Source organism: Triticum aestivum, chromosome 1A (assembly GCF_018294505.1).
Source record: "Triticum aestivum cultivar Chinese Spring chromosome 1A, IWGSC CS RefSeq v2.1, whole genome shotgun sequence".
NCBI classification, from domain to species: Eukaryota; Viridiplantae; Streptophyta; class Magnoliopsida; order Poales; family Poaceae; genus Triticum; species Triticum aestivum.
In genome coordinates this window covers 365,069,405-365,141,288 of record NC_057794.1, presented here as the reverse complement: position 1 = coordinate 365,141,288, position 71,884 = coordinate 365,069,405, and the positions used below count along the sequence as shown (strand labels likewise).

Below are 71,884 nucleotides of genomic sequence, written 5' to 3'. Positions count from 1 at the left end.
ACTCACGACTATATAGTGAACTCACAGACAAATTCGCTGAAGCAAGCCCTTACTTGCAGTCATGAAATTACGTGAAAAAACCCAGAAGTTTGCATAAGTTTTAGTAAAAAAATAAAGTTCGCGTAAGTTTTACTAAAAAAACCTGAAGTTTGTGTAAGTATTTGTTTGTCCAGCAGATACATGGCAATTGTAATTTTACATGAGCATTTTCATACTGTCCTTATCTATAGTTGAGTTAACATATTTTCCAGATAAAAAACTTGGACCACATACAAGAGAAGCAAAAAATGCATGTTGATTATGATGATGACGAATGTAGGATATTTTGTGGTCATGGTAAATTCTCATATCATCTATTTTATTTCATTATTGCACTCTACATTACATACTACGCACGATCACTTTGGTAGAGGTGACGAGTTCACATCATATAGAGAGACCAACCATGTTTCTCCGAATATCTTGAATCATGATCCTTATGACTTCATCTCTACTACTTATAAGAAGTACCTTTTTTTCATTTGACTATTTCCTGACTTGAGAGGTAAGATATGTTTTATCCACTAGAGTTGCTAAAATTGGAAGCATGTCTGCAGTTTTTTTCTTTCTAAACCGGCATTTGTTGGCCTTTTTTTGCCACTGTTATTCTTACAAGTGGTAGCCTACGCATGTTGAAGACCATTTCCAAATTATTTATCTTCGTATCATTATTACTACAAACTGAGAGGATATTTGTTATATTGTCAAAATTTTAGAATGTTGAGCCTTAAAGAAATGTGTAGTACTCAAGTAACTGTAACACTCCGGATGTAATTTACCTAATATGTACTCCAACTCTTGCCGTTTCCGGCGCTAAGTTATTTTATTTTCTCGGGTTCGGGTGTTTGTCTCCGTGTGTTGTTGTCGTTGTCATGCATCTCATATCATGTCATCATGTGCATTGCATTTGCATATGTGTTTGTCTCATGCATCCGAGCATTTTCCCCGTTGTCCGTTTTGCATTCCGGCGCTTCTATCTCCTCCGGTGGTCCTTTCTACCTTCTTTTTGTGTGTGGGGGTTAAACATTTCTGGATTGGACTGAGACTTGCCAAGCGGCCTTGGTTTACTACCGGTAGACCGCCTGTCAAGTTTCGTACCATTTGGACTTCGTTTGATGCTCCAACGGTTAACCGAGGGACCGAGAAGGCCTCGTATGTGTTGCAGCCCAACACCCCTCCAATTTGGCCCAAAACCCACCAAAACCCTCTCCATCATCTAGAGCGTTCGATCATGATCGCGTGGCCGAAAACCGCACCTCATTTGGACTCTCCTAACTCCCCCTATGCCTATATATAGGCCGTCCTCCGAAATCCACGGGTTCTTCTCCCCGAAACCCTAATCCAGCTCCTCTCCGTGCGGCCGGACACGTCCCCGGCCGCCAGACATTGTCTGCCGCTTGCCCGGGCCAATCGCTGTGTGCCACATGGCGCCCGCGGTGCCCACTTCGCCGCCGACCACGCCGGCCCGCCCGAGCCCGCGGGAGGCCCCCCGCGGCCCATCCACATCGCCGCCGCCTGCCTCCTTCGTCCCCAACGCCGCCTCCCGCGCCCGGCCGCGCGCCCCGCCACCGGCGAGCTCCGCGCCGCCGCCTGGTCGCCGCCCCGCCGTGCCGCACCTCCTGGCCGTCCCGCGCCACCGCCTCGCCTCATCGCCAGGAGCAACTCCTGCGAGCTCCGCCGACCTCCTCCACCGCCTTGGCTCCCTCCCCTTCCTCCGGCGAGCGCCAAGTCCGGCGACATCTCCGGCCGCTACAGGGATCCCGGCGAACCTCGGGTCACGTGCACCCCGGATCTGGATCTAAGATTTAAATCTCGGGGTTGACTTTCTACCCCCGTAACCCTAATTATTTTGCCATACTCATCATGCTATATCTCCGCATCTGTAGCTCCGTTTTGCGCGTGTAGCATATCAAAATGTTCGTCTCAGAGAGTACATCATTTCATCTAATTGCATCATTTTCATTTGAGCTCATCTTGACGCCCGAAATGCTGTTAGAAGAGAGCTATTTGAGTTAATTGTCACATCTGCTGCACCAAATAGCTTTTTTGTCATTTTTGCCATGATTAATCTGTGCATTATATGCTCCTGAGCTCTACATGTGTTTTGTTATATGCCATGCCATCTTTCCAGAGGTGCTATCCATGTATTTTTATGATGTGTGTGGTGACTAGCACAAGCTTGCAAAGTGGTGCATTCGTTAATGCTGATTTCAGGGACTTAGAGATTTCACTAAGTCCTTGATCTGTTTTTATCAATATGGCATATGTTCATGTTGTTTCCTAGTGATCCGTGCCTCTTTTGAGGATGATCAGTAAGGATGATTTGTTAATATTGTGGTGCTCTATCCGTCCATGTCTTTGCCTGCATTTATGAAGCACCCTAGCTTGAGTCAATCGAGTTCTGCTTTTGCTATTTCGTTAAACCTGGCAGATTGTCTACTTGTTAGCGATTTTGTCGAGGATGTTGTAGTTGATCCGTGCATGCTATGTTGTTGTTCTTGCCATGTATAGCTTATATAATGTGTATTCTTGATGGATGTATGCTTAGATTGTCATGCCTTGCTCTGTAGTGAGTGCACCGAGCTCGTGAACATGCCTACTTGCTATCATATTTGCATGCTCCAGTTTTTTCACTAAGTCTGTGATCTGATTATGTTGTTGCCATGTTCACATGCTTGCAATTGTATTTTCTGATCCCTTTTGGCTCAAGGTCACTAAGGGACTTTTGTTAAGCTCTTTGAGTAGCTTCATGCCATGCTTTGTTTTGCCATGTTAAGTTCCTGTAGCATCTAGTTTTCATGCTCCAATGTTGGCTACCTGATCTGAAATTCCAGACTAGTGTTAATTTCACTAAGTCTGAAACCTGTTTATCAATTGCTCTTTTTCCATGCTTGTTTGAACCTGTTAATGGATGAATTGGCCGTAGCTCAGTGTTTATCTTTTGTAAAGCATCATGAGTGGATGCCTTCCATGTATTTTGTTGCCATGTTTGAGTGTTGTAGCATATATATCTTGATGCATTTAGATGGCTACTTGCTGTTTATCACAGACTGGTGCCATATTTGTTTTGCTTGCCATTTCCAAACCGTGCAACCGATTCCGGTGTTCTTCATATCGATTTCAATCGAAATCACCTCAACTTTCCAGTGGAACTCTTGGATTTCCAAGTTGAGACCAGGTTCATTCATCTCTTGTCAAATCTTGCATATGCATCACATATCGCATCCCGCATAGCATACCATGTTTGCATCATGTTGTTCGAGCATTTGCACGTGGTTGATTGTGTTCCTTTTGCTTATTTGTCTTGCTTGGATAGAGCCGGGAGACGAGTTCGCTAACGAGGAGCCCGTTGAGTTTGCTTTCGAGGATCCAGTCAACTCTGACAACTTTGCAGGCAAGATGATCATACCCTCGAAATCACTTCTATCTTTGCTTTGCTAGATGCTCGCTCTTTTGCTATGCCTATGCTACGATGCCTACCACTTGCTTGTCATGCCTCCCAAATTGCCATGTCAAACCTCTAACCCACCATGTCCTAGCAAACCATTGATTGGCTATGTTAGCGCTTTACCCAGCCCCTCTTATAGTGTTGCTAGTTACAGGTGAAGATTGGAGATCGTTCCTTGTTGGAACATTATTTTCTTATTGGGATATCACTATATTATCTTGTTATCTTAATGCATCTATATACTTGGTAAAGTGTGGAAGGCTTGGCCTTTTGCCTAGTGTTTTGTTCCACTCTTGCCGCCCTAGTTTCCGTCGTATCGGTGTTATGTTCCCGGATTTTACGTTCCTTACGCGGTTGGGTGATAATGGGAACCCCTTGACAGTTCGCCTTGAATAAAACTCCTCCAGCAATGCCCAACCTTGGTTTTACCATTTGCCACCTAGCCTCTTTTTCCCTTGGGTTTCCGGAGCCCGAGGGTCATCTTATTTAACCCCCCCCCCCCGGGCCAGTGCTCCTCTAAGTGTTGGTCCAAACAGAGCCACTTGCAGCGCCACCTCGGGGAAACTCGAGGTTTGGTTTTAGTTGTACGTAGTGTTCTGAGTGTGCCCTGAGAATGAAATATGTGCAGCTCCTATCGGGATTTGTCGGCACATTCGGGCGGTGTTGCTGGATTAGTTTTACCTTGTCGAAATGTCTTGTAACCGAGATTCCGAGTCTGATCGGGTCTTCCCGCTAGAAGGTATATCCTTCGTTGACCGTGAGAGCTTGTCATGGGCTAAGTTGGGACTCCCCTGCAGGGATTTGAACTTTCGAAAGCCGTGCCCACGGTTATGGGCAGATGGGAATTTGTTAATGTCCGGTTGTAGATAACTTGAACCTTAACTTAATTAAAATGAATCAACTGTGTGTGTTACCGTGATGGTCTCTTCTCGGTGGAGTCCGGGAAGTGAACACGGTGTTGGAGTAATGTTTCCCGCAGGATGTTCTATAGTTCTTCGTTCGTGCTTTGCCTCCTCTTCTCGCTCTCTTTTGCGAATAGGTTAGCCACCATACATGCTAGTCGCTTGCTGCAGCTCCACATATTACCTTGCCTTACCTATAAGCTTAAATAGTCTTGATCGCGAGGGTGCGAGATTGCTGTGTCCCTGTGGCTCATAGATTACTTCCAAACTAGTTGCAGGGCCTGATGACTCCGTTCTAGATGATGCGCTTGAGCTCAAGTGGGAGTTCAACGAAGACTCACGCCGTTACTATGTGTCTTCCCCTGATGATCAGTAGTGGTGCCCAGTTGGGGCGATCGGGACCATGTCGCATGTTGGGCTGATCTTTTATTTTGGTGCCGTAGTCGGACCATGTGTGATTGGATGATTGTAATGCAATTTATGTATTTTGTGTGACGTGGCGAGTGTAAGCCAACTATGTACCTTTCCCTTTATTATCTATATTACATGGGATGTTGTGAAGATTACCTTACTTGTTACGCCCTCGATGCGGCTATATCTCCTACGTGTCGAAGCACGACTTAGAGGCATAACCGCATTGAAAGCAATGTCGCAAGTAAGGTAATCTTCACAACATCCCATGTAATATAGATAATAAAAGGAAAGATGCATAGTTGGCTTACACTCGCCACGTCACACAAAGTACATAAATAGCATTACAATCATCCAATCACTCATGGTCCGACTACGGTACCAAAATAAAAGATCAACCCAACATGCGACATGGTCCCGATCGCCCCAACTGGACACCACTACTGATCATCAGGGAAAGACACATAGTAACGGCGTGAGTCTTCGTCGAACTCCCACTTGAGCTCAAGCGCATCACCTGGAATGGATTCATCAGGCCCTACATCTAGTTTGGAAGTAATCTATGAGCCACAGGGACTCAGCAATCTCGCACCCTCGCGATCAAGACTATTTAAGCTTATAGGTAAGGCAAGGTAATATGTGGAGTTGCAGCAAGCGACTAGCATGTATGGTGGCTAACCTATTCGCAAAAGAGAGCGAGAAGAGGAGGCAAAGCACAAACGAAGAACTATAGAACATCCTGCGGCAAACATTACTCCAACACCGTGTTCACTTCCCGGACTCCGCCGAGAAGAGACCATCGCGGTAACACACACAATTGATTCATTTTAATTAAGTTAAGGTTCAAGTTATCTACAACCGAACATTAACAAATTCCCATCTGCCCATAACCGCGGGCACGGCTTTCGAAAGTTCAAATCCCTGCAGGGGAGTCCCAACTTAGCCCATGACAAGCTCTCACAGTCAATGAAGGATATACCTTCTAGCGGGAAGACCCAATCAGACTCGGAATCCCAGTTACAAGATATTTCGACAAGGTAAAACTAATCCAGCAACACCGCCCGAATGTGATGACAAATCCCGATAGGAGCTGCACATATCTCGTTCTCAGGGCACACTCAGATGAACACTACGTACAACTAAAACCAAACCTCGAGTTTCCCCGAGGTGGCGCTGCAAGTGGCTCTGTTTGGACCAACACTCAGAGGAGCACTGGCCCGGGGGGGTTTAAATAAGACGACCCTCGGGCTCCGAAAACCCAAGGGAAAAAGAGGCTAGGTGGCAAATGGTAAAACCAAGGTTGAGCATTGCTGGAGGAGTTTTATTCAAGGCGAACTGTCAAGGGGTTCCCATTATCACCCAACCGCGTAAGGAACGTAAAATCCGGGAACATAACACCGATATGACGGAAACTAGGGCGGCAAGAGTGGAACAAAACACTAGGCAAAAGGCCGAGCCTTCCACCCTTTACCAAGTATATAGATGCATTAAGATAACAAGATAATATAGTGATATCCCAACAAGAAAATAATGTTCCAACAAGGAACGATCTTCAATCTTCACCTGCAACTAGCAACGCTATAAGAGGGGCTGAGCAAAGCGGTAACATAGCCAATCAACGGTTTGCTAGGACATGGTGGGTTAGAGGTTTGACATGGCAATTTGGGAGGCATGACAAGCATGTGGTAGGCATCGTAGCATAGGCATAGCAAAAGAGCGAGCATCTAGCAAATCAAAGATAGAAGTGATTTTGAGGGTATGATCATCTTGCCTGCAAAGTTGTCAGAGTTGACTGGATCCTCGAAAGCAAACTCAACGGGCTCCTCGTTAGCAAACTCGTCTCCCGGCTCTACCCAAGCAAGACAAACAAGCAAAATGAACACAATCAACCACGTGCAAATGCTCGAACAACATGATGCAAACATGGTATGCAAACACGCAGTTGATCATGAAAATTCTTCAAGAGCACAACCAAGCGAACCAAGGCAATCAAGGCAACAATCAGAATCACTTTGGTACACTCAACCAGTTCCTTGCTAACCAGCCAAAGACCTTCAGCAATTGTGTTGAGGCAACTGATGCTGACGATTGGCTTGTGGACTTGTGCAAGCATTTGAGTGCAGTAACGTCAGGCCTGAGGACTTTGTCAAGTTCGCTTCCTTCCAACTCAAAGACCAAGCTGCAGAATGGTTTCAGCAGTACAAAGATTCCAGAGGAGGCTGAGTGATTACCTGGGATGAATTCCGTCAAGACTTCAAAGCTCATCATATTCCTCAGAGTGTGGTTGAAAGCAAGCGTGAGGAATTCTGCAACCTGAAGCAAGGCTCGATGTCTGTCTATGACTACAACAAGTTGTTTCAGAAGCTCACCCGCTTTGCTAAGCAGGACGTCCCTGACGAGAAGAGCATGATATACCAGTTCAGGGGTGGTCTCAGAGAAGAAATCTAGCTAGCTCTTGTTCTCTTTGAGCCCTTGAGGTATGATGAGTTCTACAACATGGCATTGAAGCAAGAGGCTGCTCAACTGAAGTGTGATGCTTCCAAGAAGCGAGTCAGAGATGCTACTCCTTCTTCCTCTACTCAAGTGGCTAAGCAGCAGAAGTATTGGCTTCCTCCTCCTCCGCTCCGTCAGCTGTATCAGAAGAGGAAAGGTGGTAGTGGATCTTCCCACCCACCCAACCCTGGCTTTCAGAACAAGACTTCGTCTCAAGCTCCAAGATCGAGTGCTCCATATCACCGTTCGCTTTCAGAGGTCACGTGCAACAAGTGCCAACAGAAGGGTCACTATGCCAACAAGTGCTTCAATCAGAGGCGTATCCCTCCTCCTCCTCCTGTGAGATCGGCAAGTACAGCTGTGGTCAAGCATAACCCCAAGCACGCCAAGGTCAACTTGCTGAATGCAGCTCAGGCAGAGGACTCGCCAGATGTCATCATGCGTAACCTTCCTGTTAACGATGTTCCTGCAAAAGTTCTTTTTGACACTGGTGCATCGCTTTCTTTTATTTCAACACCATTTGTCGCCAAGCATGATTTTGTGACTGAAAGGATTCCTTTCCCATTGAAGATTGTGTCTCCGGGCAAGCAAATGACTTCTAACAATTGCGTCTCGGATGTCTCTATCACGTTGGGCGACTTCAAGTTTCTTTCTTCTCCGGTGGTTCTTGGTAATTCGGATATTGATCTTATTCTCGGAATGGATTGGCTTTCTAAGCACAAGGCACATCTTGATTGTGCTGCCAGGCAGATTCAATTGACTCATTCGTTTGAGGATGTAATCGTCTTTGCCGCTCGCGATGATACAATCCGTCTATTTTCTCTCAATGAGAAGGGTGAACTGGATGCCATCTCTCAAATTCCAGTCGTTTGCGAATATCAAGACGTCTTTCCAGAAGAGCTTCCAGGAATGCCTCCGCACCGGCCAGTTGAATTCGTCATCGATCTTGAGCCTGGCACGGAACCGGTTTGCAAGCGTCCTTACAAGCTCGGACCTGAAGAGTTGAAGGAGCTGAAGAAGCAACTCGATATTCAAGAGCGAATGGGTCTTATCCGACCTAGTTCTTCTCCGTGGGGTTGTGGAGTTCTTTTTGTGAAGAAGAAGGATGGAACGGACCGACTTTGTGTTGATTACCGTCCATTGAACAAGAAGACTATCAAGAACAAGTACCCACTTCCCAACATCAACGAGCTGTTCGAACAACTCAAAGGTGCCCAAGTATTCTCCAAGCTTGATCTCCATATGGGTTATCACCAGATTCGAATCCGTGAGCAAGATATTCCCAAGACGGCTTTCAGAACAAGCTATGGTTCATATGAATACACTGTCATGTCTTTTGGCCTCGTCAATGCTCCTCCGACTTTCTCTCGCATGATGAACTTCATCTTCAACGCCTACACAAATGACTTTGTTTTGGTCTATCTCGACGACATTCTGGTCTTTTCGAAGAACAAGGAAGATCATGCCAAGCACTTGCGTTTGGTGCTCGATAAGCTCAGGGAACATCAGTTCTATGCCAAGTTCTCAAAGTGCGAGTTTTGGCTCGATGAGGTTCTTTATCTTGGGCATATCATCTCTGCCAAGGGCATTGCGGTGAATCCTGAGAAGGTGTCTGCAATTGTGAATTGGGAACCACCTCAAAACGTGAAGCAACTCCGTAGCTTCCTCGGTCTCGCAAGCTACTGTCGAAGGTTCGTTGAGAACTTTTCAAAGATCGTGAAGCCTCTTTCAAACCTTCTCCAGAAGCACGTCAAGTACGTTTGGTCTCCGGAGTGTGACATCGCTTTCAACACTTTGAAAGAGAAATTGGTCACTGCTCCAGTTCTGACTCCTCCTGATGAATCCAAACCGTTCGAGGTCTTCTGCGATGCCTCTCTCCAAGGTCTTGGTGCAGTGTTGATGCAAGAGAAGAAAGTTGTGGCTTATACCTCTCGCCAGTTGAAGCCCAACGAGAAGAACTACCCCACTCATGACCTCGAGTTGGCGACAATTGTGCATGCTCTTTTGACTTGGAGACATCTCTTATTGGGAAGAAAAGTGGACATCTTCACTGACCACAAGAGTCTCAAGTACATCTTCACTCAGCCTAATCTCAACCTTAGGCAGACTCGTTGGGTCGAAATGATTCAAGAGTATAATCCGAGTATCGAGTATACTCTAGGCAAGGCCAATGTGATTGCTGACGCTTTGAGCAGGAAGGCTTACTGCAACAATCTGATTCTCAAGCCCTATCAACCTGAGCTTTGTGAAGCTTTCCGCAAACTCAATCTGCAAGTTGTTCCTCAAGGTTTCCTCGCCAACCTTAAAGTCTCTCCTACCTTGGAAGACCAGATTCGCGAGGCTCAACTTCTTGATGCTATGGTGAAGAAGGTGAAGATTGGGATTGCCAAGAGTCAACCCAAGTACAAGTGCTACCGCCTTGATGACAAGGATACTCTCTTCTTCGAGGATCGTATTGTTGTGCCCAAAGGTGATCTTCGTAAAGTGATCATGAACGAGGCTCACAATTCTCTCCTCTCCATCCACCCTGGGAGCACGAAGATGTATCAGGACCTCAAGCAGGCTTATTGGTGGACTCGAATGAAGCGAGAGATTGCTAAGTTCGTGAATGAGTGCGATGTCTGCAGAAGAGTGAAGGCAGAACACCAAAGGCCAGCTGGTCTCCTCCAACCTCTTGCCATTCCAGAATGGAAGTTTGACCACATTGAGATGGACTTCGTGACTGGGTTTCCAAAGTCCAAGCGTGGCAATGATGCTATATTCGTTGTCATCGACAAACTCACTAAAGTGGCTCACTTTCTGCCTATCAAAGAGTCAATCACTGCAACTCAATTGTCAGAGCTTTATACCTCTCATATTGTCTCTCTGCACGGTACTCCACAGATGATCTCTTCATACCGTGGCAGCATCTTTACCTCCAAGTTTTGGGATTCATTTCAGAAGGCCATGGGCACCAACATCCGCTTCAGCACAACTTTCCATCCTCAAACTAGCGGTCAAGTCGAGCGTGTCAACCAGATTCTTGAAGATATGCTCAGGGCTTGTGTGATCTCCTTCGGCATGAAGTGGGAGGATTGTCTTCCATATGTCGAATTCTCCTACAACAACAGTTTTCAAGCAAGTCCGGGCAAGGCCCCATTCGAAATTCTGTATGGCAGGAAGTGCCGTACCCCTGTATGGCAGGAAGTGCCGTACCCCACTCAACTAGTCAGAAACCGGTGAACATCAACTTCTTGGAAATGACTTAATCACAGAGGCAGAGGAGATGTGCAAAGTCATTCGAGATAACCTCAAAGCAGCGCAATCGCGCCAGAAGAGCTACTATGATAGTAAGCACCGTGATTTGGCTTTTGAGATCGGAGATCGTTTTTACCTCCGCGTCTCTCCCATGAAAGGTACTCATCGCTTCGGTATCAAAGGGAAGCTTGCCCCTAGATACGTGGGACCTTTCAAGATCGTCAGCAAGAGAGGCGATCTCGCCTATCAACTCGAGCTTCCTTCAAACTTTGCAAATGTGCATGATGTGTTCCATGTCTCTCAGCTCATTCTCTCTTATCGTGAGCACCCCGTTGCTATTCTTGAAGAGACTGAACGCAAGACTCGCAATAAGTCAATCAAATTCCTCAAAGTCAAGTGGTCACACCATTCCGACCGTGAAGCCACCTGGGAACGCGAGGATCACCTCCGTTCTGAGTACCCGGCGTTCTTCCAGTCCTAGATCTCGGGACGAGATCCTTTCGTAGTGGTGGAGTGTTGTAACACCCCGGATGTAATTTACCTAATATGTACTCCAACTCTTGCCATTTCCGGCGCTAAGTTATTTTATTTCCTCGGGTTCGGGTGTTTGTCTCCGTGTGTTGTTGTCGTTGTCATGCATCTCATATCATGTCATCATGTGCATTGCATTTGCATACGTGTTCGTCTCATGCATCCGAGCATTTCCCCGTTGTCCGTTTTGCATTCCGGCGTTTCTATCTCCTCCGGCGGTTCTTTCTACCTTCTTTTCATGTGTGGGGGTTAAACATTTCCGGATTGGACCGAGACTTGCCAAGCGGCCTTGGTTTACTACCGGTAGAACGCCTGTCAAGTTTCGTACCATTTGGACTTCATTTGATACTCCAACGGTTAACCGAGGGACCGAGAAGGCCTCGTGTGTGTTGTAGCCCAACACCCCTCCAATTTGGCCCAAAACCCACGAAAACCCTCTCCATCATCTAGAGCGTTCGATCACGATTGCGTGGCCGAAAACCGCACCTCATTTGGACTCTCCTAGCTCCCCCTATGCCTATATATAGGTCCTCCTCCGAAATCCACGGGTTCTTCTCCCCGAAACCCTAGTCCCGCTCCTCTCCGCGCGGCCGGACACGTCCGCCGGCCGCCGGACATTGTCCGCCGCTCGCCCGGGCCAATCGCTGCGCGCCACGTGGCGCCCGCGGTGCCCACTCCGCTGCCGACCGCGCCAGCCCGCCCGAGCCCGCGGGAGGCCCCCCGCAGCCCAACCACATCGCCGCCGCCTGCCTCCTTCGTCCCCAACGCTGCCTCCCACGCCCGGCCGCGCGCCCCGCCGCCGGCGAGCTCCGCGCCGCCGCCCGGTCACCGCCCCACCGTGTCGCGCCTCCTGGCCATCCCGCGCCACCGCGTCGCCTCGTCGCCAGGAGCAACTCCTGCGAGCTCCGCCGACCTCCTCCACCGCCTCGGCTCCCTCCCCTTCCTCCAGCAAGCGCTAAGTCCAGCGACATCTCCGACCGCTACAGGGATCCCGGCGAACCTCGGGTCGCGTGCACCCCGGATCTGGATCCGAGATTTAATCTCGGGGTTGACTTTCTACCCCCCTAACCCTAATTATTTTTCCATATTCATCATGCTATATCTCCGCATCCGTAGCTCCGTTTTGCGCGTGTAGCATATCAAAATGTTCGTCTCAGAGAGTACATCATTTCACCTCATTGCATCATTTTCATTTGAGCTCATCTTGATGCCCGAAATGCTGTTGGAAGAGAGCTATTTGAGTTAATTGTCAGATCTGCTGCACCAAATAGCTCTTTTGTCATTTTTGCCATGATTAATGTGTGCATGATATGCTCCTGAGCTCTACATGTGTTTTGTTATATGCCATGTCATCTTTCCAGAGGTGCTATCCATGTATTTTTGTGATGTGTGTGGTGACTAGCACAAGCTTGCAAAGTGGTGCATTCGTTAATGCTGATTTCAGGGACTTAGAGATTTCACTAAGTCCTTGATCTGTTTTTATCAATATGCCATATGTTCATGTTGTTTCCTAGTGATCTATGCCTATTTTGAGGATGATCAGTAAGGAGGATTTGTTAACCTTGTGGTGCTCTATCCATCCATGTCTTTGTCTGCATTTATGGAGCACCCTAGCTTGAGTCAATCGAGCTCTGCTTTTGCTATTTCGTTAAACCTGGCAGATTGTCTACTTGTTAGCGATTTTGCCGAGGATGTTGTAGTTGATCCGTGCATGCTATGTTGTTGTTCTTGCCATGTATAGCTTATATAATGTGTATTATTGATGGGTGTATGCTTAGATTGTCATGCCTTGCTCTGTAGTGAGTGCATCGAGCTCGTGAACATGCCTACTTGCTATCATATTTGCATGCTCCAGTTTTTTCACTAAGTCTGTGATCTAATTATGTTTTTGCCATGTTCACATGCTTGCAATTGTATTTTCTGATCCCTTTTGGCTCAAGGTCACTAAGGGACTTTTGTTAATCTCTTTGAGTAGCTCCATGACATGCTTTGTTTTGCCATGTTAAGTTCCTGTATAATCTAGTTTTCATGCTCCAAAGTTGGCTACCTGATCTGAAATTCCAGACTAGTGTTAATTTCACTAAGTCTGAAACTTGTTTATCAATTGCTCTTTTGCCATGCTTGTTTGAACCTGTTAATGGATGAATTGGCCGTAGCTCAGTGTTCATCTTTTGTAAAGCATCATGAGTGGATCCCTGCCATGTATTTTGTTGCCATGTTTGAGTGTTGTAGCATATATATCTTGATGCATTTAGATGGCTAGTTGTTGTTTATCGCAGACCGATGCCATATTTGTTTTGCTTGCCATTTCCAAACCGTGCATCCAATTTTGGTGTTCTTTATATTGATTTCAACCGAAATCACCTCACCTTTCCGGTGGCACTCTTGGATTTCCATGTTGAGACCAGGTTCATTCATCTCTTGTCAAATCTTGCATATGCATCACATATCGCATCCCGCATAGCATACCATGTTTGCATCATATTGTTCGAGCATTTGCACGTGGTTGATTATGTTCCTTTTGATTGTTTGTCTTGCTTGGGTAGAGCCAGGAGACGAGTTCGCTAACGAGGAGCCCGTTGAGTTTGCTTTCGAGGATCCAGTCAACTCTGACAACTTTGCAGGCAAGATGATCATACCCTCGAAATCACTTCTATCTTTGCTTTGCTAGATGCTTGCTCTTTTGCTATGCCTATGCTATGATGCCTACCACTTGCTTGTCATGCCTCCCAAATTGCCATGTCAAACCTCTAACCCACCATGTCCTAGCAAACCGTTGATTGGCTATGTTACCGCTTTGCCCAGCCCCTCTTATAGCGTTGCTAGTTGCAGGTGAAGATTGGAGATCGTTCCTTGTTGGAACATTATTTTCTTGTTGGGATATCACTATATTATCTTGTTATCTTAATGCATCTATATACTTGGTAAAGGGTGGAAGGCTCGGCCTTTTGCCTAGTGTTTTGTTCCACTCTTGCCGCCCTAGTTTCCGTCATATTGGTGTTATGTTCCTGGATTTTGTGTTCCTTACACGGTTGGGTGATAATGGGAACCCCTTGACAGTTCGCGTTGAATAAAACTCCTCCAGCAATGCCCAACCTTGGTTTTACCATTTGCCACGTAGCCTCTTTTTCCCTTGGGTTTTCGGAGCCCGAGGGTCATCTTATTTAGACCCCCCCGGGCCAGTGCTCCTCTGAGTGTTGGTCCAAACAGAGCCACTTGCAGCGCCACCTCGGGGAAACTCGAGGTTTGGTTTTAGTTGTACATAGTGTTCATCTGAGTGTGCCCTGAGAACGAGATATGTGCAGCTCCTATCGGGATTTGTCGGCACATTCGGGCGGTGTTGCTGGATTAGTTTTACCTTGTCGAAATGTCTTGTAACCGGGATTCCGAGTATGATCGGGTCTTTCCGCTAGAAGGTATATCCTTCGTTGACCGTGAGAGCTTGTCATGGGCTAAGTTGGGACTCCCCTGCAGGGATTTGAACTTTCGAAAGCCGTGCCCGCGGTTATGGGCAGATGGGAATTTGTTAATGTCCGTTTGTAGATAACTTGAACCTTAACTTAATTAAAATGAATCAACTGTGTGTGTTACCGTGATGGTCTCTTGTCGGCGGAGTTCAGAAAGTGAACACGGTGTTGGAGTAATGTTTGTCGCAGGATGTTCTATAGTTCTTCGTTCGTGCTTTGCCTCCTCTTCTCGCTCTCTTTTGCGAACAGGTTAGCCACCATACATGCTAGTCGCTTGCTGCAGCTCCACATATTACCTTGCCTTACCTATAAGCTTAAATAGTCTTGATCGCGAGGGTGCGAGATTGCTGAGTCCCTGTGGCTCACAGATTACTTCCAAACCTGATGCAGGGCCTGATGACTCCGTTCCAGATGATGCGCTTGAGCTCAAGTGGGAGTTCGACGAAGACTCACACCGTTACTATGTGTCTTTCCCTGATGATCAGTAGTGGTGCCCAGTTGGGGCGATCGGGACCATGTCGCATGTTGGGTTGATCTTTTATTTTGGTACCGTAGTCGGACCATGAGTTATTGGATGATTGTAATGCTATTTATGTACTTTGTGTGACGTGGCGAGTGTAAGCCAACTATGTACCTTTCCCTTTATTATCTATATTACATGGGATGTTGTGAAGATTACCTTACTTGCGACATTGCTTTCAATGCGGTTATGCCTCTAAGTCGTGCTTCGACACGTAGGAGATATAGCCGCATCGAGGGTGTAACAGTAACTGCTCCAAGTTGTCGTATTAATGCTTTTGTCTTGTAATAATAATTCTTGACTGGAGTTTGCTGGCACTGAAACGGTTCCTTAGCTTGTCCTAAGTGACATTTTCATGTGTATACTTGCATAAATGTGTGCATATGGAGAATCATGATAGGTCTTCTAAATAATTTTGAGTTTTATACATTGGGAACACTGGGTGGTCTTTTAATACAGGAGACATGTTGATTAAGGAGAAACAAGATTTCAAATTGTTTGTACGAGTAGGGAATAAGAGATTGTGTATTTTATAGGGAAAATTCAAATTTATGAATACATTGTCTTGTATTAAGTTTCGTATAGTGTGTTAATTCAAATAGACGCGTGTTGCACGTGCACACTTATTAATTCAAATAGACGTGTGTTACACATGCACACTTACTAGTTGTTTCAAAACAGTGAAACCCAGACACGAGATTCATTACCTTGTCATTGTACAGATGCTTGTGGGAGAGTAATTTGATGAGGTAGCATCGTAGTATCAAAATTCATCTTGATCTTCATGGCGAATAAGTTATACTCTCTCTGTAAAGAAATATAAGAGCGTTTATATCACTAAAGTATTGATCTAAATGCTCTTATATTTGTTTACAGAGAGAGTAATTGATAGCATCATTATTTCGCAACAAGGGCAAAAACTTTGCCCTATTCATTCATTAAGAAGGGTTTTATTGAATCCGACGCCAAGAAAACTAGAAAGTATACTCTCGCGGTAGTCGATCTCTTTTGGTACCTAGATCTTGGTTTCAAGCATGCCAATTTATGAATTAATGTCTCTGTGATTCCATCCATGCCTCAGCATTTCGTCAAGTCTCACATGTGCTTCTATTGTACACAGGTTTTGCGCCACAAAATGCTAATTATGCTTCTTTAATTCATACATTTCCTTCAATCTTTTCCTATAGGGATAATACATTTATTTATGTTGTACAGAATGTTTGCTACAAACATTGCCTCGTGATTCCTTTATGTTTGTATCCAAATCTCCGCGACAACCATTTCCTATTTCGGAATTCAAATTTTGATGTTTCTATTCCGTCTCACATCAGTTGTGATAGCATAATTTTGTGCTTCATGGTGCTTCCTGATATTACCTAATGATTCGTTCTTTTCTTGTATGTGCTTCGATTGTACACATGATTTGTGCCAGTGCCATACAATGGTATCATGGTACCTTATTTTTCATATGCCACCCGGTGTTTACCCTCACTCTACACCCTCTATGGTGTCAGAGGACTTGGACCGAAGCAAACTTAATTCACCGTGTTACCTTCAGGCATTCGGGTTGTCATGGTATACAGCCTCAAGGATGACACAATAAATAAGATCAATGCTTTGTTCCCAACGGTGATGGTGGTGGATGCGTAGAAGAGGTTGAGGTCATGTTCATCGCATGGGTTGGCCATGCCAACCCACAGCTTGGCAGGCTCCTTCCATTCAAATCATGCCCATCTGAATCTCAAAGCTCACGCAAACTTGTCAGTGTTGAATACTCCAAGGCCTCCATGCTCGTACAACCTGCATACCAAGTCCCAATTCACCTTGCATTTCACTCCTTTGTTGTATTGTCCGAGCCAGGCCAGAGGAAAGCTCTTTCCAGTTTGTTGGTGCTGTGTAGGGTGCTCGGGGGAACGATGAGAGGCGTGATGTAGTATAACACTTGGGAGGAGAACTGATTTGACAAGGGCGGTGCGTCCAATTGCAGTGATGTTGCCTCCATCCCAAAGAGTGAGCTTAGCTGCCACCTTGTCCTCCAAGAATTGGAAGTCCACTTTTTTCAGTTGCCCTACCGAGTGTGGGAGTCCCAGGTATCTCATTGGAAAGGAGGGTCTTTTGGCCGGCACATTACGAAGGATGGGCACCAAGCTTATGTTGCTGCATCTGATGGGTAAGACCGAACTCTTCTGAAAGTTGGTTGCAAGACCCGTGACCTTGCCAAAGCAGTGTAAAATCTGAGAGAGCTGGTCAATGCCCCTCTTGATGGGCGCCATGAAGACTGCCGCGTCATCCGCATAGAGAGAGGTACGCACAGTGGCCCTCCATCCATGAATCTTGTGTAGTAGGCCCTTTGTGGTGGCATTATTCAGAAGTCGCTGTAGGGGATCAATGGCGATGACAAACAGTAGCGGTGATAGTGGATCTCCTTGTCACAGACCACATCCATGATTGATCGGTGGACGTGGCAACCCATCGAGGAGGACCCTGGAAGAGGAACACAAAAGGGCAGTGATCCAATTTCTGAACTTGGTGCGGAAACCTCTTTTCTACAAAAGGTCGATGATGTATTCCCATTTGACCGAATTGAAAGCTTTGCGGATGTCCAACTTGAGAGTGACGTGGTTTTGATCTTGTGAAGGCTCCGAGCAGAGGCTCCATGAATTAACGACCAGAAGCCCAAGGAGATAGCTCCACTCATTTTTTAGGCTTCATCGCGCAAAAATTGGAAGGTCGGAGAGGCACTGAATAATGGTGCTTGGTTGCCAAGGTCAAAGTTTCGACCAACTTCACTATGGAGCATATCCGCCAATTTGTATCCCTCTGGACGACCATTCAAGGCTTCCACCTAAATGAGTGAAACGACGTGGATGTCGCCTAGAAGGGAGGGGGTGAATGGGTGCTTTAAAATAATTATGATTTAGGCTTGAACAAATGTGGAATAAAACTAGCACTTAATTTGTCAAGCACAAAATCTAAATATACTAGGCTCAACTATGTGCACCAACTTATGCTAAGCAAGATAAACAACTATGTGATGGCAAGATATATAACATGAAACACTATGGCTATCACAAAGTAAAGTGCATAAGTAAAGGGCTCGGGTAAGAGATAACCGAGGCATGCGGAGACGACATGTATCCCGAAGTTCACACCCTTGCGGATGCTAGTCTCCGTTTGAAGCAATGTGGAGGCACAATGCTTCTGATGCCACTAGGGCAACCGTAATCTCCTCACGCTGTCACACAATGCAAGATGCCGCGATTCCACTAAGGGACCCTTAAGGGCGGTCACCGAATCCGTACAAATGACAACCCTTGGGGGCGGTCACCGAACCCGTACAAAATGATCGAGGCAATTTACACAACTTAATTGGAGACCTTGATGCTTGCCCGCAGCTTTCCACCACAATGATTGAACTCCACGACACCACCAACCGTCTAGGGTGCCAAAGCACCCAAGAGGCACAAGCTCTAGGGTGCCCAAACACTCAAGAGTAATAAGCTACTCAACTTTTCACTTCCACGTATCATCGTGGAGAACTCAAACCTATGCACCAAATGCAATGGGAAAAGCACATGGAGTGCTTAAGTCCTTCTCTCCCAAATCCCGCCACAACAACGAAAGCTATGGAGGAATATGAGAGGAAGAACAAGGAAGAGAACACAAAGAACTACAAGATCTAGATCCAAAGGGGTTCCCCTCACTTAGAGAAGAGATGGGTTGGTGGAAATGTAGATCTAGATCTCTTCTTTCTTTTCCCTCAAAAACTAACAAGAATCATGATCGGAATAGAGAGAAGGCAAAGATTTTGGAGGTCAACAATGGAGGAGAAAGCTTGCCCAAAGTCATTAGGAGCAATGGGGAAGAAGACCCCCTTTTACAGTGGGAAGACAGATCCAACCGTTATGTGCACTGGTCGTGCTCAAGCGGTACTACTGCTCGGAGGAGCAGTACTACCGCTTGGCTTGGTCAACGCAACCCAACGAGTATAGAAGTACTAGAACGGTAGTTCCAAACGACAAAGATGATGTTCATCGGGATCAACAAAAACTTGTGGTTGCCTCATGTAAACTTCCTCCTCTAACACACCATGAAGAAAATCATTCTGGACATCCGACTGTCGAAGAGACCAGCCACGAGTAACTGCCAAGGATAACAAGAGGTGAATGGTAGTGGGCTTGACAACTGGACTGGAAGTATCCCCCGGGTCAATTCTCAATTATTATCAAGCAATCCTACAACTATTTTTCTGTTTTATTTTTCTTTCCTTTTATTTTATTTGCTTACCTGTCACTACTAGATTTGATACTTGCAACTAGCAAGAAAAGGGGAGTGACGACGCCCTTCCCTTTGTTGGGTGCAAGGATTTACTTTTTGTGTGTGTGCAGGTACTGCTTACTTTGTTTGTGTGTCGTCTCCTTCTGGTTCGATTAGCTTGGTTCTTTACTAAGGGAAATACTATCTGCTACTATGCTACATCACCCTTTCTCTTTGAGGAAATCCAACAACTATCACAAGTAGAAGACGACAATTAGGAGCTGCCCCCTAGACGCCGCGGCTGCCACCAAGGTCATCGACTCTGAATTCGCCGAGGTGTGCGTGGTGTACGGGCCAGACACAAGAGGGGGGTGTCAGGAGATATGGTGCTGCCGCGGCATAGTACATGACATCCGGAATCACCGGCCTTACATTGGATCCTAGTCCCATTTCCGTTTGGCTTTATGATAGATGTTGCAGATGCCTTTCTCCTAGGCACAGTGCGGCTGTTTGCAGAGATCCCCTTCGGTGCTCCAGCTGTTTGGAGAACGGTCATCATGCCCGTGAGTCTCGTAACCCTGGCGTCCACTCAGCTCGCAAGCGTGCATGCCTTTTCATGTCGCGCCTCGGCATCGAGCATCTTCAAGCTCCAGCTTTCTATGAAGGTCCGATGAAGTCCGCGCTTCCCTCTGAGGCGCTTCATCATGGGTCTTGGGCATCTGTTGTCTCTAGTATTGCTAGCTCGACTGCCATGTCTGATGTGGAGCTACAGTCTGCTATGTTAGATCAGTCCAAGTTGCTGCAAGGCTTGCTGGCGTGTGTTTGGAGCTTTCTAGAGCGGGCGGAGGCTGCTCTGGGCAAGCTCTCCCTTGTGCGGGCTATGTTGCCGACTACTCCCACATCGTGTCCTCCTAGTGTTTCCCATGTCGGTTCCGCGGAAGACAAGGGGACAGAGCTCTTCCATTGTTTCTCCCCTCATGTTGGGGTCAGTTCTTCGTCATTGTTTGCCTTGCCTCCTGTGCAGTCTACTGCTGAGGGAGAGGTCATTGTCGTGGTCGTCGCCCCTGTGCTTTAGATCATGCCCGAGTTTCAACAGCTATGCGTGAGACCTGCGCGCTTCGCCTCTGTCTGTGGAGCATATGGAGGCCGACTCGCCAACGACCTCGTATGAGGGACATGATTCACATATGTCATGTGAGCAACTAGATGCGCCTGAGTCCGTCATGTCGGTGGTACATGTTGGAAATATGCCCTAGAGGCAATAATAAAAGCATTATTATTATATTTCCTTGTTCATGATAATTGTTTTTATTCATGCTATAATTGTGTTATCCGGAAATCGTAATACATGTGTGAATAATAGACACCAACATGTCCCTAGTAAGCCTCTAGTTGACTAGCTCATTGATCAACAAATAGTCATGGTTTCCTGACTATGGACATTGGATGTCATTGATAACGAGATCACATCATTAGGAGAATGATGTGATGGACAAGACCCAATCCTAAACATAGCATAAGATCGTATAGTTCGTTTGCTAGAGTTTTCCAATGTCAAGTATCTTTTCCTTAGACCATGAGATCGTGTAACTCCCGGATACCGTAGGAGTGCTTTGGGTGTGCCAAACGTCACAACGTAACTGGGTGACTATAAAGGTATACTACGGGTATCTCCGAAAGTGTCTGTTGGGTTGACACGGATCAAGACTGGGATTTGTCACTCCGTATGACGGAGAGGTATCACTGGGCCCACTCGGTAATGCATCATCATAATGAGCTCAAAGTGACCAAGTGTCTGGTCACGGGATCATGCATTACGGTACGAGTAAAGTGACTTGCCGGTAACGAGATTGAACGAGGTATTGGGATACCGACGATCGGATCTCGGGCAAGTAACATACCGATTGACGAAGGGAATTGTATGCGGGGTTGCTTGAATCCTCGACATCGTGGTTCATCCGATGAGATCATCGAGGAGCATGTGGGAGCCAACATGGGTATCCAGATCCCGCTGTTGGTTATTGGCCGGAGAGTCGATCTCGGTCATGTCTACATGTCTCCCGAACCCGTAGGGTCTACACACTTAAGGTTCGGTGACGCTAGGGTTGTAGGGATATGTATATGCAGTAACCCGAATGTTGTTCGGAGTCCCGGATGAGATCCCGGACGTCACGAGGAGTTCCGGAATGGTCCGGAGGTAAAGAATTATATATAGGAAGTGCTATTTCGGGCATCGGGACAAGTTTCGGGGTCACCGGTATTGTACCGGGACCACCGGAAGGGTCCCGGGGGTCCACCGGGTGGGGCCACCTGCCCCGGGGGGCCACATGGGCTGTAGGGGGTGCGCCTTGGCCTATATGGGCCAAGGGCACCAGCCCCAAGAGGCCCATGCGCCTAGGGTTCAAGGAAGGGAAGAGTCCCAAAGGGGGAAGGCACCTCCTAGGTGCCTTGGGGAGGAGGGATTCCTCCCTTGGCCGCACCCCCCTAGGAGATTGGATCTCCTAGGGCCGGCGCCCCCCCCCCTTGGACTCCCTATATATAGTGGGGAAAGGAGGGCCTCTCACAACACGCCTTTGGTGCCTCCCTCTCCCTCTCCAACACATCCTCCTCCTCCATAGTGCTTAGCGAAGCCCTGCCGGAGTACTGCAGCTCCATCACCACCACGCCGTCGTGCTGCTGCTGGAGCCATCTCCCTCAACCTCTCCTTCCCCCTTGCTGGATCAAGAAGAAGGAGACGTTACGCTGACCGTACGTGTGTTGAACGCGGAGGTGCCGTCCGTTCGGCGCTAGGATCTCCGGTGATTTGGATCACGTCGAGTACGACTTCCTCATCCCCGTTCTTTGAACGCTTCCGCGCGTGATCTACAAAGGTATGTAGATGCAATCCAATCACTCGTTGCTAGATGAACTCATAGATGGATCTTGGTGAAACCGTAGGAAATTTTTGTTTTCTGCAACGTTCCCCAACAGTGGCATCATGAGCTAGGTCTATGCGTAGTTCTCTTGCACGAGTAGAACACAATTTGTTGTGGGCGTTGATGTTGTCAACTTTCTTGCCGCTACTAGTCTTATCTTGCTTCAACGGTATTGTGGGATGAAGCGGCCCGGACCAACCTTACACGTACGCTTACGTGAGACCGGTTCCACCGACTAACATGCACAAGTTGCATAAGGTGGCTGGCGGGTGTCTGTCTCTCCCACTTTAGTTGGAGCGGATTCGATGAAAAGGGTCCTTATGAAGGGTAAATAGAAGTTGACAAATCACGTTGTGGCTTTCACGTAGGTAAGAAAACGTTCTTGCTAGAACCCTATTTCAGCCACGTAAAACTTGCAACAACAATTAGAGGACGTCTAACTTGTTTTTGCAGCAAGTGCTTTGTGATATGATATGGCCAAAGTTGTGATGAATGATGAATGATATATATGTGATGTATGAGATGTTCATGCTATTGTAATAGGAATCACGACTTGCATGTCGATGAGTATGACAACCGGCAGGAGCCATAGGAGTTGTCTTTATTTTTTGTATGACCTGCGTGTCATTGAGAAACGCCATGTAAATTACTTTACTTTATTGCTAAACGCGTTAGCCATAGTAGTAGAAGTAATAGTTGGCGAGCAACTTCATGGAGACACGATGATGGAGATCATGATGATGGAGATCATGGTGTCATGCCGGTGACAAGATGATCATGGAGCCCCAAGATGGAGATCAAAGGAGCTATGTGATATTGGCCATATCATGTCACTATTATTATTTGATTGCATGTGATGTTTATCATGTTTTTGCATCTTGTTTGCTTAGAACGACGGTAGTAAATAAGATGATCCCTCATAATAATTTCAAGAAAGTGTTCCCCCTAACTGTGCACCGTTGCGACAGTTCGTTGTTTCGAAGCACCACGTGATGATCGGGTGTGATAGATTCTAACGTTCACATACAACGGGTGTAAGACAGATTTACACATGCAAACACTTAGGTTGACTTGACGAGCCTAGCATGTACAGACATGGCCTCGGAACACAGAAGACCGAAAGGTCGAGCATGAGTCGTATAGAAGATACGATCAACATGAAGATGTTCACCGACGTTGACTAGTCCGTCTCACGTGATGATCGGACACGGCCTAGTTAACTCGGATCATGTTATACTTAGATTACAGGAGGGATGTCTATCTAAGTGGGAGTTCATTGAATAATTTGATTAGATGAACTTAATTATCATGAACTTAGTCTAAAATATTTACAATATGTCTTGTAGATCAAATGGCCAACGTAGTCCTCAACTTCAACGCGTTCCTAGAGAAAACCAAGCTGAAAGACGATGGCAGCAACTACACGGACTGGGTCCGGAACCTGAGGATCATCCTCATAGCTGCCAAGAAAGATTATGTCCTACAAGCACCGCTGGGTGACGCACCTGTTCTCCCTGCAGAACAAGACGTTATGAACGCTTGGCAGGCACGTACCGATGACTACTCCCTCGTTCAGTGCGGCATGCTTTACAGCTTAGAGCCGGGGCTCCAAAAGCGTTTTGAGAGACACGGAGCATATGAGATGTTCGAAGAGCTGAAAATGGTTTTCCAAGCTCATGCCCGGGTCGAGAGATATGAAGTCTCCGACAAGTTCTTCAGCTGTAAGATGGAGGAAAACAGTTCTGTCAGTGAGCACATACTCACTATGTCTGGGTTACATAACCGCTTGACTCAGCTGGGAGTTAATCTCCCGGATGACGCGGTCATTGACAGAATCCTTCAGTCGCTTCCACCGAGCTACAAGAGCTTTGTGATGAACTTCAATATGCAGGGGATGGAAAAGACCATTCCTGAAGTATTTGCAATGCTGAAATCAGCAGAGGTAGAAGTCAAAAAGGAACATCAAGTGTTGATGGTGAATAAAACCACTAAGTTCAAGAAGGGCAAGGGTAAGAAAGCCTTCAAGAAGGACGGCAAGGGAGTTGCCGCGCCCGGCAAGCAAGCTGCCGGGAAGAAGCCAAAGAATGGACCCAAGCCCGAGACTGAGTGCTTTTATTGCAAGGGAAGTGGTCACTGGAAGCGGAACTGCCCCAAATACTTAGCGGACAAGAAGGCCGGCAAAACGAAAGGTATATGTGATATACATGTAATTGATGTGTACCTTACCAGTACTCGTAGTAGCTCCTGGGTATTTGATACCGGTGCAGTTGCTCACATTTGTAACTCAAAGCAGGAGCTGCGGAATAAGCGGAGACTGGCGAAGGACGAGGTGACGATGCGCGTCGGGAATGGTTCCAAGGTCGATGTGATCGCCGTCGGCACGCTACCTCTACATTTACCTACGGGATTAGTTTTGAACCTCAATAATTGTTATTTAGTGCCAAGTTTGAGCATGAACATTGTATCAGGATCTCGTTTAATACGAGATGGCTACTCATTTAAATCCGAGAATAATGGTTGTTCTATTTATATGAGAGATATGTTTTATGGTCATGCTCCGATGGTGAATGGTTTATTCTTAATGAATCTCGAGCGTAATGCTACACATATTCATAGTGTGAGTACCAAAAGATGTAAGATTGATAATGATAGTCCCACATACTTGTGGCACTGCCGCCTTGGTCACATAGGTGTCAAACGCATGAAGAAGCTCCATGCTGATGGACTTTTAGAGTCTCTTGATTACGAATCATTTGACACGTGCGAACCATGCCTCATGGGTAAAATGACCAAGACTCCGTTCTCAGGAACAATGGAGCGAGCAACCAACTTATTGGAAATCATACATACTGATGTGTGCGGTCCAATGAGTGTTGAGGCTCGCGGTGGCTATCGTTATGTTCTCACCCTCACTGATGACTTGAGTAGATATGGGTATGTCTACTTAATGAAACACAAGTCTGAGACCTTTGAAAAGTTCAAGGAATTTCAGAGTGAGGTTGAGAATCAACGTGACAGGAAAATCAAGTTCCTGCGATCAGATCGTGGAGGAGAATACTTGAGTCACGAGTTTGGCACACACTTAAGAAAATGTGGAATAGTTTCACAACTCACGCCGCCTGGAACACCTCAGCGTAATGGTGTGTCCGAACGTCGTAATCGCACTCTATTAGATATGGTGCGATCTATGATGTCTCTTGCCGATTTACCGCTATCTTTTGGGGCTATGCTTTAGAGACTGCCGCATTCACTTTAAATAGGGCTCCGTCGAAATCCGTTGAGACGACACCGTATGAATTATGGTTTGGGAAGAAACCTAAGCTGTCGTTTCTAAAAGTTTGGGGATGCGATGCTTATGTCAAGAAACTTCAACCTGAAAAGCTCGAACCCAAATCGGAAAAATGCGTCTTCATAGGATACCCTAAAGAAACTATTGGGTATACCTTCTACCTCAGATCCGAAGGCAAGATCTTTGTTGCCAAGAATGGGTCCTTTCTAGAGAAAGAGTTTCTCTCGAAAGAAGTAAGTGGGAGGAAAGTAGAACTTGATGAAGTATTACCTCTTGAACCGGAAAATGGCGCAACTCAAGAAAATGTTTCTGAGGTGCCTGCACCGACAAGAGAGGAAGTTAATGATGATGATCAAGATACTTCTGATCAAGCTCCTACTGAAATTCGAAGGTCCACAAGGACACGTTCCGCACCAGAGTGGTACGGCAACCCTGTCTTGGAAATCATGTTGTTAGACAACGGTGAACCTTCGAACTATGAAGAAGCGATGGCGGGCCCGGATTCCGACAAATGGCTAGAAGCCATGAAATCCGAGATAGGATCCATGTATGAAAACGAAGTATGGACTTTGACTGACTTGCCCGTTGAGCGGCGAGCCATAGAAAATAAATGGATCTTTAAGAAGAAGACAGACGCGGATGGTAATGTGACCATCTATAAAGCTCGGCTTGTCGCTAAGGGTTATCGACAAGTTCAAGGGGTTGACTACGATGAGACTTTCTCACCGGTAGCGAAGCTAAAGTCCGTCCGAATCATGTTAGCAATTGCCGCATTCTATGATTATGAAATATGGCAAATGGACGTCAAAACGGCATTCCTTAATGGTTTCCTTAAGGAAGAATTGTATATGATGCAGCCGGAAGGTTTTGTCGATCCTAAGAATGCTGACAAGGTGTGCAAGCTCCAACGCTCGATTTATGGGCTGGTGCAAGCATCTCGGAGTTGGAACATTCGCTTTGATGAGATGATCAAAGCGTTTGGGTTTACGCAGACTTATGGAGAAGCCTGCGTTTACAAGAAAGTGAGTGGGAGCTCTGTAGCATTTCTCATATTATATGTAGATGACATACTTTTGATGGGAAATGATATAGAACTCTTGGACAGCATTAAGGCCTACTTGAATAAAAGTTTTTCAATGAAGGACCTTGGAGAAGCTGCTTATATATTAGGCATCAAGATCTACAGAGATAGATCAAGACGCCTCATAGGTCTTTCACAAAGCACATACCTTGATAAGATATTGAAGAAGTTCAATATGGATCAGTCTAAGAAGGGGTTCTTGCCTGTGTTGCAAGGTGTGAAATTGAGCTCAGCTCAATGTCCGACCACGGCAGAAGATATAGAAGAGATGAGTGTCATCCCCTATGCCTCAGCCATAGGTTCTATTATGTATGCCATGCTGTGTACCAGACCTGATGTAAACCTTGCCGTAAGTTTGGTAGGAAGGTACCAAAGTAATCCCGGCAAGGAACACTGGACAGCGGTCAAGAATATCCTGAAGTACCTGAAAAGGACTAAGGAAATGTTTCTCGTTTATGGAGGTGACGAAGAGCTCGTCGTAAAAGGTTACGTCGACGCTAGCTTCGACACAGATCTGGATGACTCTAAGTCACAAACCGGATACGTGTATATTTTGAATGGTGGGGCAGTAAGCTGGTGCAGTTGCAAGCAGAGCGTCGTGGCGGGATCTACATGTGAAGCGGAGTACATGGCAGCCTCGGAGGCAGCACATGAAGCAATTTGGGTGAAGGAGTTCATCACCGACCTAGGAGTCATACCCAATGCGTCGGGGCCAATCAAACTCTTCTGTGACAACACTGGAGCTATTGCACTTGCCAAGGAGCCCAGGTTTCACAAGAAGACGAGGCACATCAAGCGTCGCTTCAACTCCATTCGTGAAAATGTTCAAGATGGAGACATAGATATTTGTAAAGTACATACGGACCTGAATGTAGCAGATCCGTTGACTAAACCTCTCCCTAGAGCAAAACATGATCAACACCAGAATTCCATGGGTGTTCGATTCATCACAATGTAACTAGATTATTGACTCTAGTGCAAGTGGGAGACTGTTGGAAATATGCCCTAGAGGCAATAATAAAAGCATTATTATTATATTTCCTTGTTCATGATAATTGTCTTTATTCATGCTATAATTGTGTTATCCGGAAATCGTAATACATGTGTGAATAATAGACACCAACATGTCCCTAGTAAGCCTCTAGTTGACTAGCTCGTTGATCAACAGATAGTCATGGTTTCCTGACTATGGACATTGGATGTCATTGATAACGAGATCACATCATTAGGAGAATGATGTGATGGACAAGACCCAATCCTAAACATAGCATAAGATCGTATAGTTCGTTTGCTAGAGTTTTCCAATGTCAAGTATCTTTTCCTTAGACCATGAGATCGTGTAACTCCCGGATACCGTAGGAGTGCTTTGGGTGTGCCAAACGTCACAACGTAACTGGGTGACTATAAAGGTATACTACGGGTATCTCCGAAAGTGTCTGTTGGGTTGACACGGATCAAGACTGGGATTTGTCACTCCGTATGACGGAGAGGTATCACTGGGCCCACTCGGTAATGCATCATCATAATGAGCTCAAAGTGACCAAGTGTCTGGTCACGGGATCATGCATTACGGTACGAGTAAAGTGACTTGCCGGTAACGAGATTGAACGAGGTATTGGGATACCGACGATCGGATCTCGGGCAAGTAACATACCGATTGACGAAGGGAATTGTATGCGGGGTTGCTTGAATCCTCGACATCGTGGTTCATCCGATGAGATCATCGAGGAGCATGTGGGAGCCAACATGGGTATCCAGATCCCGCTGTTGGTTATTGGCCGGAGAGTCGATCTCGGTCATGTCTACATGTCTCCCGAACCCGTAGGGTCTACACACTTAAGGTTCGGTGACGCTAGGGTTGTAGGGATATGTATATGCAGTAACCCGAATGTTGTTCGGAGTCCCGGATGAGATCCCGGACGTCACGAGGAGTTCCGGAATGGTCCGGAGGTAAAGAATTATATATAGGAAGTGCTATTTCGGGCATCGGGACAAGTTTCGGGGTCACCGATATTGTACCGGGACCACCGGAAGGGTCCCGGGGGTCCACCGGGTGGGGCCACCTGCCCCGGGGGCCACATGGGCTGTAGGGGGTGCGCCTTGGCCTATATGGGCCAAGGGCACCAGCCCCAAGAGGCCCATGCGCCTAGGGTTCAAGGAAGGGAAGAGTCCCAAAGGGGGAAGGCACCTCCTAGGTGCCTTGGGGAGGAGGGATTCCTCCCTTGGCCGCACCCCCCCTAGGAGATTGGATCTCCTAGGGCCGGCGCCCCCCTTGGACTCCCTATATATAGTGGGGAAAGGAGGGCCTCTCATAACACGCCTTTGGTGCCTCCCTCTCCCTCTCCAACACATCCTCCTCCTCCATAGTGCTTAGCGAAGCCCTGCCGGAGTACTGCAGCTCCATCACCACCACGCCGTCGTGCTGCTGCTGGAGCCATCTCCCTCAACCTCTCCTTCCCCCTTGCTAGATCAAGAAGAAGGAAACGTTACGCTGACCGTACGTGTGTTGAACGCGGAGGTGCCGTCCATTCGGCGCTAGGATCTCCGGTGATTTGGATCACGTCGAGTACGACTTCCTCATCCCCGTTCTTTGAACGCTTCCGCGCGTGATCTACAAAGGTATGTAAATGCAATCCAATCACTCGTTGCTAGATGAACTCATAGATGGATCTTGGTGAAACCGTAGGAAATTTTTGTTTTCTGCAACGTTCCCCAATAGTACATGTGGCTGATGATATTGAGGCGGTCGGTATGTTGGCACCCAGCCAGCCGCTCGCCTTTGTGGACCGTGGAGGTTTTGACGTTGCGGTCACCGACTCACACGTGGCCATTGGACAGGTGGTGTCTGTGCTTGACAAGGCGATGAGAGTCTCTTCCAGATAGAGCTTCACATCTTGCTCGCACATTTGAAGGCGTCTAGCCTTGGATCTAGCAAAACGATTATGGAGGAGGCTCTCAGGAGCAAAAGAAATAAGAGTGAGGCCACAGGAAGACGCCTGCAACTGCTTGATGGGTGATTATTAGTCTCTTGGGTTGTCCTTATGTCCTAGCTTGTCTCCATGGATTTGGTGGTGCCTGTGGTCTTCAGCCGATGTACTCCTGTTGGGGGTTTCTTTGCGATGTAGCAGTATGGGGGTTGATGGTCGTTGTGTGTTGGGTTTGATTGTCGGGCTGGTTGTGCACTTATGGAGTTGCATGCTCTGGGAGTAGTCCATGTATGGTGGGTTTGTATCGGTTTTTGCTCGTTTTTCTGTTAATTAACTGGCCAATTCTCTTCTGCTTAATTAATCGACGAGGCAAATCTTTGCCTTCATTTCGAAAAAAAGTATGAGCCTGGTATTTTGTTTTTGTCGGCTAATATTAGCCTAGTATAAAACATAGCAAATTTGCTTTTTGCATCGTGATTCGTTTGTAATAAAAGAACATCCCAGATTTTTTATATGAACCATTTCTACGGAGAACATTGCCTATTCTTATTAAGCTAGTTATAATATTTGTCTGATAATTTGTTAAATAAGAAACTGAATACATAATTATTAGCATCATTATGTCCTCTTCACTCTGAGATCAGCATTTCTGGTGAGTTGAATGATTCTGATGTGCCGTCTCACTGATATCGTATCCATTACATCCTTGATCATGTCATGTATTACGTTTCTTCCGTGTATCATACAGTGTCGTTTTCACTGTGAAGCCTTTTCCAGTGAACGATACCCTGATATGAAGGAAAATATGCCCCCTTTGATGCTTATGGTGATACTTGTTTGTTTGCGTGTTTTTGCAATAGCCCCAGCTCAGTCATTGTAATTGTTCTTAACTCACAATTGTTTTTCAAAACGATATGCTTTTCAGCTATGAAGAAACTAGAATGCTCTTGCTCTCTCAACAAAGCAAGAAGATGCTCAAATCTTTCTCATCTAGCCCGCACCGTATAAATTTATCGATAGCTCTTCTGAAAGCCCCTACCTTCTTGAAAATATTTGGGTTGTAAGAAATGCTCAGGCAAGGCTTTCGCCCGCTAAAGTCGTGGTAAGAAAACAACGATCACAGCCTTCGATGCTTTCCAAACTGAAATAATCAATAAAAGTAGGTATATGTGGCTAATCATATCTTTAAAGTCGCTGAATAAAATTTAGCAGTAAAAAAAGTTGCTGAATAAGAACTATATCTAGTAATTAAGTACTGTAGTTCTGAAGAGGGGAGAACCAGGCCAACGAGAAAATGCTGAAGCCGGCCAAGGACTTGATCTACTTGTCTCTGCGCTGCAGACACAGGTTCTGTACTATAAACACTTCATTCCAATGCCCAACTTTCCTACAACCCCAAGCAAAACGAGCTAACAAACCTTAAACCATGGAGGTCTCCACCTTACCCTGCTTGCTACTTGTGTCCGCTGCACTGGCACTCTGTTGCGCAGCTGCAGCACGGCCTGACAGTGCAACATCAAACCTTGACGCAGCCACAATGGCCGCGCAAGAGCTTGACCGCGTCGCATCACTGCCGGGGGCGCCGAGCTACTCATATGCGTTCAAGCACTACTCTGGGTACGTCACCACCGATGAGCGCCTCGGCAAGGCACTGTTCTATTGGTTCTTCGAGGCTATGGAGAAGCCTGACGACAAGCCACTGGTCCTATGGTTAAATGGAGGTTGCTAACTGATTTGCTGTATTTTAACTTGAAGATTCAGAAAACTTTGTGGGTGAAAGATGTACATGTAATGTAGCTGTACACTGTGTGTTTTTGCAAATTTTGCAGGACCTGGCTGTTCTTCCGTAGGGTTTGGGCAGGCGCAGGAGCTCGGGCCATTTCTCGTGAAGAAAGATGTGCCTGAGCTGGAGCTCAATCCGTATGCCTGGAACCAAGGCAAGTGCAAACCAAGACTAACATATTATACTTACAAACAATTTTCATAGCAATGGAAGTATGCATAGCTTACTGTCTGGTGAACTTGCAGCTGCCAACTTGCTGTTCCTGGACTCTCCAGCGGGTGTTGGATTTTCGTACACGAACACGTCCTTCGAAATAGATCCACCGGGAGACAATTCCACGGGTATGCAACACAGATATATGTTTCCTCTTCCATATAAAAACAAGGAAGGGATTTCTTGCCAAGATAACATGACATTTCTTTCATCCTTTGCAGCACACGGTTCATACGCTTTCCTCGTCAGGTGGTTTCAGAGGTTCCCCCAGCACAAAATGAAAGAGTTCTACATAGCCGGAGAGAGCTATGCAGGTTTGCCACCTTATTCATAGATAGCTAGATGGTACTAGTAGATACGTACTCTACTCATAATCTGATTTTTGCTCATTGTAATTCTCTTGCGACTCGATCGCTAGGACATTACATTCCCCAACTTGCCAATCTCATCGTGGACGAGAACAAGAAAGCCTCCAGAGAAAACTACATCAACTTCAAAGGCATCCTGGTACACACATGCAGCTATAATAAGTCTCAAGAATGTTAGCACTTAGCAGTAACTTATAACTAATCAAAATGAAGTGCAGATCGGGAACGCGTACATGGACGGGGACACGGACCTGCAGGGGATCGTCGACTCGTCGTGGCACCACGCCATCATCTCCGACACGCTCTACGCGACCTACCTGAGGCCCTGCAACTTCAGCGCGGAGGTCCTGTCTCGCGAGTGCGAGGTGGCCCTGGGCCAGTTCAACGTCCTCCACGACCTCATCGACATCTACAGCCTCTACGCCCCCAACTGCGAGCGCGGGTACCCGGACTTCAACACCTCCTTCTCGCCGCAGATCGGACCGACCACCAGCCGTGTAAGCAAAGCGTCCTCCTTGGCTTCGGCCCAAAAAGTTTCAGCCATTTTCGTCTCCTGATCGATCGGTCCATGTGATTAACCTGCTCATGCACACACACAAAAACAGTTTGATCTTCTCAGGATACCGATGGGCTACGATCCGTGCACGCAGACGTACGCCACCGAGTATCTGAACCGGGAGGACGTGCAGAGGGCTCTGCACGCCAACACCACGGGCGTGTCCTACCCCTACTCTCTTTGCCGGTAACTTTTCTCCTCCTAGCTGAAATGCTTGGACTCGGGATCATGTCATTTCGGTGGCTGAACTGAAATACTGAATATTGTTCCGCTTGTTTGCAGCGACTCTATCAACGTTCTGTGGCACGATTCGGACAAGACGGTGCTTCCGATCGTCAAGAAGCTCGCACAGGAGGGCCTCCGCATATGGATTTTCAGGTGGAGCGTGTGAGATGTATTTTTGCCTTTAGGTTTTGTCTTCGCCTATAGAAGTTCAGGTGGAAATAAATACAGTACCTGGTGTCATTTTCCGTTGTTCTTTCGGCTGAGCAGCGGCGACACGGATGGGAGGATCCCTACGACGTCGACGAGATACACGCTGAAGAAGCTCGGCCTGCCCATCAAGGAGGACTGGTCGCCGTGGTTCACTCACAAGCAGGTACTGCTGCTGTTTTAACTAATTGGACAATCCCATCGACCAGTTGCTTCCAATTGGTTGCTAAACAACCTTATCAGATCTTATATAGTAGTATGTCGTTATCTCACACGTTACATTTGTGTGTTTTTTGGTTGCAGGTTGGTGGATGGAGTGTGGTGTACGATGGCCTGACATTTGTCACGGTGAGAGGCGCCGGGCACATGGTGCCAACCTCGCGGCCCGAGCAGGCGCTTCAGCTCTTCGAGCACTTCCTCGCCAACCGCAACCTCCCCTCCAAGCCCTTCTAGAAAATATATGCCATGGTTGATTCGCACGTTTCCTGAATAAGACCTGGACGGACGTGGTTGATTTCATGGTTGTGTTACTAGCTAGCTCTGCTCTGCTCTCTACGCTGCCTCTAGTTTCTAATCCAGCGGGATCTAGGATGGATTTCATTGCAAAACACAACTTGTAGAATTTGTGGATTTTGTTGCCAAGATCAGAGGATGGACGGTGTTTTACTGGCTATGATGCGGGCATGCGAAACCGAGATCAATGAACCCATCCAACGCTCTGACCATTAATTCCAACGTGATTGGCACAACGGGCTAGGATAGGATCGTGCGGTACAAGTGCTTCTGCATCCACGATGCCATCGGCCAGAATCATGTGGCGTCTTACCTGCCAAACAAGGGGGAGGCAAAAGAACGGCCGAAAAGTTCCAGGCGCTGCAGCATGCCATTTGCCATGGAGTCGCCATGCATGCACCGATCGCCTTTTTTCCTTGTTCCGGGCGACGGCAGAGAGAGACAGGCAGAGCGCAGGGGATTGAGCTCACGAACACGATGCCATGTGAAACGAAACGAAACGAAATGAATTCTGACTTGTTTCTGGGGTGTCGGCGGCTCCGGCTTTACCATATCAATCTACCGTGGCTGAGGTGGGCGACGGAGGGGAGAGAGACAAGCGTGGGTCGATCGCAGCGGGGCAGAGACCCGCGCCGGAGTGTTGAATGAGCCCCTGTTCCGGCTGTTCCCCTTCTCCCGTGCAATCATGCTTCTGATCTCTGATCGGCTGCCTCATTTCATTTGGGCTCCGGTCAGCAGGCCAGGTGCACGGGTGCAGTCGTCTCACATGGCTACACTAGCCATGGTGCGAAAATCAACGGTCCAGACGCAAAAAGACAGATCACGAATGCTGCACGTATGTACTACCGCGAGGCGGCTGTGGGGGCCAACTGACTGCCTCTCACGCCGGCCGGCCGATCTCTACTCTTAATGGACGAATTGGTTGAATAGTCCCCCCACTTTCAACCGGTTTATTTTCAACCGGTTTTTTTTTTCAACCGGTTTTTCTTCGTCCCACCTCCCACCAACCCCCTCCCACCGGTTTTTCTCTTTCTCGTCTGGCCGACAATACCCAACGTATTTATGGTAATCAATCACAATTAATCCACGTATGGTAAGGCTATAAACTTAAAAATCTCAAATATGATAATTATAGTAATAAATCAATCCATGTATGGTAAGGCTATAACTAAGGAAATTTCGAATATGGTAATTATCACCAGAATCAAAGCTTTCCAAAAAAGTTCTTCTTGCCATACCCTAATCGTGACCTCCTCATCCTGAGGCATTATCTCTACTCTTAATGGAGCAGTTGCTAGGATTGCGTCCACTGTTATTATTCGTCTGGTTTATTTTCGTCCGGTTTATTTTCGTCTTTCCTTCCACCATCCCATGTACCGAAAGCCAAACGGATCAGAACTTTCCATGTGGACACAAATTATTTAGTAATGTCTTTATGGGAGAGAATCAATCACGGTTAATCTCTAATCAATATTTAAAAATCAAATCTAAATTAATTAACTTACCATAAGTCGGTCAATCACTGATTAATCTTTCCATACGTAGTCAAATTACATCAAAGGAAATGTTTCGATTATAGCAGTACCCTGCTACAAACCGAGCGAGTCGGGCTTTCACCCCGCACCGCACGACTCTTCTCTCCCCCTCGCCGCCTCCCGCCTCGGGCCGCTCGCCGTTCGTCTTCCCGAGGGACGCAGCCGCACCACCGCGCTCAGCTGCTCCCTCACCTCCCCCGCCGTCCTCACCCGTAGGACGCCGCCGCACCTCTCCTCTGCATCACCCTGTTGGCGGGATCCAGGTCACGGGGCTGATGACCTCATCATCTCTGACGGCGGATCTGGTCATCGGCGAGGAGGCCGAGCCTCATGCTTCGGCCACAGCCACCCCGACCTCGTTGTATGTTCGCCTCCTCATCCACCCCCTTCCCTGTCCAATTTTGCTTTATTTTGGTTCGTCTTTCATCCCGTCCAAACCGGACTTTTTACCTTACGATGCCCGCCTCCTATGTTTCTGCATTAACTAACACGGCGTCGCGTGATCGTGGAGCAGCAGGGTTGAGAGGATGGGTCTCAGTGACGGGCGGATGGCGTTCGTCGTGTGAGCGAAAATAGTATGTAACTCATGGAGTGCAAGCTGTTGTGCGGCTACATGGCGACGCTCGACTGTAGCGTTGAGACGTAGGGCACGTGCGCCATGATGTCGTGCTTCACCATCGCCTCCCCTAGCTTTCTCTCAAGGCATCGTGGTCTCGATGGGTTGGGGCTCGCCTCCCGCACTCCTCTTTGTCGTGTACAAAAACCAAGGTGACCCCTAGGTACTCTCAACGCTTGGTCTAGAAATCCCTCGAATTCGTTGCCCAAGCCGAGTGTTGTGATCTGACGGTCGGTCATCGTGCAGGTGTCGAATTATTGAGGGAGGCTTCAGATCGTCCTGGGCATGGAGATGAGGCTGGCCATTAAGGATGTGGGTGAAGGTCACGTCGTTTCTTCTCCTGGCTCCAATATCCACTGCTGATATTTTGAGTTCTTTGATCTGAGAAAGAACCATGGGAACGTAAGGTTTTTAACCCAACATGATTTAATTACCCTTTTCACTTTTGTATTTTATAAGTACATAAGCATTCAGTTCTTCTATCCTTTGTACGAGGATGCAATTCACTCCAAACATGTAAACAGTGTCACATCTTACAGAAGCTTCTAATTTTTTACAATGAGTATGGTACATAAACCAATGTGCTTGGGTTGTGCTTTGTGTTTCTGTCATGCCTTGTCTTTAGAAGGCACCGTGATGAATGCTAATTTAATAGAGGAGAATCAAGCAAGCGATGTGCAATGATTTTAATGAATTTTAATGACCATATTCTACACTTAATGATGATTGATAGTCGATTTATGGTTTCTCCCACTTTAGTAAGAAAGATGTGGTGTACAGAATCTTGCAAAAATGGAGGATATGGATTTGGGGCGCGAACTGTCCCGACCACGGCGGTGCTGCCTACCAACACCATGTGCAAGACTGCCTGACTTGTCCTCTATCTTAATGGTAAGTTTCTCTCTTTTTCTATCTCGTGGTCTCCTTGATTTGTCTTTCGAGAAAGGATTGAAAGTAGTTTGGGTGGTTCAATTAATTCAATGCCCAACAATATCATCAGTTGTCAGCAAGAAGTTACTCCAAATTCCATCGCCTAACAATATCATCAGTTGTAAGAAGTTAGGAGTTTGGTACGTACCCCGGTGCAAGAGACCATGGATGCAAAAGGTACTTCTGCTAGAGTAAGATTAGATAGTCAAATTGTAGACAAACAGCAGTGTGCATTGGCATTGCAACTTCTGACATGGGATATTTGTGTAGTCAGATAATTAGGAACCTGGACTACAAGGGCAAATGGGAGGCACCTTTCATCGACATTCAGCCCAGGGAACCTCAACTTTCCCACTGTTGTACATTCATACTACTGTCCATGTATCGCTTCTGCTCAACTATAATACACGGAAACATGAAAGCTCATGTTTTTCCCTTGTTTGTGCAGAGTACAAGGATGATTCCTACATCTATGCATTGATATGCTGAACCACATTGGCATTGAGCCAAGCCAGGTTAGTGCTTCAAAAATTCTGAAAAAATCTGTGAAATGTTGTTGACACTTTGTTAAGTATTTGGTTTAACTATGTATGTTTGATTCTTATCCTATGAAGCATAATTAAAGTGTTGACTCTGTTTGACATTTTGATGTATTACGTCTAATTAGTAGCATTTGACTTTTGTTTCATTTCAGATGTCTGATGTAGACAACTAAGGCAATGGCTATTGCATTGTAGGACGAGAAGGTCCAACGCGGTGGCGGCGGGTACATACCCAACGCGGCGACCCGTGGGCGCACCGGTTCTAGGGCCTTGAGAGCTGGGGCCGGCATCCAGGCGGTGAACATGGATGGTGGCGTGTGGAAGTGGGCGGTGGTGGGCAGGGAACAATGTGGCCCTGTCGGCGTCCTCTTCGTTTAGCTTGACATGATCGTCGTTCAGCTGAAAACAAGATTACCTAAGGGATATTAAGACTAGAACATGAATGCACAATACTTTTCCGATGTGATTTTTGTAAATGGAATTAACTTTGTAGAGTTGGCATGACATGCGCCTTCACTAGCGTTAATAATAGACCCTCCCTCCTTCCAAATTCCTGACCAATCATTGTTTTTGTAAGGATCCTTCTCGACTTTTGTTAGTTGTTCATCTATTGTTCATCTATGAATGAATTTAACCATGTGGTCTAACTGATTGGTCATATGAACTTATGAAGTAGTTGTCGTGTGTACTAATTGCGACAAATGGAATCCTTTGCTTTTTGCATTGTTCACTAATATCATTAATAGATATGCATGTGTTACCGATATTTCTTAATTTGGCTGACTGAGCATTACTAGGCTATAATTCTTTGTGACTTTTGATTTTGTTTGTTGTTCTGATCCTATGTCGAATCAATCCCGATCCATGGGGAAGAAGATACAAGGGGACCGACCACTGAGTCGATGATGCCGACGATCGAGGACGGCAAACATAATCATTTTGGTGTCATAGGTTCATTGGAGCTGATGCCGCCACCTCCTCGCCCCTTGGTCTCGGAGGTTGTGATGGCCAGGTCAGCGACATGGCCACGTAGTATGCCTCATTTTCTCCTATTGCATTGTTTCTTTTTTATCATGTGATTTCTATTTTGTTTCTGTTAGCAATAATTACAGCTCCATGAAGCAAAAGAAAGCTTGAGAAATCATTTTTGTTTATACTCAAAGGCTTGGCTACCTAGGGGTGTTATTGACTCCCTACCAAAAGTTGTGTTTATACTCAAAGGCTTATGCATGCTTTCTAAAAAATATGTTGCACAATCACTGTAATTATGGTGTTATGTGAGTTAGAAGATTTCAAAAGTGCATCAATTGAGAATTACACATATTTATACATCGGACAGGGAAGCATGTATTTGATATTTCCTGCTGAAATTCAGCGTTTTCTATCGGAGGTCTAAATTTTCATATGCCAGACTTTTAAGTTAGATGGTGTGTTATAATGATTTTTTATTGGATGTTGTGCTGTATATTTGGGTCTATGTAATATTTGTTAGGAAATTCCATAATGTATTAAGGTTCTGGTTGCAGCATCTTGGAATATTTGTTTAAAGGTAACAAAATGCTCCATCTGTTGTCTTTAATTAATGGTTAATAACAATGGAAATGCTTCGTGAGATGATTGGTCTTAAGCATAAAAGTCATGTAGGGTGCTATCTACCTTGTGTAATATAGTGCATAATAAAGAGTACTATGTTTCTGTACCACTTTCTTTATTTTGTGCATCGCGTGTCTTTCTATGTATACATTATCGAATTACATTTTGTATCCAAGAATATTTTGTGTGATATGGATTTCAATTATGTCTACACGTAAAACTTGATATGCATTATGTTTATATATGCACACGGTAAAAATATTTAAAAGCCCGTGGCAACGCACGGGCCTTCTACTAGTCTCACTTAATTGGTGATTTTAGATGTCGAACAAAGAAAAAACACCGCAACACCTCGTACCACAAAATCCACATATAAAAAAAATTTAAACATGTGAATGCAAAAAAAAGTGCATGCAAAACAAAAGATATGCATCAACAAATTTCTACTTATCAGCAAACCATTAATATACTAGATCGCCAGCAGCCGCTCGTACCCTGCATCAAGCATGTTAGGGTTTCTCCTGCCTCCCGCCAGCATTCTCACCGGTCTACCTCGTCTTATGTGGCCTTAGGACCATAAAGCGCAGTGTATCCCGGCTCTTGCCTCCGTTTTTTACCGTTTTGATATTTTTTTTAGTTTTGCTAGAGTTTGTGTCCTGCTCACATATGTGAGGCCACGGCGGCGGCTCTCTGTAGATGGAATAAGGTCTTCCCCGCCTAGCCCCATTTCAGTGGTGTTTCTAACATCGTCGGAGGGCATGTGGAGGTTTGTCTCCGGCTGATCTCGTGGGATTCGGTCAGCGTTCGTCTTTGATGGATCCACGTGGATTTGGTCTTCGTTGATCTGTCTTCGTGTGTCTACATGTTAGGTTCCTCTGATCTATACTTCTCTTCTTCTGCAACGGTTGCTGTTCTGGTGCGCTAGTCCTATGGAGTCTTAGCACGACGACTTTTTGACTGTTTACTACAACAAGATTTAATTGCTCGGCTCTAGTAAGGTACTGCCAATGATGGCGGCGCGCCTTCGACTCACTCCAGTGGTTGCAGTCGTCGCTAGGTGGTCTACGGACCTGGATGTGTTTTTTACTTTTGGTGTTCTTTGTACTACCTTAACAGCCGATGAATACTACATCGGAAGTTTCCCTCGCAAAATTGAACATAGTATGCAACATAATAAGTTTACACAACAATGCAATAACACATTTGCAACATGAAGCAATCCCTTGCAGCGGACACCAACAATACTTGTATTGTTTGTCTGCATGCAACAAAACATATTTGTGCTTGCAACATATTGGAACAACATGTGCAACATAAAACAATCTCAAAAACTGCTAACCTCACACGATCCACATCTAAGACACCAACCTCGCAACTCAGTTTTGTCGATGACGTATTTGGATCATCAAAGCCACCCATCACCAGATCTACAAGTCCAAACCCATCAAACACTCCGGTGCACCATCTTCCGCAAACTCAAAGGCAAGAAGAACTCTTTCAAGGCTCAACGGTGCGGGTCTAATACCTCTTTGTTTATTTACACACGGAGGAGGGGCCCTTGTGGAAGATAAGGTAATGATTTCGTCATAGAGTAAGAGAAGAAGACACGCAAGAGTAGCACCATGACCAAAAGAACCAGTATGGAGGAGTTGGGTAGGTAGCATTGCCATTCTATGACATTAACCGAGTGGAGTTTCTCTGGAACTATGTATCACCACGAGCTTCTTAAATTTTCGCTCTTTACATGGGCTACACATGTTATTTATATTTTTTAGGCCACGTTTGAAGCAAAAAAATGTAGAAATTTGGGAGGAGTGGATTCCTATAGGAAAATTTTGTACGGGGTCATTTGGATCAAAGGAATGGCTCACCCAAATTCTTATGGAATGGGGTAAACAATAGGAATTTTGGAGGAAAACTACCATGAGGTAATACATTATGTTTTTCTTCTCCTTTTATCAGTTCATGCGGTTTTTCTTATATGGTATCAGGGATTTCGTTACCGGACAGAAAATTTAAGTTACCACCCGGTAACCATGTCTCTTTGTAGCCCATGAGAAAACGACTTTCCGAGCAAAAGATACCAACTTTTTTTTTTTTTTGAATGGATTTTGGGCTGATTTAAAATTCACTCAAAACAATGGTGTGGTATCCTTCCCATATTTTCTGGTTATCATGCTGCCCCACGAGAAAAACAAAACAGCATTTGGAAGCCAAAACCTTGTGTTGTATCCAGACGACAGTTTGAGAGAATTCATGTACTCACTCCTTCCCATATTCTTGGATGTATTAGTACTCAACATGAAAATTGGCGCAGTTTAATTGTTATTGAGCCATCGTACATGCGTTGAGAGGTAGGCATCCATGAGAGACCCAACGAGATTTTTTTTCTCTTTTCAAAAAAATAGGGACGGTTAGCGGTTAATGTAACTGAACGAGAGAGAAAAAAAAGGATATGCGCCTTAGATTATGGGATTGCATGCGCAAACTTACATTATGGGATTGCACGAAGACTTTCCTATGGTCATTGACATAAACAAGCCGGCTCCAGTGAGCGGAGTCTGGTGGTAATAGTGGTCGTTTATTGGTCTAAGGACCTCGATGTAATTTTTACTATGTTTGACAAGCTTTGTACTTCTTATGAACTTTTATAATATATTCAGATCATTTTCACCCACAAAAAACTTCATTAAATTTGAGCAAGTTTACACAAAAATATATCAACATGTGCAACAACAAGTTTGCTTCTTTAGATCTATTATGAAATATGTTTTTATATTATATATATTTGTTACTGAAGATCTTAGCAGATACTCCCTCCGTAAAATGATACCTTTTTTGACACTGCCATGGACTCTACCGAGGGAGTATTTTTTAGACTTGATCAGACATTAAAAGCCCCGCAAAAGAAAAATTTAAAAGTTTGATTTAAGACAATCCTAGAACTTTAGTTATTTTGAAACAGAGGAAGTGCTCCATACATTTTCTTGGTCAGAGCTCGATGATGTGTCGCACAGAAGGAAAATGGTCCGGCAAAACCTTTCTCCTCCGTCAAATTTTCAGGTAAGAAGAATGACGTCATTGGAAAGGCGCACACGGCTGCTTGATGAAAGATCTTTGGTCTCTCGGCTCGTCATCATAGTTTGAGTCGTTACTATGGTTTTGCTTGCACATTGTTTTTTGTGAGGTGTTCTCGTTAATGATCCTACTGTGTTGTACAAGTGTCAACGGTTGCGGTTGTTGATTGTTGGGAGAGTTTGATGGGTTGCATTTGTAGCCGTGCGGTTTCATACTTACTGAGTAGTTCGCTTATGATCAAATTGTATCCGATTTTTCATAAAATTGAACAATTCTATTCTTAGTTAATCGATAAGACAAAACTTTTACATCCATTAAAAAATATATTTGGTAACACCTTGAAGAAATCTCAGGAATTTTTCTTTGGGTAGGTCCATGCTATGTCTGTTGTAACACAACAGAAAATTTCCAAGATTTCTACCTTTTCTCTGTAAAACCTACATAGGTCCAGTTTACAAAAAGAACATCTATAGGTTGATCCTCGCCATATTGTGGTGCATCATCTTTGTCAAGGCTTTGTTGCGAAAGTATTGCAACATAGTGGCAGGTGTTTTCTCCTCGTTTTTATAGTATTTATGCCAATGATGTCCACATCATGTACTCAGCTCCTAAGTAGTATTTTAATAAAATTATGATTGTCCTTTTTTTTTGCAAAAACGCCAAGGCTTAACACAAACTGTTAACAAAACATCCTTATAAAAATTGAAGAAAACATTCAAATTCTTGGCGGTCCCAAAGTCTTCTTCCTCCTGCATCCATGGCGTCATGCCATGAGCAAAACTCAATGTCGTCTATGCCTCCGTCTCGGTGGAGCAAACTTGTTTAAACCCCAAAGCTTATAAAACCAATGGCTGGGATGTCGTCCATGTAGACTTGAAGACTCTGGTGACCACGATCTGCATAACAGATCGTCGCCCCGGGAAAAAGAACCCAACGAAGAGGGCCTCTGGAACGTCCCAGTTCCGGCCAAATGGAGTCGGAGAACACAAACTTCACACGCTCCCCGATGAGACCGAGCCTGACCAACCTTCGTAGGTCGGAACCAGAGGCGAAGGACCAAAACATACAACCATATTGCGCTCCACAGGACAACGCGACCGAGACAAACCTACAGAAGAAAACACCAGACCCGGAGAACCAGATATAAGGACACACTATCCTCCACGCATCTTCTGGTGATACAAAGAAGCATCACTCAAATGGGGACGAGGCAGGGATACTTTATTCCACGGCGGTGACGACATCATCGTCTCGCCACCACCAAACAGAGACCTACCTAATACCCTAAGAGAAGGAAACTCCGGCTCCCATTGGGCCTCCCCGCACACCCTCACCAGCAAGCCGATGGAGGAGGATGATGGCTAGGGGGACCCTATATCGCTATTGGGGCTGGGTTAGTTCTGCCCATATAAACTGTTGTAATAAGTTTGTATAAATTTATGATTGTTGCATCCAAGGAAGTAGAGGCTTGAAGGTTTTGGCCTACTTTTTAAAAGGAAAAAACTACTAAGGTGTTTATTGCAGAGAAAGTATAAAAGTATCACAAGGAATTATATAGGAATCTTGGAGGTCATGTCCCACTTATTCAAGGGGTTTCGTAAACAGTTTAGAGCATCTTCAACCTTAATGAGCTAATTCAAGTCCCTATACGTCTGTGGATGTGTCCGGTCAGTTATCGAGGGCGTCCGTTTTGGGCCTCCATTTGTGCATGCATGCAACCATATCCACTGCATCCTCCCTAAATTGTCAGGTCAAATGCATGTGATTGGTCGGGATGAAGAAAGAGAGAGGAAAAATGAATAAATAAAGAGAAAAGGTGGTTTGGGATGGACGGATCCTACGTGGAGGGATGCCCGGACATCTCTATATCCTCCCGAAACTACTGTACACACGATGAATTAGCGGACGAAAAGCGCACGACACTGATGATCAACGGCTGTTGCCCACTGAAAGAAAGAGATGCATGGCTGCAAGTTCTTGTCGTGCATGAATCGGCCGCCAACTATCGTCCATCTAGCAGTGCTCATATCCTCCCCATACTTGGTGTGGCTATGGGGATTTATGGATAGCCGGGGCAATGACGACAAAATGGGGGTCCGGTTGAGTGACTTTTTTCTTCTTCTTCTCTCTCATGTTGTATAAATAGGCTTAATTTGGGGTAGAAAAGTAATCACGGTGTTTATCCAAAATTGCTTGTCAAAATGAGGTTAATTTCTGCCATTTACTAAGTGAATTATGAATATTTTGAACGGTGTTTTCTAGAAACTTTGAAACTTTTGACCAGAGTTTTATTGGAAACTTTGAAACTTTTGGCCAGAGTTTTATTGAAATCCTTAATAAGTGGTTTTATCATAAAGTGTTTGTTAAATTGTACTCAATTTTTACCAGTTTACTCAATAGAGAATAAACTTAGTATGTTCATTTTCTTCTATAGACCTTCACAAAAAAGAAGCATTTTGGTTGCATTTGTACTTTGGGTTGATGATGTGGACTCTTAGGACAGAGAAAATGACGTGATACTGCCCATGTGGCGGCCACTATGGGTGGGGGAAGTGTTGTCGGTATTGAGCATTGAGGGGGTATTTTGGTCGGTTTTGGGGTCAAGGGGAGTAATCCGAAATTGGCAAAGAGTTGTGGAGGGTAATACAAACTTATCTAATTATCATTTCAAAGGATCTACTTTACATAAAATTTCAATTTTTATATTTGATTAAAATTTCAAAATTTATTTATCAACCTTTTTTCAGATTAGCTGACTTCACCTTTGCTTCTCCCAATTGTTATGTTTTCTTTTGTAATGACTCATTTTCCTGATTGATTTTTCAATCTTCTATGATTGCTGAGCTGGCACACCCACGAAATCACTGCCACATCATCGTTAAGACTACCTTGAGTGCGCAAGCCGCTTGCCGAATCTTGAGAATTTTGACATTTAGAAGCCAAAAAATTCTGTAATAAAATCGACTGTCGAAACCTAGACATTTTGCAATAGTGACTAGTGAGGGACAAAAAATGGCTTCTATTTCATTCCTGTCACTATTTATGCCTCGTTTCAGTTTTCTACGACCTCCGTTTGTTTTAGAGGACAAGGCCTTGGTTTTATTTCATATCTTGTTAATCTGACAATATACAAGGCATGGGAAACCCAAGGATGAAGCCAGGCAGATATTACTTGCACCATCGTCAATACTAAGCAGCATCGACTGATTAGTTAACTGGTGTCAATGGTGTTAACTTGATCTGTGGTGGTCTCGTTGATCCTTGCTGCACCAACAACTTTTCAGACTGGAGACGATCGATATTGAATGCTGAGTGTAGCAGACTGCAATCAAGCCGCATCCAACGCAGTGTTTGCCGGTATGTGATGTACTTACTCTCTCTCAGCATTACCATGTAAAAACCCACAGTAACTTGTCTCATAACCCAGGCTCAAAAAAAGACCAACCAGAGGCGCGCACTGTAGAACTCTGCGGCGAGTCAGGCATGCAAAAGGAATTTTCACGAGCGCCCGCCCAACAAACCCGCACTGTTTGCCGCCCACGAGATCGACCTGCATTTTCTACCCACTAGGATGGATGACAAACAAGATGAGCACCACTTCAGTGGTTCTTGGACACTTTCTGTTCTTGTTTTGACTACTGAACATCGTTCATGCATGCTCTCTCCACTCTCAAGTTTACATTGGGGGGCATCGATGTCCGAATCTCTTTGCCCTGCGCTGGCGATGTTGCGCTCGTGGATTGGGCTCTTATAAGTATTCGGTTAATGGCGTGTTAATCCCGGGTACTGGTGCTACTATGTACTAGGAACACATTCTGCAGTGAGTTCAGATGGACCGAGGGAGGAGCAAGCGAGGCGAGGCGCGGCAGGGCAGGCGGGTGTCAGCGGCGAGGTACTTGGGCATGCAGCATGCTTCCCTTTCCTCGCGTCCTGTTGTGTGCTTGGGGTCAACACCTCTGCACCAAGCTCATAATTATCCCCCCTCTGCGGCAAATGGCATGATCACATCTGAAGACGCCTGAGCAGCTGTTTCGTCTCCGACCTTTTGTCTCTTCCTCCCCCCCCCCCCTCTCTCTCTCTCTCTCACACACACACACACACACACACACACACACATTTCTCTGTCATGCAAGGAACAAACTGCACTGGTTATTTATGGAGAACCTCCTCGCTTTGTCGAGCGCTGGAGTTCATATGCAAGTTTTGGTCCCATGCGTGCAGGTGCAAGGGTCTGTGTAGACTAGAGTGAGACTAGAGTGCTGCCTGGTAGTAGTGCCTAGCTAGCTAGCTCTGAAGAGTGAAGAAGCCAGACTTGTTTCCAATCCAAGGTGATCTTGGGACATGACAATGGCGGCCGGGAGAGATCAGAGGGTGGAAGGGGTGAGGCAGTACAACAGGTCCAAGGTGCCCCGCCTGAGATGGACGCCCGATCTCCACCGCTGCTTCGTCCACGCCATACACACTCTTGGAGGCCAGTACAGTACGTATAGGCAGCAAGCATGCCCCTCTAAGCTCACTTCATCTCTTTGCTTTGCTTGCTTTCTCTCTCGTTTGTGCTGTGTTCAAGCTTGGCTAGGTGTTGCTAATTATCTGCTGTTATTTTGCTTGTGCAATGCGTGCGGATGATTCAGGGGCTACACCTAAGAGGGTTTTGCAGCTGATGGGGGTGGCAGGGCTCACCATATCTCATGTCAAGAGCCATCTACAGGTTTGCATGCGCTTGACGATGCTTACTGGTCTTTTTATACAATGTTATCCTCTCTTGCTGTGTGGTTGATATGCGGTGCGTGCTTGTTAAAAACAGATGTACAGGAACATGAGGGGTAATGATCTTGACATGATGCAAGGTATGCGCTACTAGTATGAGATGATTGATCATTTTCCTATAATCATCATCAAGTTTGGTTTGTGCTTTATCTATAAAGCGGGGCGAGAGCCTGTTTCTGGAGAATCGTCATGAACTTTTTACGAGATGATTAATCTTTTTCTTTGACAGGTTAATTAGGCTACCATGAGCTAGATTAGGCTATCCAACTAATGCTAACCTAATTAACCCGTCAAAGAAAACAACATGCAGTTTTCCTCTCTTCTGCTGACAACGCAACAATAAGCTAGCTGCTACACGAGAAGCACGTCATTAGGCTCATTCTCATGTCATAGATACATGTGCATGCATGCCTGGCACACTTCTAAACAGCCATCTGCACATTCTTTGTGTCCTAAAGAAAAGCCACAATTAATTAAATGGCAAGCAAAAAATGCTACAAGAAGGTGGTACTTTTATTCTCCATGCATGCATGCATGCATGCATGCAGCAATGAGCCAAAAGCCTAAGCAGTTCTACCAATCTCTGTTCTTGTGATGGCCAGGCATTCAGCAAATGGATCAGGAGCACACATTCGCAGGAGGAAGCATGGAAGTTTGGACAGATATGCAGCAAGTTCATCATCATGGTGAGTACCGCGATGGACCCTATTGCCGGTGCCACTCTCCAAAGCATACAAAGGGGTCACTGCTCCACCACCCCCAACTGAAAAGGTCATTGCCTTTCCTCTCTCACTCTTTTGATCCATGTTTTGCCAATATCCCTAGCCCATCAGTCACATCATGAACCATTCCTTGATTCTTTCACCTCTTCCCCTCTCACATGACTGAATGAATGAATGCATGATGACAAGGGAACAGCAACGCCTGTGTTGACACTGCACAAACTTTGCATTCCTTCTGCATGCTTGCTGCATGAGGGCTCCATCGCATGCATATTCCTACCTAGGATGCCTAGAGATGCATACTGTGCTCATGTTTGGTACATGGGCGTCTGCATGCCTACAAGTAGAAAGTGAGGTAGCTTTCAGAGACTGTAGTATACTGGCGCACTCTGGTAGGAATATCCAGAGTAAAGAATTATTGACCAGCCTACTTTGGTCACATCATCACTGCCTCTTTTTTCTCATTAGTATTTTAAAAAATTAATTTCCCTTTAGAAACTATACTATTGGTTTGGCTTACATTTCTTTCCAAAATTTATGGCTTCACTCAGCTCCCTAGATAATCATACCTGAGATCCCTTTACCCTCAATCCAGTTTTTATAACCCAAAAAACGCTTCTGGAATTTTTCGAAAAAACTAACATATTTGTTTAAATTGGCATCAAATTGTTATACTTATTTTAACGGCGCTGACGAAAAAGTACTCCCTCCATTTCAAAATATTTGAAGTTTCAGGTTTCTCCTAAGTCAAGCATGTATAAGTGGTAAAGTCTATTGAAAAATATAGCAACATCTGAAACTCCAAATCAGTTTTTCATTAGATTCATAGTAAATCATACTTTCATACTGAGTAAAACTGTGTCTACCATAGCTTGCCACAAAACTTGTTTAGGCTCGTCAAACTTTTAACGGTTTAAAAGTTATTAAAAAATATGAAATAAATATGGGAGCATCTCTCTAATGTAATAAGATGATCCCGCGGAGGGATTGTTAAAATATGCATTTATGTGTCCTCGGCAAAAATAACAAACATTTCAGCTCACTGCGACATAAATATATACTGAACTATTTTTTTCTTTCCAGGACACATACAGTAGTATTTTTATAATCCCTCCGTTGGATCTTGTTATATTATAGGTGTGATGTTTTAGCAGGATTTTTGAGAATATTTCATATTGTATATATTTGATGTTGTAGATAATAATATATATTTTATATACATGGTCAAATTTAAAGAAGTTTGACTTAGGACAATGATAGAATTTCAAATATTTCGAAACGGAGGGAGTAATATTTTTATGTTTACACAGTCGGCAAATTCCTTAGCAGGCTCACCTCACCACTCAGGCATGTAAACTCTACCAACAAGTAATGGAATCACTATGTTGGTTATATTTGCAAACCTGGAGGCCAAAGGCCATGGAATAGACCTACTCTTTTCTGTTTTCTATTAATAACTATCTCACCGTACAATTTGAAAATATGACATTTTCAATATGTATCTGTGCTTAATAATCAACTAGCAATGGTATTACATTACGCGTTCCAAATTAAACTGAAGAAAAGTAATCATGCCACCATGCAGGCCATCCGAGATGGAGACCGCACACGAGGCAGGAGCGAGCCCCCAGGAAAACTTGGCCAGGGGCCAAGGAATATGCGAGAGGGACGTGACATCGGGCGCGTACGGCCTCGCCGCTGCAGGCCAAGCATACTACTACAACTCCCACTGCATGCAGACGACGACGACGACGCACGAGCAGGGCCACCACCTGCCGCCGCGCTCCCGGACATGGCAGCGCACACCTGCAGCAGGCGGTGGTGGCGAACAATCCGCTCGCCCCGGCTGCACGCCCGCGCCGCGGGAGACGGAGCGGGACCTCGCCGCGCCGAGGCGTGGTGGTGGTGGTGACCTCGCGCCCTACTGCGAGGTAGCATAGCCGTCTACTAGCCCGTCTCGTCTCGCTGAGCCCGGCCCACCGCTGCAAAAGCGCTTGGGACGAGTCGCATGCGCGAGCGGCGCGTGGATCCTTGTGGCCCATCGAGCCTCGCGTCGCCGGTCGCCATGCATGCCCTTGTACCAGTTGGTCGCTGGGTCGATCGATACGCGGCAGCGTGCGTGCGTGCGTGCACTGAGGCACTGACAGAAGTGCTGCGTTTTGCAGGAGCGGGGCGGTGAGCTAGTCCACGGCCACCACGGTATCGCGCCGGCGAGCCACAGAAGGCCGAGGGAGGCGGCGGCGGCGGAGCGGGCCGACGGCGGGCTGTCTCTGTCGTTGGCGCTGGAGCTGGACTCGGGGCGCCTCGGCGGGCGCAGCGTGGGGCAGTGCCGCGCCGACGTCAGCGAGCAGGGCAGCTTCCTGACGTCGTCGTCGGCGAGTCTCAGCGGCTCCTGCTCGGGGCGGTGCCGCGGCGGAGTTAGCCTGGACCTGTCCCTTTCGCTGTACAACTGACTCCGGCTAGCTAGCGAGGGATCGAAAGTATGTATGCGGGTTTCCAAGAGATGGCGTACGTATTGGTGTACCGATCCTCCTGTGTGTGTGTACATTTGGACGTTTGGAGCTTCACTCCGATGCAAATTTCCTCGCGGGCGGGCCGCGGTCACCGCGCGCGTGCACGTCGCGCACCGGCACTAGTGGCGCGTGCTCTGCTCCCCTGGGCTGCGGCTCCCCGCTCCCGCCCCGCGCTGTGGGCACGCAACACGTGGAGCGCGAGTTCCACCAGCATAGGGATAGCAATGGAAGAGAGGAGTGAAAATTATTTTTGCGGGTAAAGTGGGTATTTATTCCTCAAAAATAGCGTTACAGTCAGCTAATAGAAGCTCTTTGACACTCTCTGGAACCTAGTGCAATCAACAAGCGGTGCTACATCTAGATCTCTCTACATTTGTTAGACTATGAACAACACTATTTTGATTACGATATATTTTCAGCGAGACAAACCCACAAGCTACACGAGCTTCTTGATCTCTGTCATCAAATGTCCATAGGCAGACCGGTCAAGCGAATCATCCGTCAATGCAGCAATAGCAACTGAGTTATCTGACTGGATCACCATTGATAGATCAGAGCATTGCACACTCATAGATGAAAGCTGCTATACACACGACGAAATTGCAGACCACGCATGCACGATCCAATGTGGCAGCCCCAGCAGCGAGCGTACATGCAGAAGGCAATTTGTTTTTTCTGTTGACTGATGCATGCACAGTGTATCGTTCACATGTCGTGTAATCTGTGTCGTCTGTGAAGCCATTTCGCTCATAGATACCCCTTCAAGAATCATGCTAACCTCCGCTTTCAGGGCATCTTTACAATGGAACAAACATCTGTAAGCTCAGAAAATTACTGAGCTATCGGAGTTTCGGAGAACTATACGAGTGCCTGCCTCACCAGGCTCTTTCACGTAGTAGTTATAGTGGAAGAGAGGAGTAATTAGCTGGCCTTTCCTGTAAATCTCCTCTTTGTTTTTGTGAAGCCACGAAATCACTATATATAACAATAAAATAAAGGCACCCCTTGCGAAAAAAGGCACCCTTAGCAAAAGTCACTCATGTGACAAATGACGAAGTGGCCGACTTGTCGCAATTACAGAGTTTTGGTGAAATTTCTTTTCATACGCAGAGGAGATTGATGGGTCTACTTATGTTTTCTTTCATTGATTTAATTTTTTAAAATGATATATCTCTCATACTGTACGTCCAAATCATAAAATATTTTCACATTTGTGTTTCTAGCGTCGAGATCTTTTAGACTATATCTCATGTTGATAGGTTTCAACGAATTTTGTTGACAAAAGTTATGCTCTAAAACTGTCCAAATTTGTGCTTCAAAACTGCACTAACTAGTGCTTCCAAAACTATACTAACTGTTCTTCACTTTCAAGAAAGCACAGTTGTGCATTTTTACGCGAGAAGCACATCTATGCTTCACTTCTTGTGGAAGCACAATTTTCCTTTTGCACATGTGGAGCGCAATTGTGTTTCACTTTGGGGAAGCACAGAAGCACAACTGTACTCTCATGCAGAAGCACAATTATGCTTCACTTTTCTGGGAAAACACGGTCGTGCTTTTTCACGTGAGAAACACAATTATGCTCCAAACGAAAGCACAACTATACTCCATACCCCTAACATGAAAAAGGTGAAATAATCGAACAAATAGAAGGAAAAAATCGTAAAATTAGGAAAAGGGGGGGAAAAGAAAAAGAGAAACCCTGAAAAAACTAGAAAATAGCGTTCTGGTGGGAGAAGCACTAATGTGCGACACGTGGCAACACTGGGTCACGCCACTTGGTATGGGGGCACTCCCGCGCTAGCCATGGGCTGACATTCGCAAATGCACTCTCAAACTGAAAATAGTCCATGGATAAAGTAAAGTCGGGGAATTTTAAGAAAACATTACAAATTTGAAACATATCTATGAATTTGAAAAAATACAAGAATCTGAAAGAAGTTCGTGAATTTGAAACAATAGTTCTCGAATTAGACATAAATTCATGAATTTAAATAGATATTTGTGATTATTTTTTAAAATAATGAATTTGAAAATTGTTCACAGATTTCTAAAAAAATAATAATAAAAGTGGAAATAAAAATAAGATAAATAAGAAACAAAAAAGCAAAAATTCTGGTCAAAAAATAGAAATGAAAAGAAGAACATCAAAAGCTTCCCAAAACTGGATGAGCTTGTATTTTTTTTATCAGATGACTCGGATGGGCTGTCTATTTGGCGACACCTCTATTTTGGGAGCAACTAGTTAACGAGCGGTTCGGGAGCGCTCCGCGCGTGACAAGTGTCGCGCGCAGAGCGCTCCCGCAAGGGAAAACCAGTTGTGCGGTTGGTTCCCGGTTTTCCCTTTCCGGTTTCTGGTTTGGTGCGTTTTGCAGTTTGATCCTCGAACTACCTGAATTTTCCATTTTCCCTTTCCGCGCGAAAACACAGAAAAATACCGGTTCGCGCGGTTGGTTCCCTTTTTACCTTTCCCGTTTCTCTTTTTGTTCCCATTATATTTCCGGGTAATGGAGATTTATGGGGTAGTTACGGGCGGGGACTAACAACACTATCAAATGTCACCTTTCAAGTAAAGAAAAAAAGCAACTTTTTAATGTAAAAAAGCAGTCTTCAGAATCATTCAATCGTGCGGCGCGTTGTACGTCGTCGTGTGGCATGGCGCCTCCGGCGCGGGTGAACCTCCGGCTCACCTTCGGCTCGTTTAATTTTCATAAACATCTTGAAGGGGGGGGGGCATAGGTCAAAGTGCGTGTTGGTCGTGCGGCGCGTTGTACGTCGTCGTGTGGCACGGCGCCTCCGGCGCGAGGGAACCTCCGGCTCGCCTTCGGCTCGTTTAATTTTCATAAACATCTTGAAGGGGGGCATAGGTCAAAGTGTGTGTTGGTCGTGCGGCGCGTTGGTCGTGCGGCGTGCTGGTTCGTGCGGCGCGCGTTTAATTTTTATATAGCAGGTTGTGCTGAAGGCACGGGTTTGAAGCATGTGTTTAAAGCATGTGCTAAAGTTTGTGCTAAACGTTGTGCTGAAGGCACGGGTTTGAAGTAATTGCAGTCACGTCTGTTTACGAGCTAGGTTTGTGCGTGCACTCACATGTGTGTATACTACGAAGGCATTGGTATGTTGCCTACGGAGGCACGGGTTTGAAGCATGTGAAGTCACGTGTGCGTAGGAGCTAGCCACGGTTGAGGCGTTCTTGGTATGTGTGTGTGTGGATATTACCCGGAGGCATGGTGACCCAGGGTTTGGTGGCACAAAGGCCATTTAACCTCTGGAGCCACGGAAGGGTGGTCTCCAGAGTCACGCGTAAGGCTATGTGTGTGTGTGGATATTGCCCGGAGGCATGGTGACCCAGGGTTTGGTGGCACAAAGGCCATTTCACCTCTGGAGCCATGGGAGGGTGGTCTCCAGAGTCACGCGTAAGGCTGTGTGTGTGTGGATATTGCCGGAGGCATGGTGACCCAGGTTTGGTGGCACAAAGGCCATTTCACCTCTGGAGACGGGAGGGTGGTCTCCAGAGTCACGCGTAAGGCTATGTGTGTGTGGATATTGCCCGGAGGCATGGTGACCCAGGTTTGGTGGCACAAAGGCCATTTCACCTCTGGAGGCACGGGAGGGTGGTCTCCAGAGTCACGCGTAAGGTATGTGTGTGTGTGGATATTGCCCGGAGGCATGGTGACCCAGGGTTTGGTGGCACAAAGGCCATTCCTCTGGAGCACGGGTGTCCAGAGTCACGCGTAAGGTATGTGTGTGTGATATTGCCGGGCATGGTGACGGTTTGGTGGCACAGGCTTGTCACTCTGGAGGCACGAGGTGGTCCAGAGTCATGCGTAAGGTTCGTTTTGGGAGTCAGTGTTGTCGTACAAATAAGAAGAGGCATTGTTGTTTATAGTTTACTGGCACTCTCTGATGATGTAAGAGGCATTGTCGAAATACTTCTCTTTTCAACATGAACACGCAATTTCTAACTACATTACATAGAAATGTGAGTTATTGATAAATTTTTTGTCACGTCTAGATAGAATTAGCCTCGCGGGCTAAATCAAAAGTTTTAGTCTTCATTTTTGCTCATGATCTTGCTAATCTCGTCACCCATTTCACTAGGTTTGACTTGATTCATCTCGCTACTTAAGAGAATGTACATTGCCTCTGCCCTCCAATCTTCGACCTCATCCTGTGAAATTTTGCCGAGAAGAGAAGTATATTATTAGAGTTTGTGCATATAAGTTGTTTATAAGTAAATCTATATAAACTTACTGTCAAATCTTCCAGGTCTTGGACAAACTTTTCACCATTGTAGATGAATGCAAGCTTTAAAACAACAAATGTTGATTCTCCCTTTTTCTACCACTGGAACATCTTGCACGGTATGAATCTGCCATCTTGTATGCATGGGAGTCATTGTTTGTCCTAGTATGGTGTTGAAGACTCCTTTAAACCTAGGTACCTGGGAATATTGTATTTTGTAATTAATTGTTTTTGTATTGCAACTTGTAAAACTGAAAAAATTGTTATGTATAAATGCTTACGATTGCCAACTTATGAACATGATATTCCTGAAACTGTCTTTCTCTTTCTTTTTCAGCATCTTCATTTTCCTGAAGAACTCGACTTGCTTCTTTTTGATCCAATTTATCTACGTCTATCTTTTCTTTCTCAAATTCCTCTAGAGTCGTTTCTCGAGGATCAATAATGTGAACTTTGTTTTTGTATTTGTCCAACACATATAGTACATAGCGGTCATCCTTCTCCATTGGAATGAATATCTGCGTACAAAATACTTGTTTCTTAGATGACAGTTTAATATAAAGTAATTTAATAGAACACATATTTTGAGATTTTGTCATGGAGGAAAGGTTGTTACCATGTTTGCTGTTGAGAGCTTTTTCCGTTGATTTTCCTTGAGATACATGGGAACCAGCTGATTCTTTCTTTTTTGCAATTCATTTTTAAATTTTTAATACCAGTTTTGCGATGCTTTAAATCCAATATATGCTGCAAACAATAATTACGATGAAAAAAACTGTTAGAAAAAAGAGCTGTGTAACAATATAAAAAGAGTAGGTGTTGCAATATAGACAAGATTTTGCTTTTTAAAATTTTACCTGTGCAAAGTTTGGGCCTAATATTACTCTATCACTTTGTTTGGAATCTTGTTTGCTTTCCCAGATTTCTGCTATGTCATCGAGGACCCTCGTTTCCATATGATGTGGTATGTTCGTCTATGCTGGTCTTGGACCAAATACTGCCTTCAGTTGGGCTCCAATAAGTTGCGTGCTTTCACTGTCCCTGCGGATGCGCCTAGATATAGTTTTGCTATGATAGGGAGATTAAATAATTTTGGAGGTCTCAGTCAGTGAGAAACAGATTTTTACATTATTTTTGGCCTCTGTCCAACTATATTTGAGGTGCAATAGAAAAGAACTCACTTTTTGTATTCTTCCTGCCAGCTGTCGCTCATGACTAGATGGAAGAGGTTGGACACCTCCGCTGTGTGTTGGAAGTAATGAGAATGTTTTGGGTATGGACTGATGATTCGTCTTTTGTCCCTTTTAGTTTCATCTGTTTCTGTCAGCGGAAGCAGATATGTAATATGTAAGCTCTTGTGATACGAAAGACATTGGTGAACCGTGGGATGGGTAGATTATTACAAAAAAAAGATAAATAGAAATGATTTTCTTACCTTTGTTGGTGTAAAAGAACTTCGAAGTTTCTGGTTTGAATTCTTTGATTCTTCCAGGTAGATCCTCGCACTTTACTTGGTTTGTTTCACCAAATATGGCTGTAAAAAGGAACTCTGGTTTCCACTTGGCATCTACGTTTCTTTGCTGCATGGAGGTCATTGGATATTCTTTTATTTTTCTTTCATGAAATAATTGAAGTATTCAACTAGTGGTGCTTGTAAAAATTAAAATTATTGCTCTCGTACTATTCACTTACATCGAAATCCTCATCATCTTTTATGAGATCAATGCCATTCCAGTATTTTGCAAATTGAACCATGAAGTGTCCGCATTGGGTACCCTGCTGTTTTGGCACGCAAACTCTGTTAGGTGTTTCTGCTATCCTCGACCAGTTCGGTTCACCATTGGCTCGTAGCTCCACTTCGCCGTAATGCTTCTTCATGAGTGCGTGCATCCTTTTAATCTGTGATTACGGTTTGGTGTCATTGTTGTGTTTTGGCATTAAACAAGGGAATGCAGGAACTAGAAAACCAATTAGAAAACAAGGTTGAATTGACGTACCGGTTCTGGATGATCCTTATGGTGTGTTTTCCATGTATTCTTTCCATTCCCGTTTCTGTAATTCAGTGAGTCAAGTATGTCGATGGAGCTAGTGTACTTGTTGAGCACGTATAGTGTGTAGTGTTTATCTGTGTTGTGAGGTATCATAATCTGCGTTGTTTGGAGACAAAGTCAGTTAAAGTTCATTCTTGTCAGGAGAATTAAATGGCATGTAAATGTGCAATCTGTAGGAGAAATGAATTATGTTTGTATATTTCTATTAACTTACCAGCTTTTTCTTTAAAAGTTCCTTCCCTGTTACAAGGGGTGCAAACTGTTTCAATGCTTCGTCCTCATTGAATTCTGCTAGTCCCCCTTTCTTTCCAATTTTGAGACCAAGCACGATCTGCGACCAAAAAGTTTTCTAATTTTTAGTTCAATCTTTATAAACACCGAAATGATGCAAGTGTTTTTTGTCAAATTGGAGTTCATACATTTGCAAATTCTGCAGGAAGTATGGCTTTATCGGTTGTGTTGTATTGTTGCTGCACTGTCCATTCTTCGAACAATGCATTTGCGATGGAGCCCTCCATCTGTCCATCATCTCCTTTCTGTAGCTGTTCCATTATTTGTTTTCCTGTAATCCAGTCGGGTCGCTTCGAGCTAATATATACGTTTACACTGCAAGCAGAAAAAGTTTATACATTAGTTAGGTTGGTTAAAAAAGGGGCAACATTTCTTTGTTTTTTTGTTGTGGCAAGAGAAAGTACTTACTCTCCGCATTCGTCCCGTCCTTCTTTGCTGAATAGGTATTCATGAAGTGCTCTGTCTTTGTTCATAAATTTGAAATCTCCTGGGACAAAAGTAGGAATCATGATTTTTTCATGGAGTCTGCTTGAAGGCTTTACCGGTCTCTTCTTGACCGAGATTTTCTTGTCTGAGCTGTTCTCAGATGATTGACCCATTGAATATTCTCCTGATTCTTGCTGCAAGCTTGTCAGATACGGCGTGACATTTTTGTTGAACTCAAAGTCTTCCTGGTAAATCATTGTTGTTTTGATTTCATCGAATGTCTGCCCCATCTGGTTAAGCATATCGTATTGCTTTAGTTGGTCTGGGTCAATAAATCCATCAACTTCTTCATGCTTTTTCGTTGTTTTGTATTTTAGGAAGTCTAAAGAGATGGTGCTGGTGGTGCCTTCCTGATTTCTTGTCGAGTCTGTTTCTTCTTGAAGAAGAATGTGTTGTTTTTTCTGCTCGGAAACCTGTTCCTGTGTATTTGGTATGTCGTTGCTTCTGTCATCCTCTTTTAAATCAGTTCCTGTTTGTTCAGGTTGCTCTGTGCTCAGGATATTGCTGTTAATATTTTGCTCGTCCGTTTCCTCTTCAGCATGGTGTGGTATCTTGTCGTCTGGTGGTGGTTGATCTGGTTCTATTGGTGGATCCTTTTCTTCGTGGTCTGTGCAAGATTCTTGGGCGATGGCATGGCTGCTGACATCCATAACCTCTTTGTGTTTACTGGTTATATCAATAACTTCATGATCTTTTGTGGTTGTCGCACGCATAATATGTTCTTTCTGCTCGGGATTTGGCGGAAACTCTTCTAGTATGCAACATTCTGTTTGTCTCATTTCTTTATCTCCCATATCGACTTCATACTTCAGCATATCTGTTAGAGTCAAATAATAATATTTTTTTTAAAAAGAATATTACTTCTTCTAGTGTGACAAAATTGTAAGATTTAGTTTCTGAAAAGACTAACATGTTGTACACTTGATTAATGACAGTTTGGTATTCCCTTTTTGTTGACTGATTAGTTGATATAGAATTTTTTCCTCAGCTCTGGTACTTGTTCTAGCTTTAAGGTTGCTGCTGTTCCATCATTGGAGTAGTGCTTCAGGTTCATGTACATATAGAATGCGCAGTCCATTCTGCATGTAGAGGAATGTTACTAGTAAGATTGTTGTATTCAAGGAACGGAAAAAAGAGAAATGTTGGAGCAATGGTAGTGGTAATTGTTGCATTGAAAAGAAGAAACAAGAGAATTATCTCAGTAATTTTAGTAGTGAAACTTGTATTGAAAAAAATCAAAGAAGTGAAATGTTGGAAGTGCTTACGTTTCTTCTCCTTGAAGTGGCACCTGTAGTTTGACCCTTTTGAAATGGTCGATGCTTTTTTGTGAAAGCTGTAGCTCTGTGCTTACGTGCTTTCATATTTTCATTAATTTGTTGGTTACATTGTGGAAGAATTCTATTGTGCCTGGATATGCAGTTGAAGAGTCAAGGAGTTCAAAGCGTTGTTTTTGCATGTTAACTGTAATGATGAAGTAATGACTTGTATTTTCGTCTTGCTCAATCCCGCGCAACGAACATGGTAGAAGGAACTATAAAACAAAAAAGTAAAAATAAAATATTTGGAAATCTTCTTACATTTAGAAACATAAAATAAAAAAGATAACTTTTCATAACATATACGCAAGCTGATCTGCTTACCATGTTATAATCTTGCAGTTTTTCGTCATCTTGCATGTTCAAAAATGATGTAAGCCTGGCAGGTAGCAATTTTTTCTATTGTGTTCTTGATCATTATTTCTATAGCACATTGGATCTTCGTCGTCGGCTTCCTTTATCTAGTGCTGCTTGTTTTGTCACAGATACACAAAGGGAATTTGTAAGTTCAGTTATAAAGTCATATTTATTGTTTTAAACGTGATTCTTTTGCTGTGATCTTTACTTACAGTGTTGTTCAACGACAGAATCTTTCTCCCTGTGTCATTTAGTTGTTTTCTCAAGATTGTTAGCATGGGCTCGATTGCTTCGGTGCGTACTGAATTACCGACCTTGAAACTTTCGGCGACATGGCCTAGATTGACATCAAACTTGTTTGTTGTAATGAAAAGCTCATCCCTGCAAAGTATATTTACAAAAATGTTTTAGTTTACACATGATACAGTCAATATGATCGTGTGTAATAATGTGTTTTGTGTTAGTTTCATGAACTTACATTTCTCTCTGTGTCCATGGCTTGCATACAACGTTGTACAGGTCTTCGATGGCTTTGTTGACGGAATCACTATCTTTGTCCCCTTTCTCCATTGTGCCTGCGATGAGTTCGAATTTAATATAAATAACTCCAAGTCACAAGATCACAAGATAGCAATTAAGTTTATATTGTCTTGCCTGCTTCGATGCTAGAAGATATGTCCTGTCCAGTGTTGTTCCTTTCTTGTTCTCCTTCTGCTTGTTGCGGCATATTTTGTTCTTCTTTTTGCATTGTACCCTTTTGTTCAGTTTTTTCTGCATCTTCATATGTGTCGTCTGTGTCTTTCTTGTCAACCGTTGTGTTTTGCTGGTGGTCTTTTCCGTCTTGTTTTTAGTCTCGACCTGGTTGGCACTGACCTCTCTGCCAGGGGAGTTGGCATTGTACGACGGTGTAGGGTTTTCTTCGAGGGTTTCTTCTTCTTTCTCTGGAACAATGTGTGTGTCTGTTTCATTGCTTGTATCTCCATGGTCGCCTTCTTCGTGTTTCTGCGTTATCATTGAAAAAGCATTGAAATAATTTAACTTGCTACTTTATTTCAATTATAGCAGATGTTATGGGAAAACAGCGAATTGTTTGGTGCGTTGCTTGAGCTATTTTGATTGTGATTAAGTCGTGTAATTTTGTGGAAATATTTTGTGCAACTTCACCTGTTGAGCTGTCGTTGGTGATGTTGACTGTTCCACCTGTTCTTCGTCGAGTGTAGTTTCTTGGGTATCCTCCTATTCTTTGTTTTGGTGTTCATCGTCACTGTCATGTTTTTTTCATGCAGCTGTTCAATCATAAAGGTTGCTAAGTTTGAGTGCATTTCAGTTCTCATGGAACTACTTTATATTTTCGTAGAATCAGCTTATGTAACATTACCTCCTCAATCGTTGCTGCTGAATGTTGTGCTTGTTCTTTGTTGAGTTGAGGTTTTTGGGCATCTTCTTCTTATTTCTTTTGTAGTTCATCGCTGGTGCCGTCGTTTTTGTCTTGTAGCTTTTGAAACACAGAGGTGGCTAACTGGCAGTGCATTTGAGGTTCCACATAACTATTTTATACTTTGATAGGACCAATGTATGAAACTTTACCTTTTCAGTCGTTGTTGCTGCCGTCTCTGCTCCGTGTTTTTCGGCGAGTGAATATTTTTGGGCTTGATCTTCTGTTACGTTGATGGCTGCCTTTTGAAGAACATATTGCCCTTCTTTGGTGTCCTCCTTTTGCTCATTGGTCTCCTCTCTCTGTTATGCAGGATAGTAGTGAAATGTCAAATGTGTGTTTTTCAACTATAAGTTCATGAAGAGGTGTTATGTGTTTTCACCTCTGTATTTGTTGTTGTTACTACTGATTCTTCGTTCAGTGGTGGTTTTGGGTTCTTTTCTTACTCTTTATTTTGCTGTTCATCGTCACTGACCTTGTTTTTTTCTTGCAGCTGTTCAAACATAGAGGCGACAAAGTGAGAGTCCATTGGAGTGAGTACAATTGTGGTTTAGGTTGAAGTTTATTTTATTCTGCACGCAGCAATTTTATAATTTCATAGTTGCAGGTTTCGTAAGTTTACCTTTTCAGTCGTTGATGCTGCCGCTGTCTCTTGTACATGTTGTTTGGTCAGTGAATTTTTTGTGGCTTGGTCTTCAGTGGCATTATTGTCTATTGTTTGAAGAACATGTTTGGGTTCTTCATTGGGCTCCCCTGGTTGTGTTTGATGGTCTTGATTGTTGATGGTTTCTTGAGCTTCTTCTGTCTGCACCATCACCAAAAATATTTAAGAAATGGGTGCATTTCTGACGGTTTCAGTTACAATTTTTTTAGACCTCTATCTCTGGAGTTGCAGGACTGTCTACTCCTTGTACTACGACTTCTCCTTGTCTTGTGTTGTCCTCTAGTTTTTCTTGTTGAATGTCTATGCCAGTGCTTTTGCTTGCTTCCTCTTCCTGTTTAATAAAAAATGAAATTATAGATTGAACTTCATTTGTGTCTGAGCTTTGTAACCTCACCTCTTCAACCTCTTCAAATGTTGTTGTTTGAATTTCTTGATCTTCGAGGTCAGCGTACTCGTTTGTTTCCTGCATTTGTTCAAAGAAAATGGTGAGACATCCCTTATAATCTTTGTATTGACGTGGCGGGGTGTATTAGGTAGTTCAGACATCATAAAAATATTTTGAAAAGTGGTTGTTGTTGTTGAATTTTTACCTCCGTGTTGATGACTGGGTTATTTGTGCATGCATCTACTGTTTCTTTGTCAGGTATAACAGTCTCTTGTTTCTCATCTGCTGGGATGTCTTGCGCTTTCTCCTTTGTACTCGTGATGGTGATCTGCAATGTTGTGGCGCTGGAAATCTCTTGTACACAAAGTTCCTGTTGTGTGACCCCTTCGCCTATTTGAGGTTCACTATGGGGTTCAATTTCATCACGGGTTGTCTCTTGGTCTTGTGTGCTTGTGATACCTGGAGATCAAACAATATGAGTTTGTGGTTCACTTTCTTTCCTGCCATTTATGAGTTTTCGGTGTGGGAAATAGTGGGTTATGGAAGTTTACCTCCTCTTCGTTGTTTTCTTCTTCTTTGTTGTTTGTTATGCTAACGGTTGATTGTGGGTTAGGCTCTTGCATTTGTTTGGCTGGACTACTGAGTTGATTGTTCTTCAGCTGAGCCTAAAATTTGTTGGAGGTTTGTTAGTTCACATATAACTCTATCTGGTTTTGAAAGAAAAAATGGATGTTCATACCGACCTCTTCACAGGTTCTGACGTCGATCGTATCTTGTGCTTGTGTTGGGGTAGTTGTTGTTGTAGCATTGTCTGCTATGAGGTTGCTTTGTTTGTTGTGTTCATTCATGTTTTTGGGGTTGTTGACACCATCCTGCTGTTGGAGTTCATCTTGGCCTGGCATGCTATTGGTACATTCCTGAAAGCATTGAGGCAGTTCTTTTCAGTTTAGGTATGAAAACAGGGGTTTGCTTTAGTGTGCGCTCTTGGAAATATGCCCTAGAGGCAATAATAAAAGCATTATTATTATATTTCCTTGTTCATGATAATTGTCTTTATTCATGCTATAATTGGTTTATCCGGAAATCGTAATAAATGTGTGAATAATAGACACCAACATGTCCCTAGTAAGCCTCTAGTTGACTAGCTCATTGATCAACAAATAGTCATGGTTTCCTGACTATGGACATTGGATGTCATTGATAACGAGATCACATCATTAGGAGAATGATGTGATGGACAAGACCCAATCCTAAACATAGCATAAGATCGTATAGTTCGTTTGCTAGAGTTTTCCAATGTCAAGTATCTTTCCTTAGACCATGAGATCGTGTAACTCCCGGATACCGTAGGAGTGCTTTGGGTATACCAAACGTCACAACGTAACTGGGTGACTATAAAGGTATACTACGGGTATCTCCGAAAGTGTCTGTTGGGTTGACACGGATCAAGACTGGGATTTGTCACTCCGTATGACGGAGAGGTATCACTGGGCCCACTCGGTAATGCATCATCATGATGAGCTCAAAGTGACCAAGTGTCTGGTCACGGGATCATGCATTACGGTACGAGTAAAGTGACTTGCCGGTAACGAGATTGAACGAGGTATTGGGATACCGAGGATCGAATCTCGGGCAAGTAACATATCGATTGACAAAGGGAATTGTATACGGGGTTGCTTGAATCCTCGACATCGTGGTTCATCCGATGAGATCATCGTGGAGTATGTGGGAGCCAACATGGGTATCCAGATCCCGCTGTTGGTTATTGACCGGAGAGTCGTCTCGGTCATGTCTACATATCTTCCAAACTCGTAGGGTCTACACACTTAAGGTTCGGTGACGCTAGGGTTGTAGGGATATGTATATGCAGTAACCCCAATGTTGTTCGGAGTCCCGGATGAGATCCCGGACATCACGAGGAGTTCCGTAATGGTCCGGAGGTAAAGAATTATATATAGGAAGTGCTGTTTCGTCCATCGGGACAAGTTTCGGGGTCACCGGTATTGTACCGGGACCACCGGAAGGGTCCCGGGGGTCCACCGGGTGGGGCCACCTGTCCCGGGGGGCCACATGGGCTATAGGGGGTGCGCCTTGGCCTACATGGGCCAAGGGCACCAGCCCCAAGAGGCCCATGCGCCTAGGGTTTCAAAAGGGGAAGAGTCCCACAAGTGGAAGGCACCCCCTAGGTGCCTTGGGGGGGAGGGAAACCTCCCTTGGCCGCCGCCCCCCTAGGAGATTGGATCTCCTAGGGCCGGCGCCCCCCCTAGGCCCTCCTATATATAGTGGGGGAAGGAGGGCTTTTTCACCCATGCCTTTGGTTGCCTCCTTCTCCCTCTCCAACACCTCCTCCTCCTCCATAGCGCTTGGCGAAGCCCTGACAGAGTACTGCAGCTCCATCACCACCACGCCGTCGCGCTGCTGCTAGAGCCATCTTCCTCAACCTCTCCTTCCCTCTTGCTGGATCAAGAAGAAGGAGACGTTACGCTGACCGTACGTGTGTTGAACGCGGAGGTGCCGTCCGTTCGGTGTTAGGATCTCCGGTGATTTGGATCACGTCGTGTACGACTACCTCATCCCCGTTCTTTGAACGCTTCCGCTCACGATCTACAAAGGTATGTAAATGCATCCGATCACTCGTTGCTAGATGAACTCATAGATGGATCTTGGTGAAACCGTAGAAATTTTTTTGTTTTCTGCAACGTTCCCCATCAGTGGCATCATGAGCTAGGTCTATGTGTAGTTCTTCTTGCGCGAGTAGAACACAATTTTTTGTGGGCGTAGATGTTGTCAACTTTCTTGCCGCTACTAGTCTTATCTTGCTTCAACGGTATTGTGGGATGAAGCGGCCCGGACCAAGCTTACACGTACGCTTACGTGAGACCGGTTCCACCGACTAACATGCACTAGTTGCATAAGGTGGCTGGTGGGTGTCTGTCTCTCCTACTTTAGTTGGAGCGGATTCGATGAAAAGGGTCCTTATGAAGGGTAAATAGAAGTTGATAGATCACGTTGTGGCTTTCACATAGGTAAGAAAACGTTCTTGCTAGAACCCTATTTCAGCCACGTAAAACTTGCAACAACAATTAGAGGACGTCTAACTTGTTTTTGCAGCAAGTGCTTTGTGATATGATATGGCCAAAGTTGTGATGAATGATGAATGATCTATATGTGATGTATGAGATGTTCATGCTATTGTAATAGGAATCACGACTTGCATGTCGATGAGTATGATAACCGGCAGGAGCCATAGGAGTTGTCTTTATTTTTTGTATGACCCACGTGTCATTGAGAAACGCCATGTAAATTACTTTACTTTATTGCTAAACGCGTTAGCCATAGTAGTAGAAGTAATAGTTGGCGAGCAACTTCATGGAGACACAATGATGGAGATCATGGTGTCATGCCGGTGACAAGATGATCATGGAGCCCCAAGATGGAGATCAAAGGAGCTATGTGATATTGGCCATATCATGTCACTGTTATTATTTGATTGCATGGGATGTTTATCATGTTTTTCATCTTGTTTACTTAGAACGACGGTAGAAAATAAGATGATCCCTCATAATAATTTCAAGAAGTGTTCCCCCTAACTGTGCACCGTTGCGACAGTTCGTTCGTTTCTAAGCATCACGTGATGATCGGGTGTGATAGATTCCAACGTTCACATACAACGGGTGTAAGATAGATTTACACATGCAAACACTTAGGTTGACTTGACGAGCCTAGCATGTACAGACATGACCTCGGAACACAGAAGACTAAAAGGTCGAGCATGAGTCGTATAGAAGATACGATCAACATGAAGATGTTCACCGATGTTGACTAGTCCGTCTCACGTGATGATCGGACACGACCTAGTTGACTCGGATCATGTTATACTTAGATGACTAGAAGAGGGATGTCTATCTAAGTGGGAGTTCATTGAATAATTTGATTATATGAACTTAATTATCATGAACTTAGTCTAAAATATTTACAATATGTCTTGTAGATCAAATGGCCAACGTAGTCCTCAACTTCAACGCGTTCCTAGAGAAAACCAAGCTGAAAGCGATGGCAGCAACTACACGGACTGGGTCCGGAACCTGAGGATCATCCTCATAGCTGCCAAGAAAGATTATGTCCTACAAGCACCGCTGGGTGACGCACCTGTTCTCCCTGCAGAACAAGACGTTATGAACGCTTGGCAGGCACGTACCGATGACTACTCCCTCGTTCAGTGCGGCATGCTTTACAGCTTAGAGCCGGGGCTCCAAAAGCGTTTTGAGAGACATGGAGCATATGAGATGTTCAAAGAGCTGAAAATGGTTTTTCAAGCTCATGCCCGGGTCGAGAGATATGAAGTCTCCGACAAATTCTGCAGCTGTAAGATGGAGGAAAATAGTTCTATCAGTGAGCACATACTCACTATGTCTGGGTTACATAACCGCTTGACTCAGCTGGGAGTTAATCTCCCGGATGACGCGGTCATTGACAGAATCCTTCAGTCGCTTCCACCGAGCTACAAGAGCTTTATGATGAACTTCAATATGCAAGGGATAGAAAAGACCATTCCTGAAGTATTTGCTATGCTGAAATCAGCAGAGGTAGAAGTCAAGAAGGAGCATCAAGTGTTGATGGTCAATGAAACCACTAAGTTCAAGAAGGGCAAGGGTAAAAAGAACTTCAAGAAGGACGGCAAGGGAGTTGCCGCGCCCGGCAAACAAGCTACCGGGAAGAAGCCAAAGAATGGACCCAAGCCCGAGACTGAGTGCTTTTATTGCAAGGAGAGTGGTCACTGGAAGCGGAACTGCCCCAAATACTTAGCGGACAAGAAGGCCGGCAAAACAAAAGGTATATGTGATATACATGTAATTGATGTGTACCTTACCAGTACTCGTAGTAGCTCCTGGGTATTTGATACCGGTGCAGTTGCTCACATTTGTAACTCAAAGCAGGAGCTGCGGAATAAGCGGAGACTGGCAAAGGACGAGGTGACGATGCGCGTCGGGAATGGTTCCAAGGTCAATGTGATCGCTGTCGGCACGCTACCTCTACATTTACCTACGGGATTAGTTTTAAACCTCAATAATTGTTATTTAGTGCTAGCTTTGAGCATGAACATTGTATCGGGATCTCGTTTATTTCGAGATGGCTACTCATTTAAATCCGAGAATAATGGTTGTTCTATTTATATGAGAGATATGTTTTATGGTCATGCTCCGATGGTGAATGGTTTATTCTTCCTCGAACGCAATGCTACACATGTTCATAGTGTGAAAACCAAAAGATGTAAGGTTGATAACGATAGTCCCACATACTTGTGGCACTGCCGCCTTGGTCACATAGGTGTCAAACGCATGAAGAAGCTCCATGCAGATGGACTTTTAGAGTCTCTTGATTATGAATCATTTGACACGTGCGAACCATGCCTCATGGGTAAAATGACCAAGACTCCGTTCTCAGGAACAATGGAGCGAGCAACCAACTTATTGGAAATCATACATACTGATGTGTGCGGTCCAATGAGTGTTGAGGCTCGCGGTGGCTATCGTTATGTTCTCACCCTCACTGATGACTTGAGTAGATATGGGTATATCTACTTAATGAAACACAAGTCTGAAACCTTTGAAAAGTTCAAGGAATTTCAGAGTGAGGTTGAGAATCAACGTGACAGGAAAACCAAGTTTCTACGATCAGATCGTGGAGGAGAATACTTGAGTCAGGAATTTGGCACACACTTAAGAAAATGTGGAATAGTTTCACAACTCACGCCGCCTGGAACACCTCAGCGTAATGGTGTGTCCGAACGTCGTAATCGCACTCTATTAGATATGGTGCGATCTATGATGTCTCTTACCGATTACCGCTATCTTTTTGGGGCTATGCTTTAGAGACTGCCGCATTCACTTTAAATAGGGCTCCATCGAAATCCGTTGAGACGACACCGTATGAATTATGGTTTGGGAAGAAACCTAAGCTGTCATTTCTAAAAGTTTGGGGATGCGATGCTTATGTCAAGAAACTTCAACCTGAAAAGCTCGAACCCAAGTCAGAAAAATGCGTCTTCATAGGATACCCTAAAGAAACTATTGGGTATACCTTCTACCTCAGATCCGAAGGCAAGATCTTTGTTGCCAAGAATGGATCCTTTCTAGAGAAAGAGTTTCTCTCGAAAGAAGTAAGTGGGAGGAAAGTACAACTTGATGAAGTATTACCTCTTGAACCGGAAAATGGCGCAACTCAAGAAAATGTTCCTGAGGTGCCTGCACCGACTAGAGAGGAAGTTAATGATAATGATCAAGATACTTCTGATCAAGCTCCTACTGAAATTCGAAGGTCCACAAGGACACGTTCCGCACCAGAGTGGTACGGCAACCCTGTCTTAGAAATCATGTTGTTAGACGTGAACCTTCGAACTATGAAAAAGCGATGGCAGGCCCGGATTTCGACAAATGGCTGGAAGCCATGAAATCCGAGATAGGATCCATGTATGAAAACGAAGTATGGACTTTGACTGACTTGCCCGTAGAGCGGCGAGCCATAGAAAATAAATGGATCTTTAAGAAGAAGACAGACGCGGATGGTAATGTGACCATCTATAAAGCTCGGCTTGTCGCTAAGGGTTATCGACAAGTTCAAGGGGTTGACTACGATGAGACTTTCTCACCAGTAGCAAAGCCGAAGTCCGTCCGAATCATGTTAGCGATTGCCGCATTCTATGATTATGAAATATGGCAAATGGACGTCAAAACAACATTCCTTAATGGTTTCCTTAAGGAAGAATTGTATATGATGCAGCCGGAAGGTTTTGTCGATCCTAAGAATGATGACAAGGTGTGCAAGCTCCAACGCTCGATTTATGGGCTGGTGCAAGCATCTCGGAGTTGGAACATTCGCTTTGATGAGATGATCAAAGCGTTTGGGTTTACGCAGACTTATGGAGAAGCCTGCGTTTACAAGAAAGTGAGTGGGAGCTCTGTAGCATTTCTCATATTATATGTAGATGACATACTTTTGATGGGAAATGATATAGAACTCTTGGACAGCATCAAGGCCTACTTGAATAAGAATTTTTCAATGAAGGACCTTGGTGAAGCTGCTTATATATTGGGCATCAAGATCTACAGAGATAGATCAAGACGCCTCATAGGTCTTTCACAAAGCACATACCTTGATAAGATATTGAAGAAGTTCAATATGGATCAGTCTAAGAAGGGGTTCTTGCCTGTGTTGCAAGGTGTGAAATTGAGCTCAGCTCAATGTCTGACCATGGCAGAAGATATAGAAGAGATGAGTGTCATCCCCTATGCCTCAGCCATAGGTTCTATTATGTATGCCATGCTGTGGACCAGACCTAATGTAAACCTTGCCGTAAGTTTGGTAGGAAGGTACCAAAGTAATCCCGGCAAGGAACACTGGACAGCGGTCAAGAATATCCTGAAGTACCTGAAAAGGACTAAGGAAATGTTTCTCGTTTATGGAGGTGACGAAGAGCTCGTCGTAAAGGGTTACATCGACGCTAGCTTCGACACAGATCTGGATGACTCTAAGTCTCAAACCGGATCCGTGTATATTTTGAATGGTGGGGCAGTAAGCTGGTGCAGTTGCAAGCAGAGCGTCGTGGCGGGATCTACATGTGAAGCGGAGTACATGGCAGCCTCGGAGGCAGCACATGAAGCAATATGGGTGAAGGAGTTCATCACCGACCTAGGAGTCATACCCAATGCGTCGGGGCCAATCAAACTCTTCTGTGACAACACTGGAGCTATTGCTCTTGCCAAGGAGCCCAGGTTTCACAAGAAGACAAGGCACATCAAGCGTCGCTTCAACTCCATTCGTGAAAATGTTCAAGATGGAGGCATAGATATTTGTAAAGTGCATACGGACTTGAATGTAGCAGATCCGTTGACTAAACCTCTCCCTAGGGCAAAACATGATCAACACCAGAATTCCATGGGTGTTTGATTCATCACAATGTAACTAGATTATTGACTCTAGTGCAAGTGGGAGACTGTTGGAAATATGCCCTAGAGGCAATAATAAAAGCATTATTATTATATTTCCTTGTTCATGATAATTGTCTTTATTCATGCTATAATTGTGTTATCCGGAAATCGTAATACATGTGTGAATAATAGACACCAACATGTCCCTAGTAAGCCTCTAGTTGACTAGCTCGTTGATCAACAGATAGTCATGGTTTCCTGACTATGGACATTGGATGTCATTGATAACGAGATCACATCATTAGGAGAATGATGTGATGGACAAGACCCAATCCTAAACATAGCATAAGATCGTATAGTTCGTTTGCTAGAGTTTTCTAATGTCAAGTATCTTTTCCTTAGACCATGAGATCGTGTAACTCCCGGATACCGTAGGAGTGCTTTGGGTATACCAAACATCACAACGTAACTGGGTGACTATAAAGGTATACTACGGGTATCTCCGAAAGTGTCTATTGGGTTGACACGGATCAAGACTGGGATTTGTCACTCCGTATGATGGAGAGGTATCACTTGGCCCACTCGGTAGTGCATCATCATAATGAGCTCAAAGTGACCAAGTGTCTGGTCACGGGATCATGCATTACGGTACGAGTAAAGTGACTTGCCGGTAATGAGATTGAACGAGGTATTGGGATACCGACGATCGAATCTCGGGCAAGTAACATATCGATTGACAAAGGGAATTGTATACGGGGTTGCTTGAATCCTCGACATCGTGGTTCATCCATGAGATCATCGTGGAGTATGTGGGATCCAACACGGGTATCCAGATCCCGCTGTTGGTTATTGACCGGAGAGTCGTCTTGGTCATGTCTACATATCTCCCGAACCCGTAGGGTCTACACACTTAAGGTTCGGTGACGCTAGGGTTGTAGGGATATGTATATGCAGTAACCCGAATGTTGTTCGGAGTCCCGGATGAGATCCCGGACGTCACGAGGAGTTCCGGAATGGTCCGGAGGTAAATAATTATATATAGGAAGTGTTGTTTCGGCCATCGGGACAAGTTTTGGGGTCACCGATATTGTACCGGGACCACCGGAAGGGTCCCGGGGGTCCACCGGGTGGGGCCACCTGTCCCGGGGGGCCACATGGGCTGTAGGGGGTGCACCTTGGCCTACATGGGCCAAGGGCACCAGCCCCAAGAGGCCCATGCGCCTAGGGTTTCAAAAGGGCAAGAGTCCCACAAATGGAAGGCACCCCCTAGGTGCCTTGGGGGGGAGGGAAACCTCCCTTGGCCACCGCCCCCCTAGGAGATTGGATCTCCTAGGGCCGGCGCCCCCCTAGGCCCTCCTATATATAGTGGGGGAAGGAGGGCTTTTTCACCCATGCCTTTGGTTGCCTCCTTCTCCCTCTCCAACACCTCCTCCTCCTCCATAGCGCTTGGCGAAGCCCTGACGGAGTACTGCAGCTCCATCACCACCACGCCGTCGTGCTGCTGCTGGAGCCATCTTCCTCAACCTCTCCTTCCCTCTTGCTGGATCAAGAAGAAGGAGACGTTACGCTGACCGTACGTGTGTTGAACGCGGAGGTGCCGTCCGTTCGGTGCTAGGATCTCCGGTGATTTGGATCACGTCGTGTACGACTACCTCATCCCCGTCCTTTGAACGCTTCCGCTCGCGATCTACAAAGGTATGTAGATGCCTCTGATCACTCGTTGCTAGATGAACTCATAGATGGATCTTGGTGAAACCGTAGAATTTTTTTTGTTTTCTGCAACGTTCCCCATCATGCGCATGGCACCATGCATTAGTATTTACTTACCTGTTTTTGCCGCTTGTCAATGCCTATGCCCCTTGATTTTGCTCTTCTCTTTCTCTCTTCGTCTTCTTCTTCTTTCTTTTTTCCTCCTTTCTCTTGGTTCTATTGTGGCTACGATTTCATTCGTGCGGTTGGCATCGGCTAGTCTACTTGAGGCTGCTGGATCTGCTTGCTCTAGTGTCTGTAGGGTCGCGTTGTCTGTCAGGTACCTTGTGCAAACTATGTCCTAAAACTATCTGAGTTGTTCCAATGAATCCATCAGGGCAATTGTTTGTTGCGTGACTAGGTTCTTGTTTTTTTCATGCAGTATTTTTTCCTTTTTGTTGCATTGGTTTTCAGCCCTGGTGGTTACTGAGGGTATCTATTCTGCTTCATGGAGTACTTTTTACAACAATTTGTTTATCCTTTGGAATCTTTCTTCTGCTCCTGTGCTGATGCTTTTGTTTGGTTCCCTGCTTCCACTGGTGCTGACACATGGTTCGCGCCGGCGTTTGGGTGGAGGTGGTAGCAGTTTGGTCATGTTCTGGTGTTGCTGTTGTTTGCGATGTTCTCCTGCTGTCTGCCGAATTGAAGACGAAGTTGATGCTGTGTTGGCATAGAAGATTCTCTCTGTTTTTCCTTTCCATGTCTGCATCATTTTGGTGGAATGTAGTTAATTAGAATGGAAACCATTTTGAAAAAGGGAAGGACTGATTTATGTACAATATAGCTATACCTGTATTTTGCCAAATTCATAGTCATCTGGTCGTGCTTTTCCGTCCCTTTTCATGTTTGCTCTAGCTATTTTCGCTAGGTCACTCTCTTTGAGATGGTTTACTCGTGGTAATGAGGTATTGTCCATTGTGTTTGCAATCTTCCGCATTTCTTTTGTGTCGGTTGGCAGCAGCAGGGAGTCGAGGTACATGATTACTGGCCCCTGTGACAAACCATTGACATGCTTTTTGTTCTTTTCTTCCTGAGGCAAGTCTCTGTGTTTCTGCCATATCTTGGCTCCTTCCTTAATACATTCGACGATTACCTCGTAGAAATCCATCTTTGCCATCTCTGGATAGTTCATGTCCTCTACCATTATAGCTTGTCGGGCGAAGATAGCGGCGCTTGACCCACAGACAACGTTGTGGAAAAAAATAAGGAATTTTTTTTAACCGATTTCCTGTTTGACTGTTCGTCATCTAGTTCCACCAATTTATTTAGCTCTGCGCACAGTTTTGGCTTGAAATCTGTATG

At 45.0% G+C, this 71,884-nt stretch overlaps 2 protein-coding genes and 1 long non-coding RNA gene across 3 annotated transcripts; all 3 read left to right on the top strand.

The window, feature by feature from the left end:
• The first annotated feature begins 30,925 nt into the window (after positions 1-30,925).
• Positions 30,926-33,446, top strand: LOC123129911 (serine carboxypeptidase-like 34). Its single transcript, XM_044549902.1, has 11 exons — positions 30,926-31,238; positions 31,279-31,299; positions 31,368-31,437; positions 31,546-31,641; positions 31,763-31,827; positions 31,932-32,020; positions 32,100-32,378; positions 32,487-32,623; positions 32,720-32,815; positions 32,930-33,035; positions 33,173-33,446. Exons 1-11 carry the CDS (start codon positions 30,944-30,946, stop codon positions 33,320-33,322), a joined length of 1,404 nt encoding a protein of 467 aa, XP_044405837.1. The 5' UTR covers positions 30,926-30,943; the 3' UTR covers positions 33,323-33,446.
• A 2,853-nt stretch (positions 33,447-36,299) lies between these two features.
• Positions 36,300-37,286, top strand: LOC123129847 (uncharacterized). Its single transcript, XR_006463682.1, has 3 exons — positions 36,300-36,424; positions 36,534-36,978; positions 37,158-37,286. It is a non-coding gene; the product is annotated as an uncharacterized lncRNA (long non-coding RNA).
• An 8,532-nt stretch (positions 37,287-45,818) lies between these two features.
• LOC123129744 (myb family transcription factor MOF1-like) lies at positions 45,819-50,033 on the top strand. Its single transcript, XM_044549806.1, has 6 exons — positions 45,819-46,156; positions 46,308-46,384; positions 46,481-46,523; positions 47,046-47,214; positions 48,751-49,096; positions 49,331-50,033. Exons 1-6 carry the CDS (start codon positions 46,018-46,020, stop codon positions 49,616-49,618), a joined length of 1,062 nt encoding a protein of 353 aa, XP_044405741.1. The 5' UTR covers positions 45,819-46,017; the 3' UTR covers positions 49,619-50,033.
• The last annotated feature ends 21,851 nt before the right edge of the window (positions 50,034-71,884 follow it).

Coding starts and splice junctions, on each gene's coding strand:
- LOC123129911 (XM_044549902.1), top strand. CDS start 30,944: ATGGAGGTCTCCACCTTACCCTGCTTGCTACTTGTGTCCGCTGCACTG. Junction 31,300..31,367: donor AAACTTTGTGGGTGAAAGAT/GTACATGTAATG, acceptor GTTCTTCCGTAG/GGTTTGGGCAGGCGCAGGAG. Junction 32,021..32,099: donor TCAACTTCAAAGGCATCCTG/GTACACACATGC, acceptor AATGAAGTGCAG/ATCGGGAACGCGTACATGGA.
- LOC123129744 (XM_044549806.1), top strand. CDS start 46,018: ATGACAATGGCGGCCGGGAGAGATCAGAGGGTGGAAGGGGTGAGGCAG. Junction 47,215..48,750: donor CACCACCCCCAACTGAAAAG/GTCATTGCCTTT, acceptor GCCACCATGCAG/GCCATCCGAGATGGAGACCG. Junction 49,097..49,330: donor ACCTCGCGCCCTACTGCGAG/GTAGCATAGCCG, acceptor TGCGTTTTGCAG/GAGCGGGGCGGTGAGCTAGT.